The following is a 58,575-nucleotide window of genomic DNA, read 5'->3' on the forward strand; positions in this document are numbered from 1 at the left end:
ACATATTAACTTCTGTGTACATGGCTACATATACTAACTGCTGTGTACATGGCTACCTACTAACTGCTGTGTACATGGCTACATACTAACGGCTGTGTACATGGCTATATACTAACTGCTGTGTACATGGATATATATACTTACTGCTGTGTGCATGGCTACATACTAACTGCTGTGTACATGGCTATATACTAACTGCTGTGTACATGGCTACATACTGACAGCTGTGTACATGGGTACATATACTAACTGCTGTGTACATGGCTATCTACTAACTGCTGTGTTCATGGCTACATACTAACTGCTGTGTACATGGCTACATACTAACTGCTGTGTGCATGGCTACATACTAACGGCTGTGTGCATGGCTACATACTAACTGCTGTGTGCATGGCTACATACTAACTGCTGTGTACATGGCTACATACTAACTGCTGTGTGCATGGCTACATACTAACTGCTGTGTACATGGCTACATACTAACTGCTGTGTGCATGGCTACATACTAACTGCTGTGTGCATGGCTACATACTAACTGCTGTGTACATGGCAGGGGCGTAACTAGGGATTTGGGGGCCCGGGGGGATTGACCTCTTTGGGGGCCCCTTGCATTTTGACATTCGACATATGACATGAGATAATGTACGCAAAAATAAATAAGCCCCAAATCAAATTGGTTCAGTATATCAGTAAACTTAACAAAAAGTAATCATCAAGACTATTTTAATGAATAATACCGTTGTTTATTAGTTAAATAATGCACAAGTGACAAATCTAAATTGATATCGCTTCACGTCGTGCATTATGTGCAGCAAAGACATCTAAAACATCAACTACATCGATACTTTCTAGTATTTGTGACTTCACTGACATTAAAACCATGATAAGTATTTCTTGGGTCATTGTGCTCCTGAAATAGTTTTTGATGAACTTGAGCTTTGAGAATGATCTCTCACATGACGTAATGGAAGTGGCCTGAGTTAGCGGTATTCTGAGGAGATTGCAAAGTTTGAGCTCAATATGTCTATTGCTGATTGTATTACTGGTTTGTTAATGAAAAGTGCTCGTGCATCAATGACATCATGAAAAAGCGATTTTCCATTTATTTCATCATACAAACTGGAAAAGTAGCACAGTTTGTCACAAGCGTGTCTTCATCTAACAGGTGTCTTGGTTCAAGAAGAAACCCATAGGTATTCATTTTCTTTCCAGCCTTTGGAATCTGCCCTTCATCTCCATATGAAATTTGTCCAGCACTTCTGTCGTATTACGTTTGAATTGCAGTTCTATTGACAGTCCTACATTAGAACTCAACTTCCCATCAAGTCTTTTCTTTCTTCTGGTTGTTTTGATTACTGGGAATCCATAGTATTCACTACCTTCTTTTGCTTTTTCGATGGATTGGGTTTTTATCAGTTTGTCATCATTTTGCAGAAAGCATGAAAGGGTACTAATTTCTTTAGCAGCTTCCCGTATATGCAGTCCATACTTTTGTAGCTTCTTCCGAACTATATTAATTGGGCGCAGGAGCTTTGACCAGAATTCAAGATAGGCAAAAAATTCTTAATTTTCCACTGCATGAAGAAGATTCTGTGCTAATATTATATGGTATTACGTCATTGTTGGTTGTTTATGTTTTGTGCGAAAGCAAAAGGATTCAGAGCATACAAAAGTGAGAAAGATCCATATCTCGTTAAGCTCGAGTATAGAAATACTCCGATAAGTACACTGCCGTATTCACCATCACAATTGCTGACGAGTAGAAGACTCGGGGAATGATTCCAACTGATCACAAACTATTGAAACCATCGGTAGCTCAAAATGCAGAGACATTACTCAACGAACGACAGATGAAAAGAAAAGTGAAATACGATGCAAAAGCAAGACTACCTAAAGATTATTCTGTCGGAGAGTTCAAACATGGCAGAAAGCAGTTGTCATAAAAAAACATTCATCACCCAGATCTTACATCATAAAGACAAACGGTGGAAAACATACAGAAGAAATCAACGCTTTGTGAATAAGAGTTTCAATGAAGACATCTCTGGGTACTATGATACCGATGAAGACAATGAACTGCAAACTGTTGGAACAAACGAAACAGACAGTTATAGACCAACGTCTAGAGAACTTGTTGTGCCAGTCAAGACAACCAGAAATGGACGAATTCTTAAAGTTCCTAGTAGAAAGGGCCGGCCTTAGGCCACTGCAGCCTATGCGGTCGCAGTGGGCGCCGCGCTTTAATAGGCCCCGTGCTAATTCCAAGTGTACATTATTAAATTAAACCATTATAACGTATATAAAATAACAGGTTTTTCGCGACCTCCTGATTTTCCAGGGCTCCAGGAAATCTCATGAAAAGGCAAAATATACGATAAAGTCCTGAACTTTTTTTGAATTTATTCAAATCTCCTGAAGAATAGACGAAATTGACATTTTGGGGTGACAATAAATAAAAAGTGACATTGCGAGCTTTCATTTGATAAAAATTTATTGCAAAGACGAAAGTAGGCCTATTGTCTAATTCAAAAAAACATTATTTTGACATTATGCTTATCCCTACCCAGACTAGGCCCCGCTCGATCTGTTTCGCATAGGGCCCCGAAAATGCTAGGGCCGGCCCTGCTAGTAGATATCACTCTTAAGAACTTTAAAAGGAAGGGTGTGATAATAACTTCAAAAGGAAGGATGTGCTAATATTATATGATATTACGTCATTATTTTTTGTTTATGTTTTGTGCGAAAGCAAAAGGATTAGATGGAAATAAAAAGAGAGTTTCCATTGGATTGAGGAAAGATGAATAGAGGGGTAATAACTCGAGTGTGAAGTTTAATTGTGAAATTATAGACGCCAAACCCGAATATTCGACTATTCTAGCATTATTAAGAATAACTTTTAGATCTGTTATACTTGATTCTGTAAATTTTGCTTCAAGGTTAATTAGTGTAGCCATATAATACTCGCCATTTAGATCTATTATTAGTAAAGGTAACAAGATACCTGGAATTCGCTGTATATCATGCAGTTTTATTCGTGGCAACAAAGTTTAAAATGTAAGACTAATTTTAGTTTTTAAATTTGATCTCTGTGGGAAAAAATATTTTTAAAATGTCAACAAAGTCAACGTACTGATAGACCTAGATCTAGGTTTAGTCTTTGTTATAAATTTAATCCATAAATGTTGAAAAAAAAAAGACACCCGTTGACACTATTTGTCAATCAAACATATTAATTTATGTATTTACAAATTAATTTCGGACACCCATTTGGGGGCCCCCCCTAGGTGGGGGCCGGGGGGGATTTTAAAATTCTCCCCCCCCATCCCCCCCCCCTTAGTTACGCCACTGGTACATGGCTACATACTAACTGCTTGTGCATGGCTACATACTAACTGCTTGTGCATGGCTAAATACTAACTGCTGTGTACATGGCTATATACTAACTGCTGTGTACATGGCTATATATTAACTGCTGTGTAGTTGGCTATATACTAACTGCTGTGTAAATGGCTATATCAGTGATTCCCAAAGTGGTCTATATAGACCCCCAGGGGTCTACAAAGACTTCCAGGAGGTGTACGAAAGGGAAAACATAAATTGGGGGTCTATGAGATGTCCACGGGGGTCTATGATAATAGATTTCATTTAAACAGGTCGTGACTTTAATTTTAACATCAAAATAATGTAATTCTTTCATACACTAATATATGATTTGTACCCGAGATCATTCTTTAAATATTTATCCTGCTATTCAAATGAAAAATTGTTGTATCTAATTTAAATACATATTTAAATAGCTTCATTCTGTCTACATGCAACCAATGTTTAACAAAAAGAAAATAGACTGTAAAGCGTTGGTATTTATTCCTTCCTTGTCAAACTAGCGGTTGCCTAAATGCCTTTTTATACCAATATGAAATCAATTATGCTGGAGGATCATTTGAGACAATGCCTGCGCCCTGTCAAAATAGATAAAGATTTGTACTACGTTCGAACACTCAAAGATCAGAATAGACCCACACAATCTCTCTTCGACACCATATAGAGAAGATAATTGTTTGTGAGCGTCTTACAAAATCTATTTACATATAGCAAAATACAGAGAACACTATAGATAAAACATTGATTTTACCCGCCGTTGTAGTTTTAAATAACTGTTTTACACAAATCTACATCTGATATTATTAAACGAATTTCTTTAAGCAACTATACAGTTCAAGGTCACATCTGTGGCATGAATTATAAAATTAAAAGCTTCTTTCCAAACGGCATTTATATAGTTTGGGATCAGCGGCGTAGCAGGCTCTGACAGGGTGTAGCGCTGTGTGCTGCAAACTGCCTTATTTTTAACAGGGTTGACCCACGATACCTTTCCCATGTTCGGGTATAGCTGTTATTGAATTCATTTTCCTTCTGCAAGTAGGGCTGCAAGCCAAGTCTATTGAGCCCTTCCTGACGAAAGCTTACTGGTTGAGGTGCTCACCAGGTACTCACCTTTACCCCTTCTCCTGTTAGTGAAAACAGTTCTGCGCACCCAATATTTGAGCCAGACGTGAAAGATAAAAAAATAACAGAAAAAAAAAACGAAATTCATATTAGAGTACGACAACTGTCTGAATAACAATTTTAACGTACACCAAAGGACAAAGAAACAAAAGACCTAACTTGAACAATACAAAAAAAGACCTAACTTGAACAATAGAAACAAAAGACCTCACTCGAACAATAGAAACAAAAGACCTCACTTGAACAATAGAAACAAAAGACCTAACTTGAACAATAGAAACAAAAGACCTCACTTGAACAATAGAAACAAGAGACCTAACTTGAACAATAGAAACTAAAGACCTAACTTGAACAATAGAAACTAACGACCTAACTTGAACAATACAAACAAAAGACCTAACTTGAACAATAGAAACTAAAGACCTAACTTGAACAATACAAACAAAAGACCTAACTTGAACAATAGAAACTAAAGACCTAACTTGAGCAATAGAAACTAAAGACCTCACTTGAACAATAGAAACTAAAGACCTAACTTGAACAATACAAACAAAAGACCTAACTTGAACAATAGAAACTAAAGACCTCACTTGAACAATAGAATCTAAAGACCTCACTTGAACAATAGAAACAAAAGACCTCACTTGAACAATAGAAACAAAAGACCTCACTTGAACAATAGAAACAAAAGACCTCACTTGAACAAAAGAAACAAAAGACCTCACTTGAACAATAGAAACAAAAGACCTCACTAAAACAATAGAAACAAAAGACCAGATTTGAACAATAGAAACAAAAGACCTCACTTGAACAATAGAAACAAAAGACCTCACTTGAACAATAGAAACAAAGATAAAGGCACATTCCTCGTCCCATATGCTAGGACAAATTTGTACAAATACTCCTTCTTCCCTAGTGCTATTAGAGCATGGAATGGCTTGCCTGAGCTAGCCAGTGACTTGGCAGAATTTAAGTCATTGGTTAACATGCATGACTAGATGCATGGCGCATTGGACGAAATCGTTGTTGTTTTTTTTAAAGTTGTCCTAATGAAATAGACAATGTTAGTTTGTGCTTACAATATTTCAGAAATGAAAGCAGTTCTACTAGAAAACGTACTGTTCCATGGCTCTTGTGTTTCAGCGATAGTCTATCAAGTGATTAATGAGTTAAGTCTAAAATAAGCTAAACTTGAGAAAACAGCGTGGAATAAATATGTGAACTTATCTTTAATTCCCAAACTTAATGACCTCGAAAGTAACGATTACTAAGACCTGAAGATAAACAAATAGATAGTAGCTGCTTAAGTGATGCAGTCACTAGAAATCATGTACAGGACAGCAAATGTTGACATCGATATGTTAAGAGGATCTAAGATGTTTATAAAGTACTAATTTTTAAAATGTAGGATGTTTCATTAGATATCACACCTCGCGACAGATAGTCTGATTTAACTAAGTACAACTCATTTGAAGATGCGGAAGTTTAAAGTTTTTTAAGTAAATAAAACATAAATATATTTGTAAAAAAAACAACAACATTCGTTTTATTTGTATTCGTATTTTTGTGTTTATGTTTTCATTTGACTACCATTTAAAAAAAGTCTATTTTAACTGATACTACATCGGGGCACTCGATAACGTTTAAAAATGCAAGTAAAAAATTTACGCCATATTACAAAATCCACAGGGCTCGCAAAGATCTATCAAGCCATACGAGGAGGCACAAAACCCCAGTGCCAAGCCCTCAGCCCCCTGGACTGCAAAAGTGGTCATCATAGAACAAGGAAAAGTAGAAGGAAAAGTAGAAGGAAAAGTAGAAGGAAAAGAACAAGGAAAAGTACAAGGAAAAGTACAAGGAAAAGTACAAGGAAAAAAAACAAGAAAAAGTACAAGGAAATGTACAAGGAAAAGTACAAGGAAAAGTACAAAGAAAAGTACAAGGAAAGGTACAAGTAAAAGAACAAGTACAAGAACAAGGAAAAAAACAAGGAAAAGTACAGGGAAAAGTACAAGGAAAGGTACAAGTAAAAGAACAATGAAAAGTACAAGGAAATGTACAAGGAAAAGTACAAGGAAAAGTACAAGGAAAGGTACAAGGAAAAGAACAAGGAAAAGTACAAGGAAATGTACAAGGAAAAGTACAAGGAAAAGTACAAGGAAAGGAAAAAGGAAAAGAACAAGGAAAAGAACAAGGAAAAGTACAAGGAAAAGAACAAGGAAATGTACAAGGAAAAGTACAAGGAAAAGTACAAGGAAAGGAAAAAGGAAAAGAACAAGGAAAAGAACAAGGAAAAGTACAAGGAAAAGAACAAGGAAATGTACAAGGAAAAGTACAAGGAAAAGTACAAGGAAAAGTACAAGGAAAGGTACAAGGAAAGGTACAAGGAAAAGAACAAGGAAAAGAACAAGGAAATGTACAAGGAATAGTACAAGAAAAAGTACAAGGAAAAGTACAAGGAAAAGTACAAGGAAAAAGCAATAAAGGAAAACATAAGGAGTGATGGGGAAAAAACCCAGTAAGAAATGGACTAGCGTGTCCATTAACGAGATAGTTTTCACTGGCACCAGACACAGAGAAATTAAGGGAGAAGGATGTCAGATCACGTGTTCTACCCCAATGGCCCAAAACACTAAAGTTTTGGTGAAGGTAGAGGTAAAAATCTTGTTTTAATCATTGTAGTTCGATATAGTACCCTTAGACGTTATTAAAGCAAAGGCAATGTTTGGGGATTGTATATTCTCTGATACATGGAGTTAATCTCTTGCTAGAGATAAGATATATTGGAATGCTGGCGGACAGAAAGCTCTTTATTTGATCATTGAGAGGGCTCGAATTGGAATCGCAATATAAATGTTTGAGAGGCAACTTCAGCACAGTTTCTTTGCTTGGCACTGACATGTAGTTCGTCCGTCGTGATACGATAATAACAAATTATGTCATCCAGCGGGATGAGGGCCTTCCGCTTCGGTTTTCAGCTTCCTCGTATGTCTGGTGAGACCTATGCGAGCCCGTAATGTTTGCCTGCACATAGGGTAGGTTATTCCAGCTGAAGCGAGTGTCAGTTGCCTTGATGTTGTTTTTTCTGTAGCGCTTTTCTTGTCGACATGTTTTACTAACAAGCAAATATTAATTCTTTAGTATTCACGGAAATGGCAAAACATGTCGAGTTATGTCGCCTTACATAATTGTGCACGTTTTTTTCTTACATATATATATTCTTTTATTTGTTTTTTTTAAGAAAAATTATCGCTCATTAAGTTGCATAAATGATGTACTGTCGTTTAAAAAAATATATATGTTTAATGTTTTTTTGTTTTTTGGTTTAACTTAAAGCAAAAAAACAAAAGTGCTGGCCATAGATTCAACGACCGTATTCCCGGATGTAGCACGATTTATCATTTACTACAAACTGAAATGTCGAGTGCTATTCTTTAACATACTTCAACAAATCTTCGGTGCAGAAAAGTGTATTATATTCTCTCATTATTAGCCCTCAGACTTGATATTCTACATCAATGCGTAGTTTCAATATACATTGTGTTTTGTACTTTTAAATTTGTATCTGAACATAAGATACATTTGACAGCAGAAAAATAGGTAGAAAGTTGTTTTTTATTATTATGTATACAATTTTTAGTTATATAAATATTATAAAATTATTGAAATGTTATGTTCTGTTTGATCAAGAGTTTTTATTTACAGTCATTTTTTAAATTTGTTTTTTTTTAAAGTCTCTGAGTATTTACTAAGCAATTTTTGTATACGAATATGTCCTTTTTTTAACAAATGTTTTAAAGTCATTTCTAATTTTTTCGTCACATAAAAAAAGTTTCCTTTTAGATAATATTATTTTTCTAGTTTTAGTGTTTCACTTTGTATACATAAGAAAGTGCTAATATTGTATTTTTTAAGCAATGAAGCCTTTGTCCAGCGTATGTTATATGACTTACTTGGCCTGCATAGTCATAGAATTTACTGGAGGTGCCGTTCTATTAGAGATGAATACGATTTCTTCTGGTTTAGTTAAAATAAACACTAAGAACCGCGACTGGACCAGGTATTTATTTTCTTTGTGTTAAAGCTTTTTAAAAACATATTTAAATACAATACAATACAGACTTATTTGTATCTATTAATAGCGTAGTCTATTATGGAGATAGATGCAATAAAAATGCAACTCGCAACACCAGATACAAAACAAGGTTACAAAAGACAGTTTGTGTGGAAACACAAACTTAAAATCGGCCCCCGAAGTGGTCCACCTAGGCAGGCTTCAATATTTTCAGAAAGAACATCCAAATTAAATTATATCAAAGACAAATGAGAGATAAGAATGGAGAAAGAAGGATGACAGATCTTGTGTAGTGCCCCAATGGTGCTGCAGATCAAAGGATAGGTGCAAGTGAATGCAAAGTTAGATGTGAACCTGGCCTAATTAGTTCCCCCTTCAGACCTTGTGGTCTATAGGGCAGATGATGTAAAGTTCATCTGTTTTTGTGGCCTACGGTTAACGAGGGTGTCATGTAGCCAGCACAACGACCAAACGCCTTTACTTTTCCCCAACTAATGTCAGGTACACATTAGAGCTGGGTAGATTCAGAGGCGCCCAAGGATTCCGAAGTTGTGAAATCTCAATCTTCACCAGGATTCGAACCCGGGACCCTCGGTTCGGAAGCTAAGCGCTTTACCGAGCCTCTCCTGGTCTTTACATAATGTAATTGTTTTGAAAAGGCTCAATCTCTTATTCGAATCCTCAAAAAAAAAAAATAAAAAAATTTCCGCAATAATAAAAAATATTCAGAAAAATGAAGTTTATAAGATCACTATTCATTTTAAATTAGGTCTAACTTATAATGCATTTCGATTTCAGGAAAAAAAAAAGTAGCAGTTGCATCAGAACTTTGAATGGTCTAAAATATTGTGATGTCCGATTTTCAATATCTTTTCTAGTTTACGAGATCTAAACGGGACGGACGGACAGACGGACAGACTTTTCGCACAAAACTAATAGCCTTTTTACCCCTTTCGGGGGCCGCTAAAAATAGCGTTTCCTCTAAGTCTGTTAATTCAAAAGATATTTCCTACATAACTTTAGAAAACGTATATTTTGCTTTTAAAACGCGAGAGAAATATACTTGTATGGTTCATAAATAATTTAATTCTTAATTCCATTAGTTATAGTAAGACACTTTCCCGGATAGTTTTTTTAAAAAAAGGCTTTTGTGTAAATTTTCAATTCTATTGAATAAATAAATAAATTATGGCTTTTATATAGCGCTACTTTCATGCTTATAGCATGCTCAGAGCATGCTCAGAGCGCTTTGGTCTAATCTCAGTTGTGGACCAGTGGGGGGTGGAGGGGTTATCTAGGAGAAGGCTTTTCCGTGCTGCCTTTAGGTGCTAATTAAACACAACGCGAAGCTATGTTCAAGCGCACTTAGCCTCTCAACATTTTGTTTCCTTAAAGACGATTTAAGGAAACAAATAAACAACATCTTCATTATAGAAGTCTGTATTTAGTTTGAATAGAAAGAAACTTGTCTTAACCCATTGTATATAAAAAAAATCATTTTTATGCCTTTATTATGTCTATTGTTACGTGTTCGTCGGCTGGAATGACTGTGATTTGTACAGACTTTAATCGACAAACGTAGACGTAATCGAGATAATAATGCTATTAATATTATATTACTTTTATTTTTTTAACCGTCTGATGTACGTTCAATATATGTTGAAACTGTCGAATATAGGAGGTGGGGAACGTGCGAAGCATAGAGTGAATATGGAATGGTGCGCAGCGTAGCGTGAATGTGTTATGGTGTGCAGCGTAGCGTGAATGTGTTATGGTGTGCAGCGTAGCGTGAATGTGGGATGGTGTGCAGCATAGAGTGAATATGGAATGGTGTGCAGCGTAGCGTGAATGTGGGATGGTGTGCAGCATAGAGTGAATATGGAATGGTGTGCAGCGTAGCGTGAATGTGGGATGGTGTGCAGCATAGAGTGAATATGTTATGGTGTGCAGCGTAGCGTGAATATGTTATGGTGTGCAGCATAGCGTGAATGTGGGATGGTGTGCAGCGTAGAGTGAAGGTGAAATGGTGCATAGCGTAGTGTGAGTTCGAAATTGTGCGAATTCGTGTTGAAAGAGGAAGAAAGAAGAGAACAGAAAAATGGAGTGGACCCTAGTGGGAACGAGGATCTTATCTTATCGTGTCTTTTCATATATATTACAGACGTTACTTCAAAAAAGATAATTACGCCCTACGCATTTCATGTGTCAATCTATTAAAGTTAATCAATGACCTAAATTCTGCAAAGTCGTTGGTTTTCCTAGCTGATGTTATCATTTGTTGATCAGAAGTACAGGATTAAAGTTCTCATAATCTACGACTATTAGTTATGTGTTGGTGTAGGATTGAAAGAGTTTCATCTGCCCATAACAACTTTCACTTATTTTTCTTCTTTCTATAAGACCAAACAATGTTGTATACTTCACAGGTTTTATGAATGTATGAGAAATACATTAACAAGTCTCTGCACACTCCACCTAAACGAAACCGGACCTTCAGGAAATTATCGAGAATTTCAATCAAATGGTGTAGGATGTGAAACGACTGTAACTGATTTTCTAATTCCTCCTACTTTTGAATGTGATTTCCAAGAGAAATGTGAAGATATTACAGATAAATGTTCCAGTATTGTCTGTTTAAGACCAAAAAATAAGTGCACTTTAATGCCTGGCTGTAACGGAGTATTTAACATACAATGGAAACATGAGTCAGATTACTTACGTAGTTCAACACTGTCTTATGTCTGTGAAGAAACTGTGGATAGAAAATGTTTTGTACATTGTTATCAGCAAGCAGCTACCAAGCTTACGTTCTCACAATGTAACTCACCGTACCCGTCTACCACGCCTACGATCTCAAAAAATAACTCAAACTACCAGTCTACCACGCCTACGATCTCAAAAAGTAACTCACCGTACCCGTCTACCACGCCTACGATCTCAAAAAATAACTCAAACTACCAGTCTACCACGCCTACGATCTCAAAAAATAACTCATCATACCCGTCTAGCAGGCCTAAGTTCTCAAATAAAACCTCAAGGTACCGGTCCAGTAGGGCTACTTCCTCAACAGCTAAATCATCGCTCAGCAAGTCAATTAACACCACTGCCACAGTACATGACGATAAAAAACATAAAAGAGATAATGGAAAAAACAAAGAAGACAAACTAAGTACCGAAACAATACTTATCGCTGTCGTGATTTGTCTCATTGTTATCGCTATACTTGTGATTCTGTGTTTTCTTAGCAAGAATGTGAGACAAAAAATGGGAAGAAGGTTTTCATGCTTTACCGATAGAACAGCGAGTCATTGCAGCAGTGGCAATGCAAAGAGCAACACGACTCAAGGGAATACCAATGTATCTTACACTGCTGAAAACATCTGTTTTGATGGGGACACTCATGTATACGATGACTGTTCACTGACAGAAGACTTTCCATCCTGGAAAATATGTGCAAGCTCTACAGCTCAAACTGAGCATGCCAAGTTGAAGAAGGCAGCATCCGATAATGCAAACAAAGATATCAATGAACCAGACACGACAGAGTACAACAGACTCCGAGACCAGCTGAGGATAGATGCAGTTGATTACAATTGTCACTTTTCAGACATAAGCTTGATCTCGCCAAGAAGCTCTGATATGTCCAAACTAAACAATTCTGATTATACATTGGCCAAAGATGCTCAAACGTTGGGAAAAGATACTTTGACTACAAGTCCTTATTTTTTGGTTGAACTAGTTGAGCCTTCAAATGAACCAAATTTTAGATTTAACCAAACAGATTTAGCTCAAAACATTTTGCTCCAACAAATCGAAATGATTACAGTTTTTTAAAGTTCTGGATATATTTTAAGATTGGAAATAAGAAAAAAAGCACTGACTTAGTAACATTTGTGGTCTAGAATTGAATGTAACAATAACTAAAGAACTTATAATAGATCGAACTGCATATAAAGACTTCATCGGTACAGCAAGTGAAGTCATATAAATATCTAGGCGTTATCATTGATAACAAGCTCTCACTGGAAGACCACCTTAGAACTCTGGCAAAGAAAACAGACCAACGACTATTTTTTCCTATACAAACTCAATAGCTTTAAACTAAGTATGAAGATCCTAGATATTTTTTTTACGTCGCGACTATGCAATATCTGCTAACATACGGAATAACTTGTTGGCAAGGCAACCTTTCTTTCTTCTAAACTGTTGCGCCGCCTAGAAAACATGATAAAAAGGTCATAAAATATCACAGGCACAACATCTTCATATTTAAATGAACTTTTTGAACAAAAATGTCTAAGAAAAATCGGAAAAAAATCTTGGAAGCCAACAGCCACCCTCTCCATCATGACTACGTGAAGTGGTCGTGAAGACAAGAACAGAGTGGTACAAATACTCGCTCGTACCTTACTTTCTACAGACTATATCAACGCCACTCGTTGATCAGGAAACATGAAAAGGACCAAGATGCCAGTGTCTAGTCGCTGAATGAACTCTTTATGTTGTGTTTGTTCTGTATATGCGTATGTTTCTGTTATTTTGTCTTTCTATGAGAAAAGAGTCCAGGAAAACGAGTGACTTAGCAGAACTTAAGTCATTCGTTAACTGCATCACTAGATGCATGGCGCGTAGGACGTAATCATATTCTTTTTTGAAGTAACGTCTGTATTATATAAGATACTAGACATATGTTACCCGCGACCCGCGGGTCTTTATTTGCGCATTACTGTCGATATAGTCACTGAGAGTGTTTTGTAAACAATTAAACGAAATAATAATGTAATAAGTAAAGCGAATGTGTCAATGTAAAAATAGTGTGAATGAAGCTATCAAATCAGAATAGCTAATAGGCTTAAATCCATTTGTTCAAATTAAAACATTTGCTTGTAGGCCTACATATATTTGATTAAAATTTGAGATGAATAGACTTCATTTTGTATGTTCATGTGTTACAGTATAAAGTAGATCTTGAGGTAGACATAGATCTAGATCTAGACTAATCTAGAGTTAAAAATTGGCTTCTATAGAGTTCATTCTGTGTTGCGCATGCCTGACCTTTTTTCATGAATGAATATAGGCCTATCTCAACACAGATACGCAGCTTTAGCGAACAGCGAACGAATGTATTAAAAATGCTTTAGAAAAACAAATTTGAATGTTAATTTGAATAAAATATGAAATGAATGGCCAATAATTAGTATGTTTATGTGTTAAAGCATAAAACTATCTTTGCGAAAAGAAGTTTTATCATCTTAGAGTTCAATAAGAGTTTTAGACCTAGGCCTAGGAATAGACTCAGTAGAGAGATGTGTTAATAACTTAATGTGTAACCATTTGGTAATAGTAATGTCTAATGAAAGAATGTTCGCCAGGAAATCTGTAGTCACAGATATCAGGTACTAATTTATGTAAAAAATGCTTTTGAATAATCTAGTGGATTGGATTTAGATGAATGTTAAACGTAGCTAATGATCCTTTCACGTTATTTCTCTTTCGCTACGAAAATAAAATTAGTTTTGCGAAAATGGGTTTACCCGAAGTCGATACATTCTTATCTATTAAAAGCGAAAAGAGCGATAGCTTTGTTAAATGAATGGGATTATAAAGTGAACAATTAAACGAAATAATATTTAGTACGCGATTCATGAATGAATATAGATCTAGGCCTATCTCAACTCGGCTTCGCAGCTTTCGTAGATGAATGTAGCTTTAGAAAACCAAATTTGAATGTTTATTTGATCAAAATATGAAATGAATGGACTTTAATTAATATGTTTATGTGTTAAAGTATAAAACTATCTGTGCGAAGAGAAGTTTTATCATCTTAGAGTTGAATTAGAGTTTTAGATCTAGGGATGGGATTATAAAATAAACAATTAAACGAATTAAAAAAAAAAAAAAAAAGCTAAAAGCAATGAAAATCTGATTTAACCTTTAATACTCCATCCGAAACATTTCCATAGTTTTTAGTATCTATAATTGGTTGTTCCGGATGTTTTTGTGCAAAACTAATCAATGCCAACGAATGTTTGTTTGCTCTTGTAACATATATTACATTTAATTTCCATGCTTAAACGTTGCACAAACACATTATCAATAAATTTTTTTTAGTGCAGCTTGGTGTAGTTGTGTTAGGTTACATTTATTCCAGAGTAAGATTTTTCTTTTGGGTTTTGTTGCGCTTTCCTGGTATATGCCTCCATGTCATGGCAACTCTTGGTGTGCGTAATTCAATTTGTCGTAGAACATTTCCCGCAAACCTCATGCGACGCTCTGTCACAACCTCACTAAGTGTTTGAATCCCAGTTCAGCATAGGATTTCTTTCTTTGAGACGCAATCTGTGTAATGGACTCCCAAAATCGGTCTCAGCCATTATTTTTGTTGAGCCACATTTTTCTCACATGCATATGTAGCAGTTGGAATGACGATTGTGTTGAGAATGTGTATTTTTGTCTCGAGTCCAATGGCTTGGCTTGGCCAAATAGGCTGCAGCCTTTGGAAAATACTTCCATGGAATACCAAAGGCAGTCTGGTTCATTACTCTCCTTATTATGTAGTCGATGGCTAGGAGGAAAAGGAAGGGAGATAAGATGCACCCCTGTCTCACAACATGTTATAAAACATTACTTACATTTTTTTTACAAATCGTCGCGAAAAACTTCCGAATTTTATATGAAAAATCTACTAACGCCAAATAACTGTTTGAAATCCCTCTTCTAATTAATAAAACAAATAATCTTCGCATTTACGAAAAAAAAAATCAGGATTTTTAGTGTAAAATATTTTTATGTAAAACCTCAATTCTCTCTTACAGTACATTGAATTTTGTAGCTAAAGCTTTACAAAATCTAATTATCGCTAAGACCATATTTCGATTTTTAGGGAAAAGAACTTCCAAACACCAAAGTATGGTATGAAAATCTCTCCATAAGGCTGTGGTACATCTCTAATTTGATACAAGACCATCCCATAAACTTAATTAACGGTAGTACATTTATCTGAAATTCTCTTTTTCTCTTACTGTCCCTGCTTATTATGTGACATCTACTTGAGTATGTTAGTGTGATTAAAGATGTCTTGATTCAGTTGAGTTGCTGCACTTCTTTTTATCTCTTATATCATTGGCATAGCACACCAGATATTAATAGTAATCACATTAGACCTTGCTCAGCAGACAATATTCATTTATCATGAAATAGTTCAGAGGCAACCCAGCCATCATCAAATCATATAACCACTTTACTTCACGATAGAATCAAATCACAATATAATAGAAAATGAAAATTCATAAAATATACATCTAGTAATACTTTTAACTAAAATCGCTCGTCTGAAATATTGTACATATCAGGTAGATGTCATACCTAAATGTGTAATATATCTCTTTATCAATAACAGGCTATTAGTTTGTAACAGTTTGTTATTAAGTTAACAGCAAAGCCTGGTCGTGCGGTTAGCGTGCTCAACTGATTATCTCGACGGTCCCGGTTTCATACCCAGCTCGCTGCCATCCCCGTCGTCCAGTGGGAGATTTGGACAAGAAAAATTTTTTTTTTTAATTTTGAAAGAACATCCGAAACATGTAAGACAGAAAAAAAAATTACAACGGCAAATAAATCTTTGAAACATTATTACTTTTAACAAGGAAAATAAAATTACCCCTTGAATATTTCTTGAGAATAGGAGGATCCGACAGGTATCCGACGGGGGCCGCCTCTGAGTTTGTGTGATAACATAACCTCTCTTTGTAATCTTGTTAAAAAGTAGGATATTTCATTAGATATCACGCCTTGCATTAGATCGCTTGATTAAACTCAGTACAACGACTCTTTGAAGACGCGGAAGTTTAAAGCTTTTATGTAAATTAAGCATTAATAGTAAAAAAATTTGTAAAAAAATTAAATACATTCGTTTTTTTTTAGCGGCCCCCGAAAGGGGAAAAGACGCTAATAGTTTTGTGGGGAATGTCTGTTCGTCCGTCCGTCCGTCTTTCTGAAAATATTGATACCTGCCTTTTACCTGCCTGGGTGGACCACTTCGGGAGCCGATTTTGATTTTGTGTTTCCACACAACTGTCTATGTAACCATGTTTCATATTAAAGAGGTATTTTTTACCTTCAAACCCCGATGAAGGGGGGTTTTAAACTCAAAACTGAGTCAAAACCCATTTAGCTACGCTCATAACATTTTTAGTACGTAATTTGCTTTTTTTAGCGGCCCCCGGAAGGGAAAAAGACGCTTTTTTTTTTTTGTGAAAAGTCTGTTCGTCTGTCCGTCCGTACGTCCCGTTTAGATCTCGTAAACTAAAAAAGATAGTGAAAATTGGACATCATGATATTTTAGAACATTCAAAGCTCTGATGCAACGGATAGTTCTTTTTTTTCTTTTCTGAAAGCGAATAATCACATTTTTTAAAATCACTTATCGAAGCATTTTTTTTTTCATAAAAATACACCACTTTTACAACTATGCACTATTAATAGTAACAACAAAGGGATGTTTTTTTAATAGCGGAGGTAGTTATTAATCATATTTTCAACACATTTATGCAAACGGATGTAATTTTTTTGTCAATAAATTTTTATTTTTACATTAAGTCATGTAATTAAGTCATGTAAGTTCTGTTATACTGAGTACTATATTTACACACGAAAAATGTTTACTTTTTTTTTAAGAGAAAATATCTATTAGACATAATTTAAAACAACAATTAAGTAGTTTTTCATATTATCGTGTGAGTTGTATTATACTCCATCGCACATAGGACACTTAACCATAGAAATGTTGTTTTTTTTTAATGGAAATGTTTTTTTCTTGAGGAATAAAAGGTTCATCCTTTACAAAACAATTAGATTAATTAGATATTCATTATAAGACATCAGTTCGGCAAGGTTCACATCTAACTTCACATACACTTTCGCCTATCAATTGGTCTGCTGGACCACTGGGGCACCACACAAGATCTGTTAACCTTTTTTCTCCATTCTTCTGTCATTTGTCTTTGATAGAAATTCATTCTGATAATATTGAAACTTCTTTTTACCTGCCTTAAAAAACTGTCTTTGTAACCATGTTAATCATGTATTTGTGTTAAAGTTGGCAATTGACTTCTATAAAAATGTATATTTTAACTGATACTAGCCATGCCATCGAGATGCTACATCGGGCCACACGATAACTTTAAAAACACAAGTAAAAAAATTACGCCATATCTCAAAATCCACAGGGCTCGTAAGGATCTTTCCAGCCACACGAGGAGGCACAAAGCCCCAGTGCAAAGCCCTCAGCCCCCTGGATGACAGAAGTGGTCATCATCGAGCCACGATGGACGAACTATAGCAGGGAAAAGTACAAGGAAAAGTACAAGGAAAAGTACAAGGAAAAGTACAAGGAAAAAGGAATAAAGAAAAACATAAGAAGTGATGGGGAAAAATAAACATTAAGAAATGGATTAGCGTGTCCATTCACGAGACAGTTTTCCTGGCACCAGACAGAGAGAAATTGAGGGAGAATATCACGTGTTCTACCCCAATGGCACTAAGGTTTGGGTGAAGGTAGAGGTAAAACTTAATCATTGTAGTTCGATATAGTACCCTTAGACGTTATTAAAGCAAAGGTGATGTTTGGGGTTGTATATTCTCTGATACATGGAGTTAATGTCTTGCTAGAGATAAGATATAATGGAACGCTGGCTGACAGAAAGCTCACTATTGGATCATTCAGAGGGCTCGAATTGGAATCGCAATATAAATGTTTGAGAGGCAACTTCAGAACAGTTTCTTTGCTAGGCACTTACATGTAGTTCGTCCATCGTAATACGATAATAACAGCGTGTGGTACCCAGCGGGATGAAGGCCTTCAACTGCGGTTTTGTGCTTCCTCATGTGTCTAGTGAGACCTATGCCAGCCCGGAATGATTGGCTACACATTGGGCAGAGTATTCCAGTTGGAGAGAGAATCAGTTGCCTTGATTTTGTTTCTCTTTATCGATTTTTTCTTGTCAGCGCTTTCTTCTTGCCCAATGAAATTTGTCCGTCCGCTTTACCACCAAGTCTTTTTAATTCGTTAGTATTCACATAGATGGCCAAACATGTCGGGTGATGTCCCTTTACATAAATGTGCATGTTTTTCTCCTACTTTTATATATATATATATATATATATATATATATATATATATATATATATATATATATATATATATATATATATATATTTAAAATGGCTTGTTTTATTTTCTACAATACCTCTATTCAAGTCACTCCTTCATGGAGGGTGGGATGGCATCTGATTTCCAAAAATGGCCCTAAAGATTTTCCTAGAAATTAAACAATTCCTGTAGATGATAGAGCAAACAATTAGGCCTTTTAGCTCGTTAGCAACGTGGGGTAAAGCTCTAGTTTGACCTATATTATTTTTTAAATAAAAAAAGATAATTGTATATTTGGTTAGAGACTAAATCTAGTTCTAGATCCTACATCGGTTTTGAAAGGACAACCGCGTTTTTGAAAGAACCATAGGTCTCACTAGACACACGAGGAAGCAGAAAAACGCAGCGCAAGGCCCTCATCCCGCTGGATGACATAATTCTGTAGTTTTCGAGAGTAAGGCTTTACTGACTCAAGAGTTTAATTAACTTAATTAACTAATATTCAGGAAAATCGCTCGCTGGATTCTCTCTCTGGGAGAAGGGGAGAGGGTTAAATTAATTAATCTTTACAATAAAAACACAATTGTTCATTAAGTTGAAGAAAGAAGGTAGTGTCTTTTTTTTTTTAAAGTATTTTTAATGTTTTTCGAGTTTCGGTTCAACTGAAAGCTAAAACAAAACAAAAACAAAATGGCTGGCCAAAGCTTCGACGACCTGATTTCCGGATGTAACGAAATTTATCGTCTTCAACAATCACATTAAAATGTCGAGTGGATATTCTTTCACATGTCCAACAAATCTTCGATGCAGAAATGTGGACTACTTTTACTCATTAGTAGCCCTCAGGCATAATATGTAACAACGATGCGCAGTTTCGATATAAATTGTAGATTGTCTTGTAAATTTGTGTATTATTTTACGAAGATATCATTTTTTTTTTTAAATTTTGAATTCATTTGTAATTCTTAAGTCATAGAAAAAAATTTTTAGAATTTATATTTTTCTGGTTTCATTGTTTCTCTTTGTATACATAAGAAAGTGTTAATATTTTATTTCTTATGCAATGGAGCCTTGGAACAGAATACGTTATATAACTTACTTGGCCTGCATTGTCATAGAATTTACTGGAGATGCCATTAGTGAAGAAGTGCTATTAGAGATGAATACGATGCGTTTTGGCTTGGTAAAAGTAAACACTAGCGTCAACGACTGGGACAGGTATTTATTTTCTTTGCGTTAAAGCATTTTAAAACATTATTTTAATACAATACAAAGCAGACCAATTTAGATGTAGTTTTAGAGACATTTATTATGGAAAGAGATGCAGTTTTGATGTCTAGACAAAATTAAAATGCAACTCGATATCCCAGAGCGATGTGCTCAAAGTCTGTTAATTCAAAAGATATCTTGCATGACTTGTAAATAATTGAAATCTTAATTCGATTAGTTATTGTAAGATATTTTCAAAAGTTAATTTAAAAAAAAAATTACAAAGAGAGGCGTCCCCATCAAATTCACAAATGGACGAGTAATAGAGTCAAGCCATATTCTTGTTTTGATCGTTTAAAGATATTTTTAAAATTTGGCATTATTTTTCACATTAAAGCAAGCAGTGCAGTCGTCTTTGATTAGACTCTTCCAACTCTTCTGGAATAAGTAAAGTAGCGTTAAGTGATCACCTAAGATCAGCATGGAAATCTCCCGATACAGTGTCGGTGGAACCTAGTGCGGTAGCTCAGGACTTTTCCAGTTTGGTTTTAGCCCCCGAAAAGCTGTTGACTGTTGCGGACCGCATCCCTCACACCCCTTCTCCCTAGTGACGCCACTGATCCAAGATATATCTCGAGATTTTATTATTATCTTTTTTATTGTGTCTGATTTTGCCATTTTATAATTTTTCCAACTTGGTTGCCACCCCCAAAATGGTGTCGACCGATGTTGACCGCACCTCTCGCACCCCCCTCCACCTGGTGACGCCACTCCTCCATGATATATCTCGAGATTTTATTATTATCTTTTCCAATGAGTCTGCTTTTGCCATGTTATAATTTTTCCAACTTGGTTGCCACCCCCAAAATGGTGTCGACTGGTGCGGCCACACCCTCGCCCCCTCCCCAAATGACGCCACTGCTCCAAGATACCTACTTCTTCCCAACAATTTCGATTTGGAGTATCGTCTATTGGAGTAGACGTATTAAGAAATTAAAAAAAAAATGAGCCTGCAAAACTTGACAGGTTTTCCATGCGAACAGCCACTAGTAGGTAGTGATGGTCAAAAGGTAACTAAAAAGTTGCTAACTTTTAGTTTAACTAAAAAAAAATAGTTAAAAAGGCCAAAGTATAATTTAAAAAAAGTTTAGTTAAAATCCTAGTTTAATTATTTTTTTTTAGTTACAAACTATAAAGTTTAATTACAAATTTTTCAAACTTTTTTAACATACATACCAATAAATATTTAGAATTTAGACCTATGTAATTTGGAGAATATATGTAATGAATAATAGAGAGGAGAATAAACTAGAGGGTGCACAGGTCACTACAAAGCCTGTTGACCTTTACCCTATAATGGTCGCTATTCCCGCCAATTCAAGGTATTTGAAAGGCGAGGAAAAAAGAAAACGTGTTCATTATATTTCTAGCAAGTTTCGCTGCTTGATAAATCCTGATAATTCCTTGCTTCTATAGATCTACTTTTTGCTGCTTTTTATTAAACACCAGTGTGTTCCTGTATAGCTGCAGGCAAATAATTTTGCTTTACTATAGATCTAGAAGAAATGTCGACTCTTTTTATTTTAAAACTTTTTACTAGATCTAGATCTAGAGTTAGAGTCTAGTGAAGTCTAGTCTATTACTACTATTAGATCTATAGTCATAATAGTCTATATAATATTTAATTATTTTAGTCTTAAGTAGAGTCTAACTCTTAGTAGTCTTAGTCTTAGATCTAGATGTAGGCCTAAGTTTAAAATTATAAGTCAATAATATAGATCTATTAATTGAAATCTACATTACTTTACTTTATTATCATTAGACTAGATCTATTAGTTTAGAGATTCTACTATTCTAGAATTAGAGTCTAGATTAGCTCTAGATATATATTATATATCTAGATTACTTATTATACTAAGACCTAAGATGCGTAGATGATAGATCTATAATGACCATAATACTAATAATAGTCGTCACTATACTAGATCTAATACTAAATTAACTAAATCTACATTAGATCTACTTCTACTTCTATTATAATTATACTTATATCTACTATCTAGATCTATTAGATCTAGATCTAGTATTATCTACTAGAGTATATAGATCTAAATACCCATATATAATTATAATCATAATTATAATAATCTAAAATCTCTAGATCTAGAGTTACTAAGATATCTACTAGACTAGACTCTATATCTAGATTTGAGATCTAGATGTAGATCTAGTAGTAGGGAACTTCCAAGCCGAAATTGAGGCAATTACCATAGCACTCCAGACAGTGGAAAACAAATTATATGAAGGAGTTCAACCACCATCAGATATTGTTGTCTTTACAGACTCCCAATCTACTCTGCAAGCACTTAACAGCAGCACCTCAAACAGCCCAAGAGAGTTGACAACACTCATTGTGATAATCCACCAGATGATATCAAAATTAAATATCAATATTACACTACAGTGGATCCCTGGACACATTGGCATCATGGGAAATGAAAAGGCAGATAAGCTATCAAAGGCAGGTTCATCTATGGAACAACCAGATAGACCTGTTAACTACCTCACCCTAAGGTCAATGTTAGTCAACAATCACAAAGACGAGTGGCTCAACCAATGGGCATCAGGAAACACAGGCAGAGCCATGTACAGAGAAATGACTACGCCTAACAAACTGGACAGTATTAACTTCCTCCCCCGCAAAGAACAATCTACAATCTTCCAACTAAGAACAGGACACACACCACTATTAAATTACCACCTGAACAAAATAAACTCCACACAACTACCCCTTTGCAGACAATGCGCCCATCCCTTTGAAACCGTAAACCCTATCCTCTTTGAATGCCCCTCCCTAATCCACCTTAGGCAGACCCTACTTCCACTACAGCCCAACATAACCAACACCCTGTACGGCAGTGCTGAACAACTGAAGAAAACAGCACACTTTTTTTCCTTGGCACAGTCTGCAAAAGAGCTCACAGCTCAGCAGCAATAAAGCTGGCTAGAAGAAGAAGAAGAAGTAGTAGGAGTGACTAGTATTTCTTAGATTAATTTTAGATTAAAATATTAATTATTTGATCTAGGTCTAGTAGCTAGATCTAATTCTAGATCCAGATTATATTTCTAATTATTTCGTTTGTAGAAGATATTAATCCTTTTCATAATCCCTCTGTTTATCTTATAGTTAATAGGTCGTAGACAAGATCCAGAATTTAGAACATAAAAAGAATATAGATCTAGACTAGTTCTAGATATGATATAGTCTAGATCTAGAGTCTAGATCTACACCTAGACTAGATCTCTAGATTAGTCATCAATCTAGATCTAGACTTGATCTAAAATATCAGGCCACAAAAAACTAATAGAGTCTTTTCCCCTTACGGGGGCCGCTAAAAAAAGCTTTTTAGTAGCCTATATTTTTTTTATTCTGTTAGATAAAGCTCATTTTGTTAACTTAATGTTGATCAAAGGAAACAAATAAACAACATCATCATTATAGAAGTCTGTTACGTGCGCATCTTAGTGTGAATGTGAAATGGTGCGATTGCGTGTTGAAAGGAGAGAAGAACCGAAATGGAGGACTATGAACAAGAAAGTGTTTTCAGTGTTAATAAAGATTAAAGTATTTATAAACTGTGATTTGTCGTTTACATGTCTAAAGAGTCTCATCCAATATGAAAACGTAACAAGTGGCGCCCAACGCAAAGGTAAAACCCACGTATCCCTCTATACACAGGGGATCTCCTGTCAGCAGACAGTAGAGATAGTAAAGTCTAGCTCTAGAGACAGGAGAACATTCGATTCGATATTATTAGTAATCGACTATGGCGGACAAAGCTGAGATAGCAGCGTTGAAGGAAGAGGGAAGGTTGTTGGAGCTTGAAGGGGCAGAACTAAGAAAATACGTACAAGAAAGGTTGATGGAGAGGGAGAGATTAGCGATGGAAAGAGAAAAAGAAAAGGAGAGATTAGCGATGGAAAGAGACAAAGAAAAGGAGAGATTAGATAAGGAGGACAAAAGAGAAAGGGAAAAAGAAAAGGAGAGATTAGCGATGGAAAGAGACAAAGAAAAGGAGAGATTAGATAAGGAGGACAAAAGAGAAAGAGAAAAGGATAAGGAGATAGTAGCAATTGAAAGGGAAAAGAAAAATGAATTGGTCGCCATTGAAAGAGAAAGATTAGCATTTGAAAAAGAGACAGCAGAGAAAAAGTTAAAAACAGACCAAGGAAAAGAGAACGATAAAAGAAAGAGTGAATCTACAGGGAATAAACTGGCAAAATATAAAGGTTTGATATTCAACGAAGACAAAATGGACATAGACATTTTTTTGAAGAAGTTCGAAATAGAAATGAGAGAATTGGAGTACCCTGAAGACAAATGGACATTCTTATTGTCGAGATCATTTACAGCGGAGGTGCCTTCAAAAATATGTATGAACCAGAGTAACTACAGCATTGTGAAAGAACAACTACTTCGAACTTTCGGGAAAACAGAAGCTTTCTATCGCCAACAGTTTGTTAATTGTGAGATAGAACCAGAGGATGACCCGCAGACCTTCTTGGACAAAATGAGCAGCCATTTCGATAACTGGATAGAAACCGCTGAGGTAGAAAAAACCTTTGACAGTCTTAAGACATTTCTCATGCTGGACAAAGTGATGTACGAGTGTCAGGAGGAATTAAAAATATTTCTGTTGGAGAGGAAACCGAAATCCATAGAAGACATAGTAAGACTGATAAGGGCTTATAAAGTGGCACATCCCGAGAAGAAATTATCTAGAGGCAGTGATATAGAAGAAATAGTTGCCTTTAACAGAACATGTGAGACACAGAATAACTCTCACAGAACAAGGGAGACACATGATAGACAGTATAGAAGTGGTACATATGAAAGACAAAATGATAGCCGCAACGGAAGATATCAAGGAAACAGACAGGAAAGAAAGGACTGGGAGAAAGGTAGAATAGAGCAAGGCTTATCATTGTCATCTGATACTGGAACATTGGAGATTTTTCAGACATTCGTAGGGAACAAGGCAGCCAAGACCATCAGGGATACTAGGAGCACTATTATTGGAGTGAATAAGAATTTAGTGGAAGACCATGAATATACAGGCGAATCTAGGAAGTGTGTTATGTTTAATGGGAATATTGTACAATTACCGATTGCTAAAGTTAGTATAGACACACCGTATGTTAAGGGGACAGTGGAAGCTTGTGTTGTAGATCAGGGTGAGATAGATTTAATTATTGGGAATATCCATGGGGTGAAAATATGTTCAGTAAGGGAGATTGAGAATTGGAAGAAATATTATGGGATAAAGTCTACGCGAGGTAAAAATGGGGATCTGGAAGAAGACATAAGATCTCATACATCAGATGACATGGGTAGCAGAGAGCACGAGAAGAAAGAATTAACAGATAAGGTAGAAAGCAATGCAATAGGAATGGGTCCAAATCAAAGTAAAGTAAGGCAATCAGTGGTACAGGGAAAGCGATTTAAACCCACATACAGACGTACAAGTCCATACATCTTATGCTTTAATTGTGGGAGAAGGGGGCATATTAGAAGACAGTGTCAACAATTAATTAGAATTAAGGATTCAAGGTACAATAGTGAAGAGGCGTATACGAGAAAAGAGAGGGATATTAGCAGCCTAGAAAACAGTACAGCTAGATCGTTAGGTAGTAGGATCACAATGGGACATCATTGCAAAGGAGGGAAGCGGAAAGGATGGCATGTCAATAATGTTAGAATTATATAGATATGATTAGAAAAGGTGGGAATGATGTACATTAATTATTGTTCTATTCTACAATGAATAAATATATGTGTAATGAATTGAATATTGTTGTTACAATATGCATGGAGCAAGATAGACTTTGTTTGTTAACTATTTGATTGCGACTGGAATGATGGTGTTTTGTACAGGCATACGATTATGAGTGGGGAGTTGTATTAATAGAAATATCATTACTTATAGATATATGTTAACAGAAGTGGTCACAATTGCTCATAATAACAGTTATTATTGTGATGAATATAATTGTTATTCCATGTTGGAATTGTATTGGTATTAACATGACATTGTGTTTGATTTTGTGTAATTATTACATTATGGTATTATATATGTTACCGATTTGTTTTAACTTGGAATAGTCTAATAATATATTCAGTGATTTGTATTTTGGACGTTCGATGTGCATCGAACTTGTTAAACAGGGGGGGGGGGGTGTTACGTGCGCATCTTAGTGTGAATGTGAAAAGGTGCGATTGCGTGTTGAAAGGAGAGAAGAACCGAAATGGAGGACTATGAACAAGAAAGTGTTTTCAGTGTTAATAAAGATTAAAGTATTTATAACTGTGATTTGTCGTTTACATGTCTAAAGAGTCTCATCCAATATGAAAACGTAACAAAGTCATTATTTAGTTATATTAGAAAATAAATTGTCTTAACTCTTAACTTTGTATTAAAAAAATCATCTTTATGTCTTATTGACTTTTGTTATGTATGCAGTGTCTTTAATGATTGTGCTTTGTGTGTGCTTTAATAGACGAATGTAGATGTAATTAAGATTATAATTATTTTTAGGAAACGTCTGATGTAAGTTCAGTATATATCGAAATTGTCAAATATAGAAAGGAAGGGGGAGGGAACCGTAGTTTGAGTGTGGAGTGGTGCGCAGCGTAGTGTAAATGTGGAATGGTGCGCAGCATATTGTGAATGTTGAATGGTGCGCAGCGTAGCGTGAATGTGGAATGGTGCGCAGCGTATTGTGAATATGGAATGGTGCGCAGCGTAGTTTGAATGTGGAATGGTGCGCAGCGTATTGTGAATGTGGAATGGTGCGCAGCGTATTGTGAATGTGGAATTGTGCGCAGCGTAGCGTGAATGTGGAATGGTGCGCAGCATATTGTGAATGTGGAATGGTGCGCAGCGTAGCGTGAATGTGGAATGGTGCATATCGTAGTGTAAATGTGGAATGGTGAGCAGCGTAGTGTGAATGTAGAATGGTGAAAAGCGTAGTGTAAATGTGGAATGGTGCATATCGTTGTGTGAATGTGGAATGGTGCGAATGCGTGTTGAAAGAGGAAAAAAAAAAAAGAAAAATGACGAAGTGGGAATGAGGATCTTATTGTATCTTAACTTATATGTTACGGACGTTACTTCAAAAAAGAAGATAATTACGTCCTACGCATATCATGTGTCAATCTAGTCATGCATGTTAATCAATGACTTAAACTCTGCTTAATCGTTGATTTTTCTGACTGACATTATTATTCATTAACAGATTTACATGAAGTTTTCTTAATCTGCGACTTGTAGTTCTGTGTTCGAGTGTGATTAAAAGAGTCTCATCGGCTCTTGACAATTATCACTTTTTTCTTCTTTGTATTTACTTTTCTTTTTTATAAAATGCCATTTAAGACCAACCAATGTTGTATAATTCGCAGGTCTTTTGACTGTCTGAGAAATAAATTAACTCGTCTCTTCGAACTCTACTTAAACGAAACCGGAACTTCAGGAAAATTTCAACTATTTCAATCAAATGGCACAAGATGTGTGAAGACTGCAATTAAGTGGCTAGAAAATCCTACATTTGAATGTGGTTTTCGAGAGAAATGTGACAACATTACTGATAAATCTTACAGTATTGTCTGTTTGAGACCCAAAAATAACTGTACTTTAATGTCCGGCTGTGAAGGACTATTTTACATACAATGGAAAGACCAGTCCGAATACCTAAGTAGTTCGAATTGGTCTAACGTTTGTGAAGAAACTGAAGCTAAAAAATGTTTTGTCCATTGTTATAAGCAAACATTTACTAGGCCTAATTTCTCAAGAAACATCTCATTGCAACGCAAATGCAGGAAGTCAATGGAAAGAAGTATTGCATTCCATGGCCATGGAAGAAATAAGGGAGAAAACGAACAACACACACACACAATTGATACAATAATTACGGCTGTCATGGTTTGTGTGTGTCTTATCATTATCGCCCTACTTGTGATGGTGTGCCTTCTTTACAAGTTTTTCAAGCACAGAATTGAGAAAGCCAACTCCACAGTCACCCGTGGAGCAGTGAGTCAAAGCAGCAGTGGCATGATGAACACGACTCAAAAAAATACCAATGTATCTCAAAGTACAACAAACATCTGTTTTGATGCGGAGTTCCACATTTACAATGACTGTTCAATCACGGATGACCTTCCATCAGTTGAAATAAGTGTCAGCTCTACATCTACCAACACATCCAGATACAGCGAAGGTTCTCAAATTGAGCAGGCCAAGTTGAAGAAGGCAACATGCGATAATGCAAACAAAGATATCAATGAACCAGACACGACAGAGTACAGCAGACTCCGAGACCAGACGAGGATAGCTTCAGATGATTACAATTGTCACATTCCAGACAAAAGTTTGATCTCGCCAAGAAGCTCTGATATCTACGAACAAAACAATTCTGATTATACATTGGCCAAAGATTCTCAAACGTTGGGAAAAGATACTTTGACTACAAGTCCTTATTCTTTGGTTAAACTAGTTGAGCCTTCAAATGAACCAAATTTTAGATTTAATCAAACAGATTTAGCTCAAAACATTTTGATTCAACAAATCGAAAGGATTACAACTTTTTAAAGTTCTGGATATTGTAATAAGGGAAATAAAAAAAAAGCACTGACTAACAATTGTGGACAGTATAGTTAGTTGCAAATGTTTTTCCATAAACTATACCCTTATATGTATATCTATCTATCTATCTATCTATCTATCTATCTATCTATCGACACATCTAATTATGTATCTATCTATTTATTTATCAGTCTCCATGTATCTATGTATATATGTATGTATTTTGTATCTTTTATCTATGTATTTATCTATTTAACTATCTACCTATCTATCTTGTATATAAATATCTATATCTATACCTATATCTATATCTATCTATCTATCTATCTATCTATCTATCTATCTATATATATATATATATATATATATATATATATATATATATATATATATATATATATTTATCTATCTTATTTTTAAACAATGAAGCCTTTGTACAGAATACCTTAAATAACTAATCTGGCCTGCATTAACATATAATTTACTGGAGATGCCATTAATGCAGAAGTTCTATTAGAGATAAATACGATTGCTTCTGGTTTGGTTAAAATAAACACTACGGACCACGACTGGGACAGGTATTTATTCTCTTTGCGTTAAAGCTTTTTTAAAACATCATTTAAATATAATACAATAGAGACTTAATTGTATTTATTATAGAGACACATATTATGGAAATAGATGCAGTTTTAATGTCTAGACAAAATAGAAATGTAACTCTCAACCCCAGATTAATAAAAATCGTACAGCTATTTCTGTTAATTAAAAATATATCTTCTACAGCGTTTTAGAAAACGTATATTTTGGTTTTAAGACGAGTGAAATATACTTGTATGATTCATACATTATTTAATTCTGAATATGAATTCACAAATAGAGAAAACAACGGGATAAATATATCATACAGATTTGATGGTGGCCCATTCAACCCGAGGCGGCTTAAAGCAAAATCAAAAACAAATCCAGCAGTAATCAGAGACTTGCTATTTGCTGACGACTGTGCCCTAAATGCCTGCTCTGAAAACGATCTGTAGAGCATCGTCAGTGACTTCTCAAGAGCATGCTCAGACTTAGCCTTACCATCAATACAAACAAGACTGAAGTCTTATATCTACAGCCTTACCATCAATACAAACAAGACTGAAGTCTTATATCTACCTGCTCCTGGGAAAGCCTACTCGGATCCAAGCATCACTATAAATGGACAGGATATAAACGCGTTGGACAAATTCACAAATCTTGGCAGCACACTCTCCAGAAATGGAAAAATCGATTGTGAAATCGACCTGTGGCAGACTGTCTAATAATGTCTGAGACAGACGTGGTATCACCACAAACACAAAGCTAGGGGTCTATAGAGCCGTCATCCTCTCTACATTGCTCTATGCCTCAGAAACATGGACAGTGTACAGTAAACATGCAAAGAAACTGAACCACTTCCACATGACATGTCTGAGAAAAATACAAAATGTCAAATGGCAAGACAAAATACTAGATAAAGAAGTCCTTCGAAGAGCGAAGCATCCACACAATCCTGATGCAGTTCCAGCTGCGATGGGCAGGTCACGTCTACAGAATGGAAGACCACCGCATCCCTAAACGACTCTTGTATGGCCAACTAAGCAAAGGAAAGCGCTCGCAAGGTGGTCAAAGAAAGCGCTTCAGGGACACCCTCAAAGCTTTTCTGAAGACGTTCAGCATAGATCCCAGGCACCTGGGAGACAGAGGCACATGACAAAGCATCATGGCGTCGTGCTGTGAAAACTGGCGCACAGGTTGTTGAGGAAAAAAGAACAACGCTGGCAGAAGAAAAACGCCAGAGAAGAAAAGCTAGGCCAATGACACTAGCTCCAGCTGGAATAACCTGCCCAGTGTGCGGCCGAACATTCCGGACTCACCAGGTCTCACCAGCCACATGACGAGGCATAAAACCCCAGTGCAAAGCCCTCAGCCCCCTGGATGACAAAGTGGTCATCATCGAACCACGATGGACAAACTATATATATAATTCTTAATCCTATTAGGTATATGAAGGCACCTTCCCAGGTACTTAAAAATAAAACAAGGCAACTCGTACAGGGCTTCAGCTGGAATGGCTTGCTCGTGTGCAAATAAACATTCTGGGCTCACATAGGCACAAAACTACAGTATAGGGTGCATAGGGTGTACCGTGCCAACAATGGTCATCACGCTGGTTAAAGTAAAAATGTTTGCAAACAGTTTTGGTTAACTATGTTGTGAATAAATGGCGATGTGACTATGGCACTAATATTTAAAAAAGTAAAAAAAAAAATGGAAAGTAAGAAAATTTGAGGTTGATGATAGAAACAAAAACAAAAATTAGTTAAGATAGAAGAGATAAAGGGCCGGACTTAAACAACTGTAACCTATGCGGTTCCAGTGGGCCCCGCACTTTCATAGGCCCCACGCTAATTCTATACGTAAATTATTATATTAAACCATTACAACGTATGTGATAGCAGGATTTTTTTAGGGCCTCCTGGAAATCTTCTGTAATTGCAAAATATATCAACAAGTACTGGAAATCCCCTGAAATTATTAAAACGTCATGAATACTCATAAACAAACAAAAAAAGGTTACAAAAGACAGTTTGTGTGGAAACACAAACTCAAAATCGGCCCCCGAAGTGGTCCACTCAGGCAGGCTTCAATATTTTCAGATAGAACATCCGAATGAAATTATATCAAAGACAAATGAGAGATAAGAATGAAGAAAGAAGGTTAACAGATCTTGTGTAGTGCCCCAACGGTCCAGCAGATCAAAGGATAGGTGAAAGTGAATGTTAAGTTAGATGTGAACCTGGCCTAACTAGTTCCCCTTTTAGACCTTGTGGTCTATAGGGCAGATAATGTTCATCTGTTTTTGTGGCCTACGGTTAACGAGGGTGTCATGTAGCCAGCACAATGGCCGACCGCCTTTATTTTCCCCCAACTAATGTCAGGTACCCATTAGAGCTGAGTGGACTCAGAGGCGCCCAAAGATTCCAAAGTTAAAAATCCCAGTCTTCACCAGGATTCGAGCCCAGGACCCCCGGTTCGGAAGCCAAGCGCTTTACCGCTCAGCCACCGCGCCTCCCCTGGCCTAACTGATGTATTGTAATTACTCTTATTCGAATCCCAAAATATCTACATTGCAATAAAAAAAAAAAAGTGCAGGAAAATAAAGTTTATAAGATTACTATTCGTTATAAATTAGGTCTAACTTATAATGTATACTAATTAGCTTTTTCTCTTTAATAAAAACTTGCATAACTGATTTTAAAAATTAGATTTTTCGCTTTTAGAAAAAAAAAGTAGCCGTTGCATCAAAACTTTGAATGGTCTAAAATATTGTGATGTCCGATTTTCAATATCTTTTCTAGTTTACGAGATCTAAACGGGACAGACGGACAGACGTTTCACACAAAACTAATAGCGTCTTTTCCCCTTTCGGGGGCCGCTAAAAATTGTGTAATTTTTCTATTCTGTTAGATAAAATAAAATTTCTTGTTAAAGCGAACTTTTAAAGACGATTTAAGGAAACGAATAAACATCATCTTCATTATAGAAGTCGGTATTTAGTTAGATTAAAAAATGTCTTAGCTTATAAGCTTTGTATGTAAAAAAAATCATCTTTATGTCTTATTGACTGTTGTTACGTGTTCAACGGCTGGAATGACTGTATTTTGAACAGGCTTTAATAGACGAATCTAGATGTCATTGATACTAATGTAATTAATAGTGCTATTAATTTTATATTACTATTATTATTTTAGGAAACCGTGTGATGTACATTCGATATATATTAAAATTGGCGAACATACTGGGAGGGGAGAAATGTGCGCAACGAAGTGTGAGTGTGGAATGGTGCGCAGCGAAGTGTGAATGTGGAATGGTGCGCAGCGAAGTGTGATTGTGGAATGGTGCGCAGTGAAGTGTGAATGTGGAATGGTGCGCAGCGTAGTGTGAATTTGGAATTGTGCGGAGCGAAGTGTGAATTTGGAATTGTGCGGAGCGAAGTGTGAATTTGGAATGGTGCTAAGTGTGAATGTGGAATGGTGCACAGCGAAGTGTGAATGTGTAATGATGCGCAGTATAGTGTGATTGTAGAAAGGTGTGCAGCGAAGTGAGAATGTGTGATGGTGCGAATGCGCGTTGAAAGAGGAAGAAGGAAGAGGACATAAAAATGGAGTAGGTCTAGTGGAAATAAGGATCTTATATTATTATATTCATTACAGACGTTACTTCAAAAAAGAAGATAATTACGTCCTACACATTTCATTCTTCAATCTTGCCATGCAAGTTAATCAATGACCTAAACTCTGCAAAGTCGTTGGTTTTCCTGGCTGATGTTATTATCTGTTGATCAGAATTACAGAATAAAATTCTTATAATCTACTACTTGTAGTCCTGTGTTGGAGTAGGGTTTAAAGAGTCTCATCTGTTCGTTACAGCTATCACTTATTTTTTTCTACTTTGTATTCACTTTAAAAAAAAAAATAAAGTCATTTAAGACCAAAAAATGTTGTATAATTTGCAGGTTTTTTGACTGCATGAGAAATAAATTAACAAGTCTCTGCACACTCAACTTAAACGAAACCAGGACTTCAGGAAATTTTCGAGAATTTCAATCCAATGGTATAAGATGTGAAAAGACTATAACAAAGTGGCTAGAGACTCCTACGTTTGAATGTGATTTCCAAGAGAAATGTGAAGATACTACAAAGAAATGTTCCAGTATTGTCTGTTTAAGACCCCAAAATAACTGTACTGTAATGTCTGGCTGTAACGGAGTATTTAACATACAATGGAAACATGAGTCAGATTATTTACGTAGTTCAAAACTGACTTATGTCTGTGAAGAAACTGGGGATAGAAAATGTTTTGTACATTGTTATAATGAAGCATCTACCAGGCCTACGTTCTTAAAATGTAACTTATCGTACCAGTCTACTAGACCTACGTCCTCAAAAAGTAACTCATCGTACCGGACTACTAGGCCTACGTTCTCAAAAAGTAACTCACCGTACCCGTCTACCAGGCCTACGTCCTCAAAACATAACCCATGGTACTCGTCTACTACGACTACTTCCTCAACAAACAAATCATTGCTCACCAAGACAATTACCACTCCCACATTACATGACGATAAAAAAGATAAACGAGATAATGGAAAAAACAAAAAACACAAATTAAATACCGAAACTATACTTATCTCTGTCTTGATTTGTCTCATTGTTATCACTATACTTGTGATTCTGTGTTTTCTTAGCAAGAGTTTCAGGCAAAGAATGGGACAAACGTGTTCATGCTTTACCGATACAACAGTGAGCCATTGCAGCAGTGGCAATGCAAAGAGCTACACGACTCAAGGGAATACCAATGTATCTCACAGTACTACAAACATCTGTTTTGATGGGGAGTCCCACATTTACAACGACTGTTCAATCTCTGACGCCCTTCCATCCTGGGAAATCTGTGGAACCTCTTTAGCTACCAACACATCCAAATACAGCGATGGTTCTAAAACTGAGCAGGCCAAGTTGAAGAAGTCAACATGCGATAATGCAAACAAAGATATCAATGAACCAGACACGACAGAGTACAACAGACTCCGAGACCAGCTGAGGATAGATGCAGTTGATTACAATTGTCACATTCCAGACAAAAGTTTGATCTCGCCAAGAAGCTCTGATATCTACGAACAAAACAATTCTGATTATACATTGGCCAAAGATTCTCAAACGTTGGGAAAAGATACTTTGACTACAAGTCCTTATTCCTTGGTTGAACTAGTTGAGCCTTCAAATGAACCAAATTTTAGATTTAATCAAACAGATTTAGCTCAAAACATTTTGATTCAACAAATCGAAATGATTACAATTTTTTAAATTTCTGGATATTGTAATATGGAAAATAAAAAAAAAAACAACAACACTGGCTAACATTTGTGGTCAGTATAGTTAGGTGCAAATGTTTTTCCATAAACTGTACCGCTATTTGTATATCTATCTGTCTATGTATCCATTTCTATCTATCTATCTATCTATTTATCTATCTATCTATCTCTATTTATCTATCTATCTCTCTCTCTCTATCTATCTATCAATGTATCTATCTATCTATCTATCTATCTATCTATCTATCTATCTATCTATCTATCTATCTATTTATTTTTCAATCTATCTATCTATCTATCTGTTATCTTTATGTCTATATATTTATATCAATCAATCAATCAATCAATCAATCAATCAATCTATCTATCTATCTATCTATCTATATATCTATCTATCTATCTATCTATCTATCTATCTATTTATCTATTTTTCAATCTATCTATTTTTCAATCTATCTATCTATCTATTATCTATATGTCTATATATTTATATCAATCAATCAATCAATCAATCTATCTATCTATCTATCTATCTATCTATCTATCTATCTATCTATCTATCTATCTATATATCTATTTATTTATCAGTATATCTCCATGTATCTATATAACTATCTATCTATGTATCTATCTATTTTTTTATTTATCTATCTATTTGTATATTTATTTATCTATTTATATATTAATCTATTTATCTATCTTTCTTAATATATATGTATCTCTCTCTCTCTCTCTCTGTATATATATATATATATATATATATATATATATATATATATATATATATATATATATATATATATATTTATCAATCTATCTATCTATTTTTTATCTATATATTTATATAAATATATCAATCAATCAATCAATATATATATATATATATATATATATATATATATATTTATCTATCTATCTATCTATCTATCTATCTATCTATCTATCTATCTTTTTATCTATCTATCTATTTATATATTTATCTATTCATGTATCTATTTATCTATCTTTCTTAATATCTATGTATCTCTCTCTCTCTCTCTCTCTCTGTATATATACATATTTTTATATATTTACATCTATTTATCTGTCCATCTCTATATCAATAAAACAATAACATATGTGGCTGCCAGCCGAAGCAGGACGTTTTGGCGACGCCGTTTTGGCCCCGCCGTTTTGGCGCGAAGGTCGTTTTGGCGCAAGCCGTTTTGGCGACGGTACGTTTTGGCGCGAAATACATTATGTACGTTTATTGCATTATTTCTTTTAAAAGAATTATTCGTATCTATGTTTTGCATTAGCATTTGTGTAAAGACATATTTTTCAGGTACTAAATGTAAATGTGTGTTTGTTTTTTGCATCATTTTCTTTAATAAACATTTTGGCTTGTGTATGTGTGTTTATTAAGAGGCACACTTTTATTTTCAAATAAGGTTTTTAAGATATTTCTTTAAAATTAAAAACGAAATTCGCGTGAGAGAGGGGAGGGGTGGAGGAAAGAGTATATACAAGGAGTGAAATGTGAGCAGAAGAGAGGGGGCGGGATAGGTGTCACATGTAATGACCATTTCCAAGGAGATGATCGCCAGACGCATGACGCCAACGACCAGTGCTCGGTGCTGGTCTTGTCTTCATTTGTTTAACTCTACCTGCGTCAATACGAGATGTGTCACCCAAATCACCCCTACCCAATTTCTAAAAATATATCTTTTCACGTTAGAGTTTGTACTGACCACATTCCGTGTCTTGATCTTTACTATGTGTGGAGTTATTGTCGTCATTCAGCATAATAGAGCTTTAGATGTTAACATGGTATTTGTTATATTAAAGTGTGACACTTAGCTAGTTCGTATATTACACTAATGTCAAATAAAAAAAAATCTTTTGGAAAGAAATCCAAAAATTGTCATCCAGTGCGATTAGCAGAACTCACATATAGCATGTCATTACCATTCAGGAATCTGACTTATTATAGGCCTATAGTCATGAAATAAGAAAAACCTTTATAATTAAAAAAAACAAACAATTCACTGAACGGTGTTAGAATTCATACTATACATACAATATTATGGTAGAGTAAAATAAACATTGTTATAAAAGCTAGGTACTTATTAAATTATCGTCAAATGATATCTCGTGCCAAAACGTCCCGTCGCCAAAACGGCGTCGCCAAAATGTCACGTACCAGCAGTATTAACATTGGCTGAGGACATAACTACATCCTTTTCCATTGTGCCAAGTTCATGGAAGACGATAATCTATCATAAACATAAACAAACTTACGTCATATTGATTATATTGTCTTCTGCATTAGTAGCGATTGACTCCTAGGTGGAGAAAAGCTTAGTGACCTATTCGGAAGTGAAAAGAGTCTAGCTAGTCATGCTTCTATTTTTAGCCACTGGATCACTCGGAAACCAATGTATTTTTTTTTGTCACCAGACTTGAGAAGATCTGATTGTGCTCCACTATGCTAACGTAAATACGTCAAGCTATTCCATGTTTTAATTGATTTAGTAGGCGCTAGGTGCTCTCGAAAGAGGAATAGCAGATATTAGTTTTGTTCGTTCCGTCCGTCCGTCCGTCTATCCGTCCCATTTATATGACAAAAACCAGAAAACTTGAAAATCCGATATCATGATATTTTAGATCTTTTAAAATTCTTCAGCATTAATTTTTTTTTTCCCTGAAAATGAAAAGTTTAATTTTTAAAAATTGACTATGCAGGCATCCTGTGGTATCATGTCGTCAGTCTGACTAACTAATATTGGCAGCACTTTCGTCTCTTCTTTTTTGTATTTGCGGTTGTAGTTGGTAATAGTTTTTAATTCATAGTTTCTGCTATTCATGTTAAAAATATTGAAACCTGTCTTTTAACATGCCATAGTAAACAACTTTGGAAGCCGATTCCTAGTTTATGTTTCAAACTGTCTTCGTAACCTAGTTTTATCTAGATATAATGATAAAAGACTTGTTGGGTTTTATTTAGATATAATGATAAAAGACTTGTTGGGTTTTATTTAGATATAATGATAAAAGACTTGTTGGGTTTTATTTTTTGTTTAGGCATAAGATTTTCGTTTTAAATCTCATTACTAGCTTTGATATTGTTCGCTGTGGTTGCACACTGGTAACTTTCTATTGTAACGACTGACATATTCTTTATGACGTTAAAGATAAATTCTTTATATACATGCTTTAAAGTGTAAATCATAAAAAATTGTCATATTGCTGTAATAATAAAATCAAATTTGTCATTACATTTATTACCAAAGTTGTTTATTTCATGTCGTTTTCGTTCGTATTCGTCTGAAGTATCTACATCTAATATATTGAATGTTTCTGAGTATAATGAAAAACAAAGAATTCAATATTGTACGTAGCACGAAGACCCGTCTGTGATCTACTTATTTTGACAAACTGTTGTATTAACTTCATAATGTTGAATGTAATCCAAATCAAGACCAATAATAACACTAAAATTCATTTTTTTATTATCATAATTGAACTTGTGCTCGAAGACAAGCCTTATTTTTTTTTTAATTAAAAGCAGCAACCAACAACCTCCCACACTGAGAACAAACACAACACATAGAGAAATTAATTGAGTGACTAGATACAGACGTCTTGATCATCTTCACATTCCCTAGTCAATAAGTAGCGATGATACAGTCTTAACTCTTTCTCTCCTAAATGACGATACCAACGTTGATTTTACCAGAATGTGGTAAATAATTACGGAGAGAAAGAGTTAAAGTAAGGAGCAATCAACCATATGTAATATTAATAGCATTTATTTTTATTTCCCGCTCTAATTAAGACTGTTTTCATAAATAGTGTCTCCGGTGTACAAAAAATGAAAATATTGATGATCCATCCATTTTAAAAAGCATATAATAATTTTGTGAACTTTTTAAATAGGAGAGCGGTTGTACAAATAGTTGTGTATGTAACGGGCTTGTTGTGTATAGTTGAAGAATGCTGGGTTCGTGTGTCAAATTAACACGTGACAAACATAGATATTACAGATTGACTTAAATCCACTTTAACAGACAAAATATAACGTTTATTTCATAATAATAATGCACTTCTTGGTAAAGACATAATCCAATAAGAAATATGATCACATCCGCATTACAGAGGTATCAAATATATCCAACATGATAAGTTCTCCAGAATAGACTACAAGACTACGTCCGCATCACAGCGGGTAACACTAAACAATAATAATATGTATCCAGCTCCAAATACGAAATAGCTATCAAAATACGTGTATTGTCTTACTGACTTCAAGTGACTACTCTCAACTTAACTCAAGTTCCTACTGTCCGCAACGGACCAAAAATACTACTGACTTCGACTGCTTAAAAGTAACTGCTCTCTCCAAGTGACCAAGAGATTCTACCGACCGTCAGTGACCACCTTGTCGACTCTTTAGGTTAATACTGACCAAGTGTCGATTTAGTCATTCTTAATTCCTGTTGCTATAGAAGGAGTTTCACCCTCATGACCCGAGATGAACATATAATAGGCTATGTCAACCGAGACTGTGACAGTGTACAATTTGGACTTGATATGAGAATGGGTATGGGAGAATGAACACACATTGTTCTAGACAGACGGACTGAGTTGATATAGGTTTTGTAAAAAAAATGTCTGTACATTGTAAGTTGTTGTCTGTCCCGTTATCTATTGTTGTGGGTTGTTTAGTAAATACTGATTACAGATGTCTGAGATGTAGATTTAGGTCTAGATGGAGTTCGTTCAACCCAACAACATACAACGATTTGTATAAAATACTTAAGAAAACTGTATGAATATTAATACATAACTTTAATCCAATATGAAAGGGGCACAGTCCAAATGTCGACAGTTACTACAAAAGAAGGTCTCGCCATTAACTAAGAGGAGTGAGTCGTTGTTGATCGTTCCGTTAAAATCCATCCCATAATTCCTTATTTTGTTAATTCCCATAATTCCTATGTCCGTCTAAAATAGTCTAATTATAATCTCGTCAAATTCCCAGTAAAGTCTATCACACTTTCTATCTTATCATCTTTCATTTAATTCTGTATTTATCAACCAATCTCTGCGTCCCTGTTTATTTTACTCTCTCTCTCTTGAGTTTTAACTCAGAATTTCTCATTGTTTAACTTTCACTCTATATCATTGGCTTTCTTTTTTCTTCCAGACGTCTTTCTATTTTCTTCTCTTCTCTCTCTCTCCATCTCTTTCTCTCTCTCTTTCTCTTTCTCTCTGTGCATGCGTGTCTAGGGGTTAACCTCTTTGAAACATACCTTTACTTTACAAGTTATTGTTTAGGTCTACATTAACCTAGTATTCTGTCATAACCACAAAAGTTCTACCTGAAAAGCAAATAAGAAACGAAGACAAGAGAGCGTCAATAAAATAGCGCGGATTATTAATCATATGTGTAATAAGTATCAACTTTTATTGAGTGAAATTCCTAAGCAAGATTTTTTGGTGAGGCCTCTACTTTCTTTATTCACACTGGTTCAGGTTGATTGAGTTTATTTATACAGGTCTCTGCGGTACCTGCACTCATTGATCCTTGTGCTTTACCTCTATGGTGATATGCACTACTGCCATCTAAGTCGAGTATGTTCGACTCTTTGGGAAACTGTTGGAGCTAAGACCAACTCTTGCTCTTGTTAGTTAAGAAGGCAGTAAGCACAGTATTCCCGGCGACCTGATGTTTCTCTTGTGCATTCCATGTTGGACAAAGTCTCTGGCGTAAAGTGCTAATTTAAAATCTTGCAGATAATAATTCTAAATCTGACCAGGTATTTCGGATTACTTTACGTCAATCCGCTTTCATTATGACAAGTGATGATAAAGGTATACGCATGCTTGTCAAGGTGATATACAACGGCTGTTAAGTCTTGTTTCCGTAATTAGTTGAATACTTGTTTATTCATCGACTGTTTCGGTAATTGGTTGTTTCCTCTTTCCTTCTTAATGGGCCAAACTAAATGTAAACAGGAACACATTGTTTAGGGAAGTGAATATTTGAAAAAAAATGCTAATTATGATTCATATCCTCTTGAAATTATTTAATAATAATGATAATTTAATTTATAAAACGCTGTTAGAAAACTTACTCAAAACGCTACAACAAACTAATCTAACAAAGTTTTCAACACATTGGTTTTAATTTTCTCTTTGAATATAGTAAAGCATGTAGTTTTCTGAGCTCAATTGGGGGGGAGGGGCGAGTTCCTAGCATTTGGTTCATGCGCTAAAAATCCCGAGAACTATACATTTAACTGAAAAACGCGACTCAAGAATGTTTTGAGTCAATAGAGTGCAAGTTCTCTCTTTGGGATATATGGGCTGATTAATACACTAAGGCATCATGATATTCTTTTGTTGTAGATGCACTGATGTGGATGCACACACATGCACGAACTGTTTCAAACTCTGCCGCTCCAGAATCCGCTTGATCAGTCACACCAGATTCTACCACGTCTCAAGACGTAACCAAAGCCAATGATGCACCTGTGCGCTTCCATTGTCTTCCCAGACATAAGGAGCCATATATATATATATACATACTTTATATATATATATATAAAGCGTTAAAAATATTTTGCTGCAACAAAATTGCTGCGACAGTTAAAATATTTGACATCAATTCTGATTCAGTTGTCTGCAACATCTAACAATAAAAATAGGATATATATATATTTTTTTTTTACATTTTGCAAAAGAAAATGGGTTTTAGCTTTAGAGAAATTGTATTGATTATTTTTATTTTTTTTTAACAGCAAAATGTTTTGTATCTATTTTCTTAAAGAAAGAAAAGAATGATATCAAGCAGAAACGTTTGCTGGATGCGTGTGGCTTGCATCATCACAGGATTTATTGGGGTTTCCATGTGTGCTGAACTACAGTTACGTATGAGTACTTTCCAACTCTTAGTAAACATAGGTGACGTCAACAATGTCTGGTCTAGGTAGGAATTTCTGAGCGTAAAATATTTAAAACATGTATAGTCATAAACTTGTCATAATGAAAGCTGATTGACGTAAATTATTCCAAAATACCTGGTCAGATTTCTATTACTATTATTATATTTTTAGGTTAATCACTTTTCAATTGTTTATCATTTAATACTTGTGAATTATGAGAACTTACAAATAAAAATATTTTTTAAAAAGCACACAAAAGAGGCAAGAGGGCACTTAAAAGAGGCATATAATGCCCAAAAAAGATGCAAAGAAAAGAGGCCTAAGACCCAAGGATTCCTATGATGATAAAGCTAAAATTGAATAGCGCAAATTCTGAGGTTTCCTATAAAAAAAAATAGAACAGATGATATTAAGGTCATCTGTTTCTTTGGCCAACGGATAAGGAGCAGGGTGTCGTGTGGCTATCACAAAGATCAACCGCCTTTACTTTAAAGCTAGGTACCCATTAGAGTTGGGTGGAATCAAGGGGCGCTCTAAAAAATCCCGAAGTTCGAAACCCCAGTCATCACCAAGTTTTAAATCAGGACCACTGTTTCTGTAAAATATACTACTATTACAGAAATGATACTACTTAAAATAGTCATAGTTGTAAGTTATTACTATCACTGTACCATTATCCATAATTTGAAAACAAAAATACCTCATCATTATCCATAAAAATAACTTACACTGGAAGTTGGGAATTTTTTCTAGATTTGAGATGAACGATGTCATTACAGACACGTTTTACTTACTGCATGATTTGTTTCATTAATATTTTAACAAATTAGTTTGGAAGTTGTAAGACATGTACATATTCGGTCTGGAAGTAAGTTTAGCTCAAAGCGAATGTTTTGTCAGGCGTAGATGGTACCTGAATAGAAATTGCATTCATTTCAAGAAATTCCAATTTGTCTTCACATCTTTCAAGACGTACACTGAGTGATTCATTCTCGATGTCCACGGAATGATTCATTCTCGATGTCCACGGAGTGATTCATTCTCGATGTCCACGGAATGATTCATTCTCGATGTCCACGGAGTGATTCATTCTCGATGTCCACGGAATGATTCATTCTCGATGTCCACGGAGTGATTCATTCTCGATGTCCACGGAGTGATTCATTTTCGATGTCCACGGAGTGATTCATTCTCGATGTCCAAGGAGTGATTCATTTTCTATGTCCGCGGATTGATTCATTCTCGATGTCCAAGGAGTGATTCATTCTCGATGTCTAAGGAGTGATTCATTCTGGCCAGAAAGAAACAAACGTTAACCAAGGTTCTTCTCAGAAAGTCTTTCCACTTTTAACTCTCTTGTTCCATTCAGTCTTGAGCTTTGGTGTCCGTGCCGGTCTTTACTAGCAGTTCCATAGATTAAGTTCTCTAGAATAAGTTCCTTAGATTAAGTTCCAATATGAAAACTTCGCATGAATTAACTTTTTTAGTTTAACTCATCTTTTTATAGGTTAACTTTTCACAGGACATTTCATGTGTTAAATTTTAATAGGTTGGCGTTTCATGGGTTAGCTTTTACCTTTTTAAAGGTTACATATTCCTAGTTTGACCTTTCATACATTATCGTTTTCATTGGTTATCCTTCACTTTTTTTAGGGTTTCGTTTTATATATTACCTTTTCATAGGTTACCTTTTCATAGGTTTACTTTCCATAGGTTAGTTACCTTTTTATAGGTTACTTTTTCACAGGTTACCTTTTCATAGGTTAGTTACCTTTTTATAGGTTACCTTTGCCTAGGTTACCTTTCCAAAGGTTATCTTATCATAAGTTAACTTTTCAAAGGTTAGTTACCTTTTCATAGGTTACCTTTTCATAGGTTACCTTTTCATAGGTTAACTTTTCATAGGTTAACTTTTCATAGGTTAGTTTTCAAAGGCTCAATTTTACTAAAGGCGGATAAAAATTGGCCTTTTCTTTTTTGATGTGTTATTATAGCTCCTACTCACCACCCTTGCGCTGCGCCACTTGTCATTATAATCTTAAACATAAGTGTTATTTTTTATAGATAGCTGTAGCATATAAGATTTTTTTAAATTTGTAAATTAGTCGAAAAGTTATAATTTAATAAGAAATATGTCAGTATTGTTACGTATTTCTGAATTTTCTGGCTAGATGTATTAGTTGGCACACAAATAAAAACACAGCAAAGAACTTGACGACTAAACTTTTAGTTTCATATAACTTTAATGACTATTAACTCTAACAATTCGTTACTGTAACATGTAGCGTAGAAGACTGTACAATATCTGTCAGTTTACAGTTAGCTATACTTAATTGCAATTCATCTCTTCACTTCGTTGCAATTCATCTCTTCTCAACTTTCCTCGAGCCGTATTCCACAGAACAGACCAACGACACACTTCCCAGTGTCGCTCCAGGTCTCCCAAAGCTGAACCAAGTCGTACTCAAGTCTACCGAATCAGAGCCGCACACGTCTTACATCGACTGTATCGACTGTAACGGCTCAAGTCCACTGTAGTTCGCTGTATAGACTTTAACGACAGTAGTCCACTCCAGTTAACTCTACCCTAGTTAACTTGCACCGAGTCGTACACATTTCTCTTCCACAGAGCCGCACACGTCTTACATAGTCTGTATCGACTGTAACGGCTCACTCACGACTCCATACGACTGACTTTAACATTAACTCTCTGGCTTATATAGAGTCCCTAATCGCTTGTCCAAAGTTGCACAAACACGGCTAGTATCCTCTGAAATAACACGTGAGGAAACGTCACATCCTGTCTTTATTTATACACGTAGATTCCAGAAAACACTCGCTGCAGTGTCATCAAGTCGGGGCCACACGTAGTGACCTTTATCTGTCACTGTTCATTAGTAACTGTCCCCCTACTTAGATCTGTTCGTCCCCTGGAACAACACGTGTGGACACGTCACATCCTGTCTTTGTTTATACATGTAGATTCCAGGGAACACTAGCTGCTGTGTCATCTCGCCGGGGTCATACGTTGACCTCTACCTATCACTGTTCATTTGTAACAGTATGATGAAATAAATGGAAAATCGCTTTTTCAATGATGTCATTGATGCACGAGCACTTTTCATCAACAAACCAGTAATACAATCACCAATAGACATATTGAGGAAACAGGCTTCATATGGGAATTACGTGTGCTCAAACTTTGCAACCTCCTCCGAATACCGCTAACTCAGGCCACTTCCATTACGTCATATGAGAGATCATTCTCAAAGCTCAAGTTCATCAAAAACTATCTCAGGAGCACAATGACGCAAGAAAAGCTTATCATGGCTTTATTGTCAGTGAAGTCAAAAATACTAGAAAGTATCGATGTAGATGTTGTTATAGATGTCTTTGCTGCACAGAATGCACTACGTGAAGCGATATCAATTGAGAGTTGTCACTTGTGCATTATTGAACTAATAAACAACGGCAATATTCATTAAAAGAGTCTTCATGATTATTTTTTTGTTAAGTTTACTGATATACTGAACCAATTTGATTTTGGGCTTATATATATTTGCGTACATTATCTCATGTCATATGTCGAATGTCAAAATGCAAGGGGCCCCCAAGAGGTCAATCCCCCCGGGCCCCCAAATGCCTAGTTACGCCCCTGGCAAGAGATGCGTTTGAGGTAAAGCAACCGAAGGTCAGCTGAAGGACTAAGAAAATCACGACTTTCGACAGATGACTTAACGCAAGCTAAAAGACAAGAGTTAAATGAGAGCCTTAGTTATAAGTAATCGAAGGCATCATTGCAACTCACTCCTGTTATCAGATCGTCTGCTTTATCTCCCTGTAACATCTCCCGTTAAATAAGGAAGTTTAAATTTTCGCAAGTAAATAAAACAGTAAATCATTTTTTAAAATATATTTTTACATTTATAAGTGGGATTCGTGGTCAAGAGTTTAAGCACGCTTGAACTTGATTGGCTTGGCTACCTGTGTAGAGGGCTCGAGGTTCGACACCCGACTTGAGCAGAGTTGTGTTTACTGGGCGCCGAAAGGCAGCACGGAAAAACTCCTCGCAAATACCCCCTTCCCCCCACTGATCCACTAATAAGATTGGACAATAGCTAGCTCTGAGCATACTTATAAGCATGAAAGTAGCGCTATATAAAAGCAATGGTTGAGTTTTAGTATATTCTGAAACAATTCATGTTTTCTTGTTACAAACACTATTAGACAAGAACAGCGCACTAGTGGATCCAGAACTGATGACTAGGAAGGGAGCGATTTTTTTTTTACCAAACCCTAAAGCTAGTAAATCCTAACTCTAAGTATAGAAAATATATATTGTTTATTATATATATTATCGGTAAAGTGGGCTAGGCCATAGCCATAACCACCTTCCCCCATCTACACACTCACACATCGAATCTGCCATTGGATCAGGGATGGCAAGTCTTACTGTCTTCTAAACCTCACTTACAAATGCCACGATTTGATTCGTCGGCAGAAGAACGAAAATAAAGTCGAATGGAATTGGGTCTTTAAGTGACTCCAAGGCTTCATGATGTAATGTGCACAGTAGTTTGAAAAAGGACCAGATAGCATCACGTTACGGGTGTGACAGGGCCGCAAGACGTAGTTTGCACATCGTCTGCATCTCTACCTGAGCTTAGTTGTGTTCGACTTATCTTCTTCTTATCTTATATATTACAGAGAGAAGTAAAAAAAAAAGTAAAGTTTCCCCTTTCAGACCTTGCGATCTATGGGGCAGATGATGTTAAGGTCATCTGTTTCTTAGGCCAACGGTTAACGAACAGGGTGTTATGTAGCCAGCACAACGACCAAATGCCTTTACTTTCCCCAACTAAAGTCAGGTACCCATTAGAGTTGGGTGGACTCAGGGCGCCCTAAAAATTCCGAAATTGTAAATCCAAGTCTTCACCTGGATTCGAACCCAGGAGCTCAGGTTGGGAAGCCAAGCGCTTAACCACTCGACCACCGCGCTCCCCTCTATATTACAGACGTTACTTCAAAAATGAATATAATTACGTCCTAAGCATTTCATGTGTCAATCTAGTCCTGCATGTTAATAAACTCTTCTACGTCGTTGCATTTCCTGGCTGATTCAGGCAACCCATTCCATTCTCTATTGGCTTTAGGGAAGAAGGAGCACTAGTATGAATTTGTTCTAACGTATGGAATAAGAAATGTGCCTCTGTCTTTGTGTCTTTCTGAGTATTTCATTAGCTTTTGTTTTTCTATTTGTAAATTATGGTTTAATGTGTCCTATAGCTACCTTACTTCTTATATTTTTGTCCCTAAGTGTCTCAAAGTTTAGTGATTTTACTTTAGGTGTTACTCTAATCAAATTTGAGTATTCGTTTGTTATAAATGTCACCGTTCTTTTGTTGTATTTGTTCTAGTTTCTTTATGTTTTCTTAAGTTGTTTTCTAAGCGCCAGATACACCGTCCATTCCCCAATCTCTATGTCCTCAAAATAGTTTGAATCATAACGCCCTGGATAAGCCAAAGTAGCAAGCCAAACATGTGAGTAGCCGGAGGGGGGGTTCCTTGGGGTTTCAGCCCCCTCCCCCCCCCTACGGAATGAAATCCCCACCCTCAGGGGGAATATGGAATTCTGTGACTGATTTCTTGTTTTGATTTTGTTTATTTTAGATGAGATTTTATGTTAAACCATCACTTGCCCCTGTGCAGGCAAGGGAGTTTTCAGTTTAAAATCCCCCCTCAATGTGGTTTTGATGTTAAAACTTCCTCTTATATAAAAATGATTGCAAACAACAATCACCGAATAACATGAGTGTAGCCAAAAGGAATTGGAGTTTGAAACCCCTTACAATTTTTATTTTTTTGACAATACCTGCTATTCAATTTTAAGATTAAGGATACAGCAGTCACCTTCGATGAAGTCCAGTAGGGAATCGGCGCCGATAGGCGCCGTTCATCCCGTTGGTAGTTAGAAAGGTTTTTATCCAACCACCAGGCCTGGACATTGGGATTCTTCATCCCATGTCCTGTCTGAGGGCACCCAACGGTAGACGGCCATATCGATTGACTGGCCAGACCGGGCCGTGCGGCGTACACAGCGCACCGTCCCCGATGCTTCGTCACCCGCTATAAGTGTCAAGGACAGTGCTAACTGCGGGGAGCTTGTCTCATATTCCTATAATGTAACCGCAACTGTCCGGTGCGAGGGTCGCCAATCCAGCAATCCGGAACTGATGACGACACCCTTTGTGGAACGGCGTGACGGACTTTTTGGACTGGGTTGTAGGTTACTTGTTCCATCCCCACCCCGAGTGAGATAAAAAAAAAAAAAAAAGCTCACCCAGGGAGACCTACTAGAAGGCCTGGTTCGCTACTCGTTCTTTGACTATCCAGTTCCATCCCTGGACGTTTCCACCGGAGGGCCACGCTGAGGTGACGGGTAGCTGGAGTTTCCTCCGGACAGCAGTCACCAGATTCTATGAGAACAATGGAAAGTGACATAAGCCGAAAGAAAACTAACGATTGATCTTGCTGTATCAACCAATGAAAGGGCCCATACTGCTGCTAACCTGACACTATTATCTTTTTTAACACGACCTACGCGAACTCATGTGCTAATAAGTCGTGCTTGTTAATTAAAGACTTTATCCCTGCTAAGTCCTGGACTGGTTCAGACAAGACGTTCCTTGCTAGAGTAGTACTGGGGAAGAAGAACTTGTACGAATTTGTCCTAAAATATGGAATAAGAAATGTCCCTTTATCTTTGTGTCTTTACAGGTATAGGTGAGTATGACATCATTAGAACATTTCTCGGTGGACATTGTCATCTACAAAGTTTGATGTTTCCATTGTGTCAACCTTCATAGTCCTTCTAGAATGGGTCGTAGGTCATGTTTACAAGCGATGTAACACTAATTATATTGAAATAATTCATTAGTTTATATATATATATATATATATATATATATATATATATATATATATATATATATATATATATATATATATATATATATATTGTTATAGACTTTATTGGGAATTTGACGAGATTATAATTAGACTATTTTAGAGGGACCTAGGAATTATGGGAATTAACTAAATAAGGAATTATGGGATAGATTTTAACGGTAGTAGACATTAGTAAGATGACGAATGACTCACTCCTCTTAGTTAATGGCGAGACCTTCATCTGTAGTAACTGTCCACATTTGGACTGTGCCCCTTCATTTTCTGGATTAAACACGTATGTTAAGTATCTATCGTTTATCTTAAGTATATTTTACAAGTTGTTATATGTTGTTGGTTGAACGAACTCCATCTAGACCTAAATCTACATCCCAGACATCTATCTGTAATCTGTTTTACTAAACATCCACAACAATATATATATATTTTTTTCATATTTTTTTATTTTTTTTTTATCTACGTAGGCGTAAAGTAAATGTTTTATAAACAACAAATGACTGGCTGTAACTTCAGAGAGGCTATCACTGGATCAGATGGGATTAACTTCCTTAATGTTCTGTAAGTCGTTTAATAGTTGGGTTAGTGTTGGTCCACTTAATGTGCAAATGTGTTTCCGCCAAAGGTTTCAAAGTTTACTTTCTTCTTTTAGTGGTAAGTAATGTATACCAATGTTACTATGTTTCATTTTTTGAATGCTTAAGTTTTGGTTTAGACGTAGGTAAGCTGACCAATAAATGTAAATTGAAAGTGCTTTAAATTTTTTTTTTAAATAAACATTGACTAATAAAAATAAAAATCTTTAACGCTATTTGTTTAATGTGATCCGCATCCTGTTGAACTATTTCCTATCCAACTGTGTAACTAGCAGTTATCATCAGATAGAGACAGACATTCAAGACATCTAATTTAACGAAGGTATATTTACTCACGTGAGAACCTCTTCTTTAAAAGTTGTATTTTCAACAACATAAAAAAAAGTTGTGTTTTTTAGTCACAAGGTTAATGATTGATACATTTTTTTATTATTAAGAAATCGTTTTTTTGTAAATCTTCTTCCAGAAATGAGGACCGGGACCAATCTGGTGTCTATGATTTGTGTGGCTTGCATCATCACTGTGTGTAAAGAATGTATTGGAGAAGTGGTTTGTGCTAAAATGACACTGAATAGCGAGACATTTCAAGTTTTAGCGAAGAAGGAGGAGCTCGAGAATTTTGTGCCGAGGTATTACTTAACGTTAAGTACGTACAAATGGAAAACATTTTATTTTAAAAAAAGGCATAAATAAATGCAACAAGGTTAATACTGAAATGTAAATGAGATGCGAACAAATTTAACGGCATGTTATGAAATCAGAAAATGCGTAGAACCTGTTACTTCGACATGGCTCTATCCTCTACTAGTCTAAATTTAACCTTCTTACTCATTGCTAGAAAGCTAATACGAACTCACTCTGTCTGGACAAAAGTGTCTACACGTTATGTCACCAACACTCTATCTTCGGATCATGGTGAAATTTCGCACAATTATTTCTATTACCTGACAACATAAGAATCAATTTTTAAAAAATTCACCATTTAGTTAATAAACTATTAGCAATAAGTTGGTTTTTTTTTGTATCTCGAACAAGGGAAATAATCTGTACTTGACTATGATGTTATTATAAGCTGTATTGTTCATCCTTATATATTGTCGTCTGAGACTAAGGCTTAGTGAACACAAACAATACACTCTTCCATAAGCTCTATGCAAGTACAATGGTTACCGCGGTGGCTTCAGAAGCCTGTTCGAATTCAGGTCAGTCCCTTTCAATACATTTACAAAGTGATCTACCTCCCCCACCCCACCCACCACTTTTCATCTGGTCCAGATAAGTGATAAGATCATAGCGTATTGAGAAAGATAAAAGCATGAAATCGCGCTAAACGCAAACAATTGGTAGAAAAATATTTCAAATTGCACAGATTTATTATTGTTAGTCTAGATCTATTTCAAATTTAATGACATGACTGATCCAAACTAATTAATACATTTAAAATATAAGCTTTGTTTTTGTAGTTAGGTTTTATTAGCAATAGCGCTAGCAAGGCAACCGTTATAGAAGTCCTGATCGCTGACCTGTGGGCAGGTCTGCACGACATGACACCGAGCTCTTGGTCTAAACTGCCCACAGGTTGTGACGTAGCAGGTCAGTGTTGAGGCCTTTTATGACGAATGGTCTCGCTTCGCGAAAGTTCCTCTGTAAGACTTTGCGATCGGTAGGACAGATAATGCAAAGGTCTTCTGTTTCTGGGGTCTGGTGGCTGAGTTATAAAACTCTTGACTTCTGAACAGAGTGGTCTCGACTTCAAATAATTGTGAATGCTGGGTTTTGAATTTCGGGATTGTAAGGGCGCCTTGAGTCCACCCTACCCAATAAGTACCTGCCAATAGTTGTGGTAAAGTAAATGTGGTTTGTCGCTATGATTGCCACATGACACCCTCGTAAATTTTGTGAATCAGAAAAAAACGTACGCATGTCGAGGTAGAGGCGTAATGAAGGGGGATAGGAGGCCTCGATGCCCAGTGCGCCAGCCTCAGGGGGGGCGCCACCCTTAGGTGCCAAAAAATATTCTTTATTTAGTTAGGTAATATGTTCTAAGGTTATTTGTGTTATATTATTATTGAATACTTTTTATTTACAAGCGTGGAAAATGGGGTGGGGGCGCTAATAGAGTTCTTTGCCCCTAGCGCACGTTTTGCTCGAAACGCCTCTGTGTCGAGGGTACAAAGTTTATATTATCGAGCGAACGGCCCTACCTCGAGCACAAATCAGCTCTTTAAGTAGACAAAGTGCTAGGACCTGAATAAAGTTTTCTTTAGCAAGGTTACCAGATTTTCGTTAAGGCAAGGGACATTTTCTCGGCTCGAATAATACCACATTAAGATCAGCGGCCACAGTCAAGAAACAAATTAAAAGAACATTTGAACAGAAGCGTAGTGAGGGGGGAAAATGAGGTATTATGCGCCGGGCGCAACACTCAAGTAGACGCAATATACAAAAAGGCGCAAAAAAATTATTGTAGATATTTCAGTTAGATAATAAATAATAATATATAATATAATAATATATAATAATAAATAATTTGTTCAATAATCTAAGGGGATAAAACCCTACACATTTAGTCATATCTTAATAATGAATGATTAATTAACCCGTTTTTGTATGATTAATTGATTTTTTTAAACTGGAATTGTGTTTTGTCTATGCCAATGACTAATTGTGCATAGTTTCAACTTGATCTGTGAATGGGTGTGGAAGAAAACTTTATTACCAGAAGGACAGACAGATAGACAGACAGACAGAATTAGATATAAGCTTTCCAAAAATCATCAAATTTTTTATTCACAGATATCACAATTGTATAGCAACGGAAACCTCTTCAATGAATGAAGTTTATTTAAAATTTATGGTAACGTTGGAGGATCATCATAAATTCACAACGTACAATATTTTTAATAGTGCTAATATTCAATTTGACATTAATCCCAAATTTCAATGTGATTTGCAAAAATGTGTAAATACTATAACTTTAAGTATGGAATGTTCTCGAATAGGAAATATTCTTTGTCGTCTGCTGATTTTTGAAGTCATGAATGAATTAGAAACAACGTTGAAGCACGCTGGCAGTCATCTCAATTGTTCCTCGTTGTCTGACTGTAACTGCAACGCAACATTGTTTCTTAATTCAGGTACAACTACAACTACAACTACAACTAATTTCACACAACATATACAATCATCCGCTCAGTCAAACTACGGCACATCTACAGTATTTGAAAATCAACAAAAGTTGAACAAAAGTCTTTCAGTGAATAGCACACACTCGACAAATACAAATGCGATCATAATCGTTGTCGTGGTTTGTACGTCTATCATTTGCATTGCTGTTCTAGCGGTTTACTATTTTTATACTAAGAATACTTCAAGAAGAAAAACTGCTCAAAACGGATATGATTTAACAATGAACGAAAACAAGAATAACATCCCTACAATTGATATAGCTCAGTCCAATACACAGGGTATAACTTATAATACTTCTGTCATCAGTGATATGGACGTGATTGACTATCATGTATGCCAACTAAAGACTAACAATTACATTAACTGTATGAGCACCGAAGACCGGATAGAAACTTCGAATTTCCAAACAAGATCTACCTCTATTTCTTCTACAAATATTTACACAAAAGACGGGACAGAGTATGCCAGACTTGGCGACAAAGTTAGATTAGATTTAAATGATTATGATTTTCTACTTTCCCAAAAGGCGTCTCTGAGCATGCAAAGTGCTACGGTCTGTACACAAAATGTAAAAACCTCTAATCCACCACTTGTAGATGATGGGGAAGATACTATTTCTCGGGGTAGCTATCCGTCAAGAAGTTCCTATATCCTGGGTAAGGATGTTCAGGACTTAGTGCTAGATGCTCCAACAAATCCTTATACCTTGGCTAAGAATGTTTAAGTTTCAGTGATAAATACCCCAACAAATCCTTATGTCTTGTTTAAGAATTTTCAAGTTTCAGTGATAGATATTACAACACATCCTTATACCATGGCTAAGAATGTTCAAGTTTCAGTGATAAATGATTCAACAAATGAGTATTACCTGGCCTAGGATTTTCAAGTTTTAGAGATAGTTACTTGAATATACCTTGACCAATAATGTACAGGTTTTGGAGATACTCGAACAAATATTTATAGCCAGGCTAAACATTTTCTTATTTCAGTTATAGATTCTCTGACTTAAACTGAGGAAAGGATGCTCCATCACACCTTTATATCCTGACAAAGGATGCTCCATCACACCTTTATATCCTGACAAAGGATGCTCCATCACACCTTTATATCCTGACAAAGGATGCTCCATCACACCTTTATATCCTGACAAAGGATGCTCCATCACAACTTTATATCCTGACAAAGGATGCTCCATCACAACTTTATATCCTGACAAAGGATGTTCCATCACAACTTTATATCCTGACAAAGGATGCTCCATCACACCTTTATATTCTGACAAAGGATGCTCCATCACAACTTTATATCCTGACAAAGGATGCTTCATCACAACTTTATATCCTGACAAATGATGTTACATCACAACTTTATATCCTGACAAAGGATGCTCCATCACACCTTTATATCCTGACAAAGGATGCTCTATCACAACTTTATATCCTGACAAAGGATGCTCCATCACACCTTTATATCCTGACAAAGGATGCTCCATCACAACTTTATATCCTGACAAATGATGCTCCATCACAACTTTATATCCTGACAAATGATGCTCCATCACAACTTTATATCCTGACAAAAGATGCTCCATCACAACTTTATATCCCGACAAAGGATGCTCCATCACAACTTTATATCCTGACAAATGATGCTCCATCACAACTTTATATCCTGACAAAGGATGCTACATCACAACTTTATATCATGACAAAGGATGCTCAATCACACCTTTATATCCTGACAAAAGGATGCTACATCACAACTTTATATCCTGACCAAGGACTTTATATCCCGACAAAGGATGCTCCATCACAACTTTATATCCTGACAAATGATGCTCCATCACACCTTTATATCCTGACAAAAGGATGCTACATCACAACTTTATATCCTGACCAAGGATGCTCAGGGCACAACTTTATATCCCGACAAAGGATGCTCCATCACAACTTTATATCCTGACAAAGGATGCTACATCACAACTTTATATCCTGACAAAGGATGCTACATCACACCTTTATATCCTGACAAAGGATGCTCAGGGCACAACTTTATATCCTGACAAAGGATGCTACATCACAACTTTATATCCTGACCAAGGATGCTCAGGGTTCATAAAATGAAACTCCAACATACAGTTGCTCAGGATACCAAAGTTTTAATGAGAGAGATTTTAAGAAGTTCAGACACCTAGGTTTCAGTGAAACATAAGTTAAGGCTTGATATCTTTGTTAAAATATTTTAACCTTAAAAGGAATTTCATTATGACAACTTTGTTAGACTTTAACTATAAGCGTGTATTGTATTCAATAGTCATTCATTATTTCTGATCTGCGTTGTTTTTTCTTGTTGTTTTGTCAAAAAATAATCTTTTTGGAAAACCAAAGTTAAGGTAACATCAACATGGAATTAAAATATTTTTTAATTAGTGACTGTCATTGTTTGCCATTGATTGTTTTTGTATTTAAATATAAATAAAAAGGTTAAAAAAAATGTTCTAAACTGTTATAAACATTTTTTCAGTAGTCTTTGTACCTAAAATTTCCGAAATTCAAAATCCCAGTCTTCATTATGATTCAAATCCTGGATACCTGGTTGTGATGCCAAGTGCTCTACCACTCGGCCACCACGTCCCTTTCTCTATCTGTATACGTTATAGTTAAAAGTGAAGTTTGTATTGTTTCGACAGTATTCTAAATGTCTTCCTTGTTACTATATCTGACAACACTAAACTCAAAAGTAACAAGAAGGTAATTATCTCATAACGGTTTATGTAAAGATTTAGTCGTTTCTTTTCGTGGTACTTTTTGTATTTGTGGAGACATGTAAGTGTATGGTCTGGGACTAAGGTTAGTTGGAAGCAAATGTTGTCTCAGGAGTGGATCGTACTTGAATAGTAATTTCACAAACCCCGAAAATTGACCTAGATTCGGTCTTTGTCATTCTTCTTCAACTTGTTCGCGATGCCCATTAAGTGCCAGATTTTGCCATTTTAGAGCCTAAGGCATTTATTTGTAAGCTCTAGATCTAGATGAAACCAGCATATTGAACAATGGAGTAACAAAATGTGATCAAGAAGAAAGTAGGCGTGTAAAATTAAGCCGCTTCTCTTTGTTCGTATATGTAAAAGCGTTGATTTTATTAAGAAAACTTATCTTTAGTTTGATGCCACTTGATACCCCGTGCGGCCTGCACCACTCGCACATGGCTAGCTACGCCACTGCCCGCATAGAAATCGAAACCGTTTGACCAGTCTTGATAAAACTTGTTATAACTGTTTCTTAGATCATGGGGGAGACCGTAGTATATGTTTTATGAATCTACCACTACCGGAGGTCCCTTAATATATACAAAAATTACCTAACTGTATCTCTTTTAAAACTTTTTAACCAATCGGGCCATTTTCACAGTTCTTTATATTTGTGCGCTGAACCAGTAAACGCAATATCACACTCTGCTTTTAGTTTCTTGGCAAAATAAAAAACAAATTTGTGAAGGGAACATTCTCCTTGTTTGAGATAGATCTAAATTCAAACCAGTAGATCAGTAATACAAAACCTAAGGCCCGCAGGCCGCGGGTCATATCAGGCTAGTATTTTTATAAACAACAAATGACTGGCTCCAACTTCAGATAGGTTATCGCCGAATGTAAGGGGTTTATCTTCCTCGTTAGTGTTTCGTCAGTTAATAGTGTTTTTTCTTTACTTAGTCCTCTTAAAGTGTAAATGTGTTTCCGTTAAGAGTCTAAATGATTTCTTCCTTCGTGCTGGAGTAAGTATTATATACCAACGTTAATATGTTTCAATATTTAAATGTTTATATACTGCTTTAGACGTAGGTAAGCTGCAGAAATATGCAAATTTAAAGTGCTTTAATTTTTATTTAAATAAACATTGACTTATGAAAATAAATATCTAGATAACTTTAACGCTACAGATTTAACTCTTTCTCTCTGTAATTATTTTTTTCCACGTTTTGACGGAATTCTTCTTTTTGCTCATTAGGCCTACTATTACACTCCCCTGTTATGATTAAGCTTCAATAGCTTTGTCGCTTGTAATCAGAAAATGTTTTATTTGGACTAGAATTAAAGGGGAATGCATGCTCTTTTTATATAGATCTAACATAAAGTAAAGTTTGTAAACTTAAACATGAATTTAATTTAATGAGGTCAAATCAACGTTGGTATCGTCAATTAGGAGAGAAAGAGTTAATGTGATTCACATCCTGTTGAAATATTTCCTATCCAACTGTGTAACTAGCAGTTCATCAGATAGAGACAGACATTCAAGACATTCTATTTAACAAACGTACATTTACTCACGTGAGAACCTCTTGTTTAAAAGTTGTATTTTCAACAACCTAAAAAGTTGTGTCTTTTAGTCACAACGTTAATGATACATTTTTTTTTTACATTTTTTTAGAGATTTTTTTCGTAAATTTTCTTTCAGAAATGAGGACCGGGACCAATCTGGTGTCTATGATTTGTGTGGCTTGCATCATCACTGTGTGTAAAGAATGTATTGGAGAAGTGGTTTGTGCTAAAATGACACTGAATAGCGAGACATTTCAAGTTTTAGCGAAGAAGGAGGAGCTCGAGAATTTTGTGCCGACTTAACGTGAAATACGTACAAATGGAATACATTTTATTAAAAAAAACGCATAAATAAATGCAACAAGGTTTATACTGAAATGTAAATGAGATGCGAACAAATTAAACGGCATGTTATGAAATCAGAAAATGCGTAGAGCCTGCTACTTCGACATGGCTCTATCTTCTACTAGTCTAAATTTAACCTTCTTACTCATTGCTAGAAAGCTAATACGAACTTACTCAGCCTGGACAAAAGTTTGTACACGTTATGTCTCCAATACCATATTTTGGGATCATGATAATATTTCGCACAATTATTTCTTTTACCTGACAACATAAGAATCAATTTTAAAAAATTAATCATTTAGTTAATTAACTATTGGCAATAATTTATTTTTGTATCTTAAACAAGGGACATAATCTGTACTTGACTGACGATGTTATTATAAGCTAAATTTGTCCCCCTTAGATATTTTCGTCTGAGGCTTAGTGAACCCAAACATGAAATAGAAACAATAGATAACTATACAATCTTCCTTATTCATAGACTCTTCGCTAGTAGAATGGTTACCGTGTTGGCTTAAGAAGCCAGAGAAGGCTTTAGCCCACAATATCGTGTTCATGTAGTTCCCTTTAACTATATTTGCAAAGCGATCTTCCTCACTCCATTTCAACTGGTTCAGGCAAGTGATAGGATCATAGCGTATTGAGAAAACTAAAAGCATAAAATCGCCCTAAACGCAATTAATAAAAAAATTCAAATAACACAGATTATTATTGTTAGTCTAAATCTATTTCAAATTTAATAACATGACTGATTCAAACTAATTGATACACTTAATATAAGCTTTGTGATTTGTAGTTTGGTTGTTTTAGCAATAGCGCTAGCTCCGCGCGAGGCCAATCGTAATAGAAGGCCTGATCGCTGACCTGTGGGCAGGTTAGTACGACATGGCAACGAGCTATTGGTCTAAACAGGTTGTGACGTTGCAGGTCAGTGTTGAGCCCTTCTCTAACGACTGTTCTCGCTTCGCGCTGGCACAGCCCGTACGCTTGTAAAGGTCCCTTATAAGACTTTGCGATGTATAGGACAGATAATGCAAGGGGTTAGGGTTTGGGTCTTCTGTTTCTGGGGCGTAAGGGCTGAGTGGTATAGCGCTTTGCTTCCGAACAGAGGGTTTTTGAGTTCGAATCCTTGGGAATACTAGGTTATGAGCTTCGGGATTTTTAGGGCGCCTTGAGTTCACCCTAACCAGTATGTGTACCTGTCAATAGTTGGGGTAAACTAAAGGTGGTTTGTCGTTATTCTTGTCACATGAAACCTTCGTAAACCGTGGGGAAATAGAAACAGAACACCGTAATGAGGAGGGGGAGGGTAAGGGGGCACGATGCCCTGGGCGCCACCCTCAAGGACGCCACATTCAAAAAAATCATTGTAGATATTTTAGTTTTAGTAAATCATTCTAAGGTTATTCGTGTTATATTATTATTAAATACATTTAATTTATAAGCCTATATTTTTCTATGTGATGTTTATGTAAAATAGCGGGAAGGGGGGGGGGCGCTAATACAGTTTCACGCCCCTGGCGCACGTTTTACTTACTTACTTATTTACTTTTACTCGAGGCTACAAAGTTTATATTATCGAGCAATCGGCCCTGCCCCGGACCCAAACCAACTCATCAAGGAGACAAAGTGCATGGGCTTGGATCAAGGTTTTTGGCAAGGTTACCAGATTTTCATTAAGACAAGGGACATTTTTCTCCGCTCAGATAATACCACATGAAGATCAGCGGCCAAGAAACAAATTAAAAGACCATTGGTAC

The 58,575-nt window shown here is 35.8% G+C and overlaps 4 protein-coding genes across 8 annotated transcripts; all 4 read left to right on the plus strand.

Annotated features, from left to right (window-relative positions):
* The first annotated feature begins 6,942 nt into the window (after positions 1-6,942).
* On the plus strand, positions 6,943-14,449 carry LOC129928926 (probable serine/threonine-protein kinase nek3). The gene is made up of 3 exons (XM_056045445.1): positions 6,943-8,106; positions 8,422-8,566; positions 11,008-14,449. Exons 2-3 carry the CDS (start codon positions 8,424-8,426, stop codon positions 12,413-12,415), a joined length of 1,551 nt encoding a protein of 516 aa, XP_055901420.1. The 5' UTR covers positions 6,943-8,106; positions 8,422-8,423; the 3' UTR covers positions 12,416-14,449.
* Positions 14,450-19,431: 4,982 nt separating this feature from the next.
* LOC129921837 (uncharacterized) lies at positions 19,432-34,680 on the plus strand. 3 transcript variants are annotated; one of them, XM_056004977.1, is made up of 2 exons: positions 19,432-19,949; positions 33,120-34,680. In XM_056004977.1, exons 1-2 carry the CDS (start codon positions 19,795-19,797, stop codon positions 34,468-34,470), a joined length of 1,506 nt encoding a protein of 501 aa, XP_055860952.1. In that variant the 5' UTR covers positions 19,432-19,794; the 3' UTR covers positions 34,471-34,680. The 3 variants fall into 3 exon arrangements, with proteins under 3 accessions (XP_055860952.1, XP_055860953.1, XP_055860954.1); XM_056004978.1 differs by lacking the exon at positions 33,120-34,680 and adding an exon at positions 27,400-28,727; XM_056004979.1 differs by lacking the exon at positions 19,432-19,949 and adding an exon at positions 29,055-29,157.
* A 14,142-nt stretch (positions 34,681-48,822) lies between these two features.
* LOC106051797 (uncharacterized) lies at positions 48,823-52,955 on the plus strand. 3 transcript variants are annotated; one of them, XM_056004916.1, is made up of 3 exons: positions 48,823-48,931; positions 49,433-49,595; positions 51,763-52,955. In XM_056004916.1, the coding sequence occupies exons 2-3, from the start codon at positions 49,435-49,437 to the stop codon at positions 52,877-52,879; spliced, it is 1,278 nt and encodes a 425-aa protein (XP_055860891.1). In that variant the 5' UTR covers positions 48,823-48,931; positions 49,433-49,434; the 3' UTR covers positions 52,880-52,955. The 3 variants fall into 3 exon arrangements, with proteins under 3 accessions (XP_055860891.1, XP_055860889.1, XP_055860890.1); XM_056004914.1 differs by lacking the exon at positions 48,823-48,931 and adding an exon at positions 48,958-49,024; XM_056004915.1 differs by lacking the exon at positions 48,823-48,931 and adding an exon at positions 49,102-49,288.
* A 45-nt stretch (positions 52,956-53,000) lies between these two features.
* On the plus strand, positions 53,001-57,037 carry LOC129921716 (uncharacterized). Its single transcript, XM_056004271.1, has 3 exons — positions 53,001-53,016; positions 53,171-55,926; positions 56,607-57,037. The coding sequence occupies exons 1-2, from the start codon at positions 53,001-53,003 to the stop codon at positions 54,115-54,117; spliced, it is 963 nt and encodes a 320-aa protein (XP_055860246.1). The 3' UTR covers positions 54,118-55,926; positions 56,607-57,037.
* The last annotated feature ends 1,538 nt before the right edge of the window (positions 57,038-58,575 follow it).

Source organism: Biomphalaria glabrata, chromosome 11, assembly GCF_947242115.1.
Source record: "Biomphalaria glabrata chromosome 11, xgBioGlab47.1, whole genome shotgun sequence".
In the NCBI taxonomy this organism is placed as follows: Eukaryota; Metazoa; Mollusca; class Gastropoda; family Planorbidae; genus Biomphalaria; species Biomphalaria glabrata.

Excerpts from the sequence above, each read along its gene's own strand:
- LOC129928926 (XM_056045445.1), top strand. The coding sequence starts at position 8,424 with ATGAAGCCTTTGTCCAGCGTATGTTATATGACTTACTTGGCCTGCATA. Across the intron at positions 8,567-11,007 it reads AAGAACCGCGACTGGACCAG|GTTTTATGAATGTATGAGAA; the intron begins GTATTTATTTTC and ends TATACTTCACAG.
- LOC129921837 (XM_056004977.1), top strand. The coding sequence starts at position 19,795 with ATGGAGCCTTGGAACAGAATACGTTATATAACTTACTTGGCCTGCATT. Across the intron at positions 19,950-33,119 it reads AGCGTCAACGACTGGGACAG|GTTTTTTGACTGCATGAGAA; the intron begins GTATTTATTTTC and ends TATAATTTGCAG.
- LOC106051797 (XM_056004914.1), top strand. The coding sequence starts at position 48,979 with ATGTGTTTCCGCCAAAGGTTTCAAAGTTTACTTTCTTCTTTTAGTG. Across the intron at positions 49,025-49,432 it reads TTTACTTTCTTCTTTTAGTG|AAATGAGGACCGGGACCAAT; the intron begins GTAAGTAATGTA and ends ATCTTCTTCCAG. Across the intron at positions 49,596-51,762 it reads CTCGAGAATTTTGTGCCGAG|ATATCACAATTGTATAGCAA; the intron begins GTATTACTTAAC and ends TTTTATTCACAG.